The 72,089-nt window shown below is 38.3% G+C and overlaps 1 protein-coding gene across 1 annotated transcript; it reads right to left on the bottom strand.

Moving 5' to 3' along the window:
- Positions 1–20,518: 20,518 nt before the first annotated feature.
- On the bottom strand, positions 20,519–68,213 carry MMP20 (matrix metallopeptidase 20). Its single transcript, XM_090267824.1, has 10 exons — positions 68,088–68,213; positions 60,031–60,278; positions 56,160–56,308; positions 54,569–54,694; positions 53,601–53,762; positions 51,714–51,855; positions 42,285–42,421; positions 41,326–41,482; positions 23,433–23,536; positions 20,519–22,782 (listed from the first exon to the last, which is right to left on the bottom strand). The coding sequence occupies exons 1-10, from the start codon at positions 68,211–68,213 to the stop codon at positions 22,682–22,684; spliced, it is 1,452 nt and encodes a 483-aa protein (XP_090123950.1). The 3' UTR covers positions 20,519–22,681.
- Between the last annotated feature and the right edge of the window lie 3,876 nt (positions 68,214–72,089).

Genomic DNA, 72,089 nt, shown 5'->3' with positions numbered 1-72,089 from the left:
ATAAAAGCTAATATTTATTGCATGTTCCAGGCCTAGTTTTAAAGCTTTTTCTGTTTTATTTCACTTACTCATCACAGCCCCATGAGGAAGACACACGTGGTTAACAGTGTGGGCTCTTTGCACTTATAGATATTCCAGAGTTCAAACTATTTATCTCATCTTTTAGACTAGCTGTGTGACGATCATCTTAAAACAAGTTACTTAAATTCTCTGTGCCTCAGTTTCCTCATCCGTAAAATGGAAATAAAAGTGGTACCTCAGTAATGGGGGTGTTGTGAGGATTAATTGAGATATAAATGTAAACTTTTTAGAATAGCCCTTGACACATGGTGAGCACTCATAAAATTGCTATCATCATCATCATCATCATCTGCATTTTACAGAAGAGGAAGATGAGGCACAAATGTTTTAAGTAACTCATTAGTCTGACACCAAAACTTATGCTCTTAATTATTTAGTAGAACTGCTTTCTCAATTCTTCTGCATTACTGAACTTTTTATGAGCATGCTTATGAATGCACATTACTTATATAACTTGGAGAAATTAAAACTGTAATAAGAAATGTGAATGGAAAATCAGTAATTTTCTACCAGATGAAGAGATAATTTTTAAACTATCACCTATGCAATTTTAGGCAAGCCTTGTAGGCTTTTTTTAAACAGCTTTATTGAGATATAATTTACATACCATAAAATTTACTTTTTAATAGTAGTTGGTTTTTAGAAACAGATAAGTCTTAGAGTTTTGTTTTAGCTCTTGGTAGAATTTTCAAATTCACTCTGGTGTTTGGTTGAGTGTCCAATAATTTGGTTTAATTCACCCCACTCACAATTATTAAGCACCTGCAGAGGAATAGGTCTTGGGGGCAACAGCAATGCAAGTGAAAAGTCTCTATTTTCCCCTTAAGTTTAACAGTGGGTGTTTTTTGATAATTTGCATTTGATTATTTTTGGCCTTTTTTTTTTCTCTTTATGTAAATCATAATTCTATTAGACATCATGCCACTACTATTTTGGGGTGTAACATTGGGTAATAAATGTGATACTTTTGAAATCAGGATTTTCTTTTGCCTGCTTCTTTGTTTTTATAAAGCTGCTTTCATTTCTGGTGAAGGAAAGATTTCTCTAATTTTATTATAGCCTTTGAAAGTAATTCTAATATAATGGTTTATCCTTGTCATTCTAGCCTGAGAATTTCCCAAGGCATTTTTAGTCACCAAGATTCCCCTTGGTTAATATGAAACCACACCAGTTCTCTTTTCATTACTGAATTTCCCACAACTGATGCCTAGCCCTCATTATAGTCTGGCCTGAACTGACATCAGACCTACATACACCACAAGCAGAGTAATTTTGTGCAGGAGATAGTCTTTTTCCTTAGGGACCTGAGTTAGTTCCAAATCAACTTAATAATTCTTATGTCCCAACAACTTAAAAACTATTTGAAAAAAAGAACACACCTAAGTGGAAAGAAAAAAATAATATTTTTATTTCATTATTAAATAACCACAACTTCAGTAATAGAATGTGTGCACCTGTTAGAAACTGCACAGCTTCTTGATTTTTGGAATAAGATCAAGCCACATTGATTTTTATATAGTACTTGTGTATTTTATCACAACTGTGGAAAACCCAGTTTTTCAAAGTTTGATAACATCTGAGGGAATGTAGCATGAACTCATAGTGAAACCGTGAATTAGCTGGAGCTACCAATTTGTGTGGTGTCCAACAAATGTCAAGTATAACTGCATTTCCCTTGGAAATTTAAACTATCCTGGGAGTTAACGTGTGCATCTTGAGGTACATCAGCATGAAGTTGAGAACCATGGGGTTGAGAGAATTTAAGGACAGAAACGTTAGAGGGATGAATGTAATAGTGAGTGCAGAGCCTGTTACATCACAGGAGTTTAGTTGGCGTAGCTACAGACATGTGCTTGTTGAGGGAAGGAGAGAAAAAAATTTGGCTCAGAACTTGAACTAGTGATTAGTCCCCTTATAAATAAATTTCTCTCAATATGCTGTAACTGAATCCTCTTTGGACCCCTTCTGCATCCTTCCATTGACACCTGCCACACTACATTCTCTCTCTCTCACACACACACACAGACATGCATGCATAGTAGTACATTGAAAAAGCTTAGGAATGCTAGTCAGGAGATTGGGCATGCTGGTTCCAATGATCTGTGGGGAAAATCTTATGTAAATAAATAAGTAAGTAAATAAATAAATAACAATACGATGTGAGTGAACACCATGCAGTTTAAACAAAACATGCTTTTAGGTTAGATTTCATGCATGGACCACGCCTTTCCAACTCTGAAACCAGCCCAACCTTTTTACCTCTGGTTGACAGACTCAGGAGCAAACCTAATGCATACGGCCCGAGGAGTAAGTCATTTTTTCATACCCTTTTTCTCCTTTCAGTCATAATCAGGAAATAAAATGAATAAGAATAGTGACTAGAAAAGAAATGCAGAAAGCAAAATATTCACTTACTGAATACTTTATATATAATGATGCCAGGAAAGCAAATAAAAATAAAACAAATATTTGAGTACAGAAGCGAATATTGCATTAATGCTGAAAAGGGGAAAAGAACTTATGTCTCATAACAGCCAGACATAATAGTGAATAAAATTACTATTTTTTTTGTTTTTTGCCCAGAACTCCTTCATAATTGATCTTTGCATATTTATATTAAATTTGTCAATCTACTTTTACTTATATTTAATCAAAGAACTTTTTTGTTAATTTCAATTATGAAAAGTTTCTTTTACATGGAGCAACCAATATACATTGTCAGGAAAAGTCTTAAACTTAAGGTTAAGCTTGTCAAAGTCATTTAAAAAAGCTCATTTTATATCAATTCCAGAAATCACAATGCTATTCATGTCTGTTTCATTGGAATTTAACATCAATCTTGTCTCTACTGATGAAAAATTAAAAATACAAATTAAAATGCCATGTGGTCAGAGGAAATGACAGACTGATGACATTAAAATTCTGTTTTGCATTTTTATAATCTTACATTTATTTCGAACCTACTGCTTAAATGCTGGAATGCAATGTACTACAGAGATTGGAGAAACAAATTGTGCAGGAGTGAGCCTGGATCTTTACTAACTTACTTTCAAGTGTATGTGTATAGCTGAGTCCTCATTTGTCCAAGGTTAATCGTTTAGCTAGAAGTTCTCTGAATTAACTTATTGTTTTGCCTTTTTTTTAAAGTATATTTTATTGATTATGTTGTTACAGTAGTTCCAATTTTTTCACCTTTGCTCCCCTCCACCCAGTGCCCCCTTCCCTCCAGCAATCCCACCCCCCTTAGTTCATGTCCATGGGTCATGCATATAAGTTCTTTGGCTTCACCCTTTCCTATATTATACCTAACTTCCCCCTGTCTATTTTGTACCAACCAATTATGCTTCTTAATCTCTGCACCATTCGCCATTTCTCCCTCTTTCCCCTCCCAGCCGATAACCCTCCAAATGATCCCCATACCCCTGATTCTGTTCCTATTCTGGTTTGCTTAGTTGGATTTTGCTTTTATTTTTTTGGTTCAGTTGTTGATACTTGTGAGTTTGTTGTCATTTTAGTGTTCAGTTTTGATCTTCTTTTTCTTAAGTAAGTCCCTTCAACATTTCATATAATAATGGCTTGGTGATGATAAACTCCTTTAGCTTTATCTTGTCTGGGAAGCACTTCATCTGCCCTTCCATTCCAAATGATAGCTTTGCTGGATAGAGTAGTCCTGGTTGCAGGTTGCCTTTCATCACATTGAATACTACCTGCCAGTCCCTTCCTGCCTGCAAAGTGTCCTCTGAGAAATCAGCTGATACTCCTATAGGCACCCCCCTTTAGGCGACTCTCCGCCTCTCTCTTGCTGCCCCCAGGACTCTGTCTTTGTCTTTCAACTTTGGCATCTCAATCATGATGCATCCTGGTGTGGTCCCCTCTGGGTCCAGCTTGCCTGGGACCCTCCGTGCTTCCCAGACCTGTATGTCCATCTCCTTTGCAACATTTGGGAAGTTTTTCTCATTTTTTTTCAATTCTTGTTTCCTCATTCTGCACTGGTTGACTGTTTTTTTCTTCCTTATGTTCCAAATCATTGATTTGAACCCCGGTTTCCTTCCCTTCACCATTGGTTTTCTGTGGATTTTCCTTCGCTTTACTTAGCATAGCCTTCACTTCTTCTCTTATGCGTTTGCCATACTCAAACATATCTGTCAAGCTCGTGAGTATCTTCATCACTAGTGTTTTGAATTCTGCATCTGTTAGGTTGGCTATCTTCTTGTCGCTTAGTTCTACCACTGGAACCTCGATCCGTTTCCCTTTTGGGCCATATTTCTATGTCTCCTCATTCTGACAGGCTCCTGTGTTTTTTTGCCTCCCCATCCCAGGTAAAGCTGTCGCTCCTATTATGTTGTAAGGGGCGGAGCCTTAGGCATTTGTCAGTACAGGGTGACCTGTTTCATCACATTGTGGCGCTGTATGCGGGGGAGGGGTCCGAGAGGGAACAATGCCGCCTGCTCAGCACTCGCCCCTTTTCCAGACACCTCTCCCACTTCCACACCAGACTGGCGCCCCTCTAGCTGCTGCCCTGGCCATCGTTCCCAGAGTGGGTGGGTCCGCAGATGTTCTAGGACATGGGGGCCCTTTAAACAAGTGGACTCTTCTGAGACCGGCAGTTTCTGCATCCATCGCAACCCCCACTGGTCTGCACAGTCAGAAGCAATGAGGCTTGATTTTCTCCAGTGCTGGGACGGTGAACTGCAAGGTTTGGTGAGGAACTGGGAATGCTCCTCAGGTGCCCCTCCCCACTTTTTAAAACGTATGTCTGTGCTTTCTGCCAGCCTGCCACTGCTGCCACCTTTGCCACCTCTGCTGCAGCCACCACACCGTGTCCTCTCTGCCCTGGCTCCACCCCTCCTACCCGTCTGGATGAGTAGTTCTTCTTTATATCTTTGTTTGCTGGATTTCCATGCAGTTTGATTTTCTGGAACTTCTGGTTGTTTCTAGTTTTGAGGTAGTTGCATTCCTTCTTAGTTTTGGAGGGAGATGCAGTGTGTCTGTCTACGCCTCCATCTTGGCCGAAAGTACTACCTATTTCTTTCTTTTTTGCCTTTTTTAAATTGTTCTTTCACAGTTGTCCTAGTTTCCCCCCCAATTACTCTCCCCTGCCCTTCCCCTCCTCACCCACTCCCAGAATCAATCCCCACCCTGTTGTCCATGTCTGTTCCTTGACTAGACCCTTCTCCCTCTTTCCCCCTTATTCCATCCCCGCTCCCCTCTGGTTCCTGTCAGTCTGTTTCTTGTTTCCATGCCTCTGGTTCTATTTTGCTGGTTTGTTTGTTTTGTTCATTAGGCTCCTCTTATAGGTGAGATCAAATGATATTTGTCTTTCATTTCCTGACTTACTTCATTTAGCATAATACTCTTCAATTTCTTCCATATGAATTAATTTCTATGTGTAACACAATATCTATTAAAATAAAGAATAAAAATGTACTAATTTGAAGTATACATATGAGGTCTGTCTGAAAAAATCCAACCACTGTTAATATAATGAGAATGGTTTGTGTGACAGTGATGTAGCCTGGCAGCCAAGGAGAATGAGTGGACTGGAATGTGTATGTGTGAATATTGATGACTTCACTGTACTAGTCAGTGGGGATGGTAAACACCCTTGAGTGAGCATGTGTACTGTGTGGCCGTCACATTCAAAATGACTGAGCGAGTGGAGCAATGAATCTGCATCAAATTTTGCATTAAGCTTGAGCATTACTTCTGAGGGACCTATCTGGATGATTCAGAAGACCACAGCTATGGGCAACTGGTGATTGCCAGCTCCATCACAACAACATGTCCACTCACACATTATGTCTCATGCAGTGTTTTTGTGAAACATCAAATCACCCAGGTGACTCAGCCCCCTTACAGCCCAATTTTGTTGCCCTGAGATTTCTGCCTTTTCCCCAAACTAAAATCACCTTTGAAAGAGAAGAGGTTTCAGACTGTTGAGATTCAGGAAAATATGCTGGGGTGGTTGATGGGAATTGGGAGAACTGGGCCTACTTTGAAGGGGACTGTGGTGTCATTTTCCTATGTACAATGTTTCTTGTATTTTGTATCCTCTTCAACAAATGTCTCTGTTTTTCATAGTACATGACTAGATACTTTCTAGACAGGCCTCATCTATATTATTAAAATTCAAAAGTAACTTAAGCTTTTGTTTAGAACACAGACTAATACAAGATTTTTGGAGGAGAAATATCTCATCAATGATATTATTTAGAGTTACTGATACATGGTGATAAATAAAAAACAGACAGATTTAATCAATCTGGAAAGATGAATCAAGTCATTCAAGAATACAGAGCTCATCAGCAGAAGACCAGAACTGGAACTCAGATTTCTTGTACCTAGGAGTGGGTACTGAGTGGGATGAGAATGAGTCACCCCAAATGTGCTTTTGTGGTATGCAGATTGTTTTGAGCTAAAGGCAATTTTAGTTTCAGGCTCAAGAGAAACTCTGTCCCTCTCTTAACTACCTGGGAAGAACATGAATCAGAGGCCTTGCCTATAATAAGAGATTATCAGAGAGAACTTTTTTTGACTTATCTATAGGGCAGGGCAAACTTCTCTGTATTAACCATCTGTTTTTCTTATGATTCTGCAATGACCCCAGGTTGCATTACCTCAGCCTTGGCTCAGAAGGTCTTATATACCTCAATTCCCCTTTCCAACCCTGAACTTCCCATGTATGTGGGGCCTCTAAACCTGTCATGTATGCAGGGTTCCCATAGATATGTATGTGTTAAATTTTATTATTTTCTATTGCTAATTGTCTCACACCTATTTGATTATTAAACCAGCAAGACTCTAAAAGGGACTTAAAAGTAATCATTAATTATTTTAATATTATATCAGTTATTAATTTATTATTATGAACTAGACACTGTGTTAGTGCTTTATGTAGATTATCTCATTTAATTTATGTGACAATAGTTCTGTTATTATTTCCATCATACAGGTGGAAAAACAGGCTTATAATTTGTGTGCCATCATAAATGTACAGAGGGGAGAAAGCACAGTGATAGCAGGAGTGCCTCAAGCTATTCACTCCTGCTGCAGACACTGCCACCTTCCTTCCCACTGCCGCTCCCCCAGCAATTCACCCTTCCATTTTAAGATTCTAGGAATGTAGCCCGGGTTTGCGTTCTGGCTTCTACTTTGATAACCTGTGAGTTTTTAGGCATATTATTTAAATGTTATTACTTGGTTAATAACATGAGAGGGTGGGAAAGAATGTCATCCAGGGCCTTCCCAACAGTGAAGCATGAACCCCTTATAATGTTAACATATTGATGACAGGAGCCTGTGGGCAGATGTCTCAGCTGCAAAATACTGTTTATGTCTGGATCTTTCATAGATTGGGGAGACTTTGAAGCTGCTTGTCTTGGGTACCAATGTGACCAGCAAATTGTAGATCTGCAATCAAAATGCGTGGTGCTGACTTCTCATTTTTTACTTCTCTTTCTCCTCACTCATGGCTATGACAGTTGGGCTGGAAATCCTTCCTTTCCTTCCAGGTTTCTTGACACCAATACTTTTCAGCATTTTGTGATTATCTTTTTAAATATCTATTTTCCATACCCTGGAGTGGCAAAGCAGTGCAAATAGATTTCTTCAAAGAAAAGTTAATAATTCAAATACTTTTATGAATTAACAGGCTACAAATATATTTAATAAACATAGGCTGACATATTTAATGCTTTATTTGTTTTTTATCTCCTCTCTCCTGCCTTGGAAACCTATCTTCATATTTCATTGTCCCGTTGCCTCATCTAATGTAATTTTTGGAAGACCTGGGATGTGAGGCAAATGCAAAGAAGTAGATTACCACTTGGATGTTTGACTTACTGTCCTTTGAATTTGTAGAAACAATTCATTAAGGACTTGGAATCTGAAGAACAAGGTTTTAATCATTCTTCTGGCACTTATTTGTGTTAACTTAGGCAAAATCCTTAACCTTTGTGAGCCTCACTTACAGCACTTGTTAGGTGAGAGTAATGACCCCACCTCCCAGTACCCTTCTGAGAGTTAAACTCTTGGCACAGAGGAGAGGATCAAAAAGTTCTTTCACAGGGACCATGGAAATAAAACCTAAATATCTCATAGGAAGATACATGCATCTTGAAGTTACAGTAGTGTTTCAGATCTCTGGGATAGTCTTTTGTATTGTCAACATAAGAAGTGTCCAAACCTGCCATAATTTTTATGAGTTTATTTGAATCAAACTGACAACAATTGCCAGGAAGCAAAATTCTCAATGAATTGAGAAAATGACCCACAGAATGGCAGTTATGCACCTTATTTTATTTATTACAACCAAAGGAGGAGGCATTGGGGGGGTACATTAAATTTGTTAGTGATAGATTAGGGAGGTGAGAGAAAGCAAAGCATGGATTGGATAAAAAGTAAAATAAATAGACTCATATTTCTTTTACATTTGTGGGTATAGGATAGTTAACAGTCAACAATTAACATGATAATGATAACAATGAAGGGATTTGTGGTCTCTGGTCTGGTGTGGTGGTTGTGCTTTGAGAAGTCAGGAAAAAGGAAATTGCTTTGATATTCCAAAGGTATGTTATCATAGATGCAAAAAAAAACCCACCCTGAAAACCACATGACAGTCTCAGTTGAAGTGAAGATTGACCTTTGTTAAGAAAAAATACTGTCCTAGGATATGACTGCCCACCATGTACTGCTTTTAGTTAGAAAGTTTTAATTTCAGACCATCCTATGTGGTTATTTTAGGTCTCTGAATGTGTATGGCTGCCAGCTGCCTTCCCCTGAGCTTGTCATGTTTAATATGTGGCTTTTTTTTGTCCACAGTATGTGGCTGGTAGTTGATAGGCTTAAGTGATTAATGCATGTAGAAAGATGTTGTTCCAGGAATTGGAATGCATGACCTACGTGACTCCAGGAGATGTCCAGCAATTCAACCTTTGTGCACCAGGGGGTCTGCAAGAGATTGAGATGGTATCTGAGCCATTGTGTTCCAGGGAGGAAACATAAATAAAGAATTTTTATCCTTCTCCTTATAAAAAGCTTGGCTTGAGATGAGATGTTAGTACAGTTTTTAGGATACATAACACACTGTCTTCTAGGATTGCCAGCATCTGAATAAAGTTCCCATAAAGATTCAATCCTTGCTTCTACTTATTGGTTCTGGTAGTGACAGGCAGCATGAATGCCATCTTTTCTGGTTCCACGACGAGAGTTTGTTATTGTTTGACTTCATGTCTTTGCTGCTTCTTTGTGTTGTCTCTGTAATCCAGAGGTGCCTTATTTTCCCAGAGTGAATAGTGGAGGGAAGAAGAATTTTTACATCCTTTGATGTGAACAGTCCTTAAATTAATCTTTGCCTGCTCTTGGAAACATGATTCCTTTCTAGGAGACCATGTCCATGGAAGAGGAGAAAAAGATCCCCAGCCCTGGTGTTTGACCTGGTTAGGAGAAAGACTACATTGTTAGGTGTTTTTCTTTGACCTATAAACTCCTTCCTGGGAGAGAAAAGCACAGGTACTTTTACCGTGAAATTAATAAAACCAGAACTGGAAATTCCAAAGTCACTAAAAATAAATGCAGAGATCTGGGCCACTGCTGAAGTTGGAAGCCTAGAGTGGACAGTTTTGAGAATATCATTTAATCCATTTTGATTATGTAAGTCCAGACCTAGGAATTGGGAAATAGAGGCAAAAGAAACTAAGTTGTTCTGTGTGATAAAGTAATAGGGATTTCCTATTTTTCCTGGTGGTCCCAAGGAAGTTTTCAAGGGTGTCTGAATTTGGGGAAATGGAAATAGGGAGAATACAGGCAAGAAGAGAGAGAAGAGGCTGCAGCACCTGTAAGATTGGAGAAGAGAAACAACCAGGAATGGCTACTGGGATGAGAATGGTTAGGAATGTTAGCGGAGAGCTTTTGTATCCATCTGTAATTTGTTTCCTGTTCTGTACTCTAAACTTCCCCTTAAACGTGCAATAAATCTGGTACATCAACATTGTGCACGTGATGACCTGGGGCATGAGGAAGAGGGCCCATGTCCACACCGAGGAGGACAGTAGGCCTAGGAAGGGTGACAAGGCACAAATGGACATGATGGTGCTCAGAGAAGGAGCTCTGAAAAGAGCAGATGGCGACAAATAAGAGATGATGAGAGAGGGAAACGTGAGCATCTGCCTAGTGTGCAAATTCTCAGAGGATCTGAGTGGTGGTGGTGCTTGGTGAGGGGCAGGTGGTAGGGGTGTTGATGTTTGAGACCCAGCAAGGAACTGGGATGTTAAAGAAAAGTGTGACCTCAAAGGTGGGAATTTGAGGACATTTGAGCTAAAATGCTGCACTCTAAGCTAGCTCAGGGAAGTGTCCAATCAGAGAGTAAGCCTTGAATCTCAGAGGCAGACTGAATTTCCCAGAGTTTCCCTCCCTAAAAGGAGTCCAAGAGTTTGAAGAGGCAAAACCAATGATCTGTGCAGAGACACTTGTGGTCAGACAGTCAGAGGCTCAGAGCACCCATACCGTCCTGGGGTTTAAAGTCTGCCAGGCCCATCACATCAAAGAGACTGCGGCATTTTCAGAGGAATTCCTATCAGAGTGATGGGAACAGACCTGCACCAGGGGAATGAGGAAGAGAGGAAGAAAATCCTTCTCTGAAACAACAAACAGAACCAAAGAACAAAGGGTGGAGTTTCAGGAAAAGATAACAGAACTTTTCTCTCTGGGGAAAGGTGAAATGTGGGTGATAATCACTCTTTCCTTTAGAGCCCTGGAGTCTGTTATATGGGAGAGAACTCCAGAACAATCAGAATGTGGCCTATGCATGAGGCTGCAAATGGTGAGGGCAGAGAGAGCCAAGTCCCAGAGCTCTTGACAACCCTTGTGTGTGGTCCACCTTCAACCCATCCTCCCCTTCCTCCCAAATCTCTGAACCTTTTTCCCCTGCTAACTCCTCCGGGAAACTCCTGTCTACTCCCATCAGCCCCCACGCAGAGCTGACAGTTGATTTATACACAGGACTAAATCCAGCTCTTCCTTTTGAGTATTTTAAGTATTTAAAAAAATTTTTTTTTCAATTACAGTTGACATTCAATATTATTTTATAATAGTTTCAGGTGTACAACTCAGTGTTAGAAATAGTAAAAACCGAAACCAAGGAAGCTGAGATGCAAGATTTATTAAGAGGAACCTGCCGGGCTGTCTCAAAGGAGAGAACAGCAGCTGGCGTACAGGCTGACAAGGTTTTAAAGGGAGGGATAGGGAATGACTGGAACAGAGTATTGGGGTGCCTAGTGATTGGTTTGGCCTGGGGGTAATGGTGGGAACAATGGGTTGAGTCTGGGGGTAACGGCGCGAACAATGGTGGGAACAACGAGGCACTTGATGTTCTGTTGGGTATGTTGTTCGGGAGAAGGTACTTGGTGATTTATTGGGCATGTTGCTGGGGAGAAGAATAGAATAAGGGAGTAAAAATTTTCTACCTCCTACTGGTGCTTTGCAAGATTTGAGGAACTTTTCACTGGACTGCTCAATAGTCATTGTTTGTGGTTTTTACTTCCTGCTAATCAACTTATTGGGTGGGGGTTTTTGAGGCTCTTACTGAACCTAAGACTCAGTAATTAGACATTTATATAAATTATGAAGTGCTCCCTCTGATAAGTCTAGTACCTACCTGGCACCATGCATAGTTATTACAATACTATTGACTATATTCCCTATGCTGTACTTGACATCTCCATGACTATTTTGTAACTACCAATTTGTATTTCTTAATCTCTTCCCCTTTTCACCCAGCTCCCCAGCCCCTCTCCCATCTGGCGACACTGTGCAGGGTATTCTCCCTATGTGTTTGCTCTGTGTATCCTGAAGTCCTTATCAGGGAAAGCTTAATGGCTAAGAGCACCAGACTCGGGTTCGGTCCTGAATCTGCCTTTTTCAGCTGTATTATTGCGGAAAGGTCATGTACCCTGGAAATGGAGAAAACAGTAATACCCACTGAAAGGATGAAGCCGGCACCATTTGCTTTTGTGACACCAATTACTAGCAGACTTATGACCTTTTTAAATGTGACTGCCATTTTACTCTTTTGGGCTTATGTCCTCAGGGCTGGAAATTACTGGAAGCTGCAGGCAAAAGATAACATTGGAGCAAATTGCAACTTATGCAAAACCTCCTGGGTTGCAAAGGCCCCCAACAGCCTAGGGGCCATACAACAGCAACCTCTCCACCCCTTTTTAATCCAATTATAATCTAATAAAAGTACAAAGCCCCCACCCCTCAGTGCTGGTGTATTTCTCTACACCATGCCCCTCTCCTCTCTCAGAGAGTGCGTAAAAAACTTTACTTTCTGCACTTTCTTCTCTTTGTGAATCCTCCCACAGCCCACGTCACTGACCAACCTAACACCCACCTCAATAAGCTGCTGTGAAGATTAAATGAAATAACACATGTAAAGCAGTTATTCAGTCCCTGGTACATAGCAAATGCTCAATAAAAATGATCATTCACTGGAACTCACACTGCTGGATGGAGTGACATTAATATGACCACTTTTGAAGGCAATTTGGTGGTATATATTAAAGCTGAACATGTGTAGAGATTATGACCCAACAATTCTCCTGGTAGGTAATATACCCCTAGTATTTTGTTAGGTTGTGAGATCATTATCATAAGAAATATTTTCTGAAATCTAAAGAATTAACTAGCAAAGTTTCCAAATAAAACCCAATTATAACTTGGGAACTTTCTGTACTATATTTTATTAATAGTTATGTGGTTTGGTGCTCTTTGATATTTAAATTCCTGAGCTTTACTGGCCTGAAGTTCTTGGCACACTATGGCTAGTCATGTGGTCATGTTTGGGAATTTGGGGCTCTGTTACGAGAAAAATGATTAAATCTTGGGCAGGAATTGGCTGACTTCCCCAAATAGACAAGGGTAAGTCCCATAATGCCAGGCCACTGGGCAGGGTTTCTTGGTCTGATAGGTATCACATTGAAATGCTTGACAGTTTTCACTGTTCAGAACATTTTTAATTGTTTAAGAATTAAACTCTCATTAAATTCTTATTTGGTGAAATTTAACCCAATGTTCTTTTATTCTCTCCTCAGTAGAATTTTTATAATTGGTTGCAATGTTTTATGAATAAGGCCTTACTGAAATAATTTTGGTGCAATTATGAAATTGTCAGTCAATTCTACTTCTGCCTCCCTTCTTTCTTCCCTCTCTTATTTCTTTATATCTCCTCTGTAATCTTTTCTGAGGTAATTAATAAATATCAGTATATATAAGTACACTTTACAGATAACTCTTAGTGATGACATCCTCAGCTTGCAAACTTGTTGAATGTTATTGTTGATATGATAAAAAGTTGGAATTTAAGGTACATCCTGAATGTGTTCAATTTAAGAAGTAAAAGAAAAAAAAAACAAACCCAGCAAAATAAATCTAAGGAACAAAGGAAGAGAAAGATAATAGAGATCAAGCAGATGTCAAACAGATAGAAAACAAAAACAAAACAAAAAAACCCATACGGAGAAACAAGTAACATGTTGCTTCTGAGGAAACAAATATCTGGAAAGATTGTTCAAAAGAATAAAAGAGCCCTGGTCAGTGTGGCTCAGTTGGTTGGAGGGACATCCTGTAGACAGAAAGGTAGAGGATTGATTCCTGGTCAGGGCACATACCCAAGTTTCACATTCAGTTCTTGATTAGGGCGTGTATGAGAAGGCAACTGATCAATATTTCTCTCTCACATTGGTCTCTCTTTCTCCTTCCCCCTCCCTCCCTCTCTCTCTCTCTCTAAAAAGCAATGAAAAAAAGGAACATCCTGGGGTGAGGATTAAAAAGAAAGAGAGGAAAAAAGAGAAGGGATCAGATAAGCAATATGAAGGTGTGAAAAGGGACATGATTAAGATACAAGCTTGAAATAGCAAAGCAAATGAAACTCAAAATAAGTAGAAGTATGAAAATAAGGTAAGAATGAAAAATCAATAATATAGGAAATGGGCATAGAGTTGAGAAAAATTAATAAAAATAAGTTCTTTGAATGATAAATAATTAGCAACTAAGTAAAAATACAATTCAGCAATTTCTGGAATGAAAGAGGGAAACATTTGTTATACAAATTAAATAGATCATAAGGAATATTATTTAAAAACTTTATGCCAATGGATTCAACAACTTGTTGAAAATGGAGTTTCTTTGAGAGACATACTTTCTAAAACAGACACAGGGAAAATAGAAAATCTGAATAGCCCTATGTGAATTATTTGAATTTGTATTTAAAACCTTTCCACAAAGAAAACTCCGGACCCAGTTTGGTTCACTGTTAAATTTCATTAAACATTTAAAGAAAAATAATACCAACCATAGGCAAACTCTTTCAGGTAACAGAAGAAAAGGATATACTTTCCAACTCATTTTATGAGACCAGTATTAACCTGATATCAAAACCAGACAAACACAAGAAAAGAAAATCTCAGGCTAATATCCCTTATGCACATAGATGCAAGTATTTGAAGCAAAATAGCAAAATGAACCCTATAACATGTAAAGAAATTGATACATTATGACTTAGTGAAGTTTATTCCAGGAATGAGTGCAAGGTCAGTTTAAGATTTAAAAACTATTTTATTTAATTTATGATAAAAATAAGTAAAAGAACAAGTAAAAAAGTTTAAAAACTATTTAGTCATTTAAATATGTAGACAATCATTTGACAGAATTCAATACCCATTCATGATAATAGAAGAGAAACTTCTCAGTTTGACAAAGAACTTCTATAATTAATATACAGTTAACATCATACTTCATGGCAAAAACTAAATGCCTGCCTCTCAGAATGGGAACAAGGGAAGGACATTTAATCTCCTCAGTTTTAATCAACATTGTAGTGGAGGTGCAAGCCATCAAGACTAGAAAGAAAAAAGTGAAATTATCTCTACATAAACATAATTGTCTATTACGTAGAAAATCTTAAGAAATTTATAAAAAAGCTAGCATTAGTAACAAGTAAAATTTTTAATGTCATGCAATCCAAATCCAATATACAGAAATCATTTGTAATTCTATATACTAAACAATAAATAATTGAAAATAGCTAAAAAAGAATACCACTTGCAGCAGGATTATATATATGAAATAGTGAAAACGTTTCATAGAATGTATTCTAGACCTGAACACTGACAACTACAAACATTGTTGGGAGAAATTCAGGCAGCTGGAGGCAGCTTTTTCCCTCAGGAGACCTGATGTAGCATGGAATGGAATTAAGGCCTGAGCAGACTATGGGATCTGGAACGGGGACTAGGGACACACTGCAGTGGCTTTGCCATCAGTGCTGACAGCAATAGGGGGTATCTCCAGAAATTTTCTGTTGAAAAAAATAGAAGAGCAATAATTTCTGTTCATACATAGGAGACTCTTAAGAATTCCTAGAACTAGTTATGACACATTTGAGTTAGGCCAGTGGCTTTGGTTTCTGGAAAGGCTTTAATTATGGGTGTTGTTTTTTTCTTATAAATAAATAAATATCCTGAATGAAGGAAGAAATTAGTAAATCATTCCCCACCTGCCTTCCTATATTGATAAAGACAGCGCCTTGGGCTGATGTGTTGAGGACATACAGAAATACTGAAAAACCCAGAAAGAGATTGTTGGAGTTTTTCATCTGATATACTTTTCAAAATAGCCTTTATTTTCTGTAGTACTTTTGAAGCCTGCTTCCAATTCAGTAAACTTCCATTCATATGCATGTGATCTGTTTAGGTTTCAGGCTTTCAAACTAAATTTGAGTTGGCTGAACTGTATGGAAATATTTTTGTGACTAACCTGTAATTAAGAAAAAGGAAAAAAGAGGGAGGGAGTAGGAGAGAGAGAGAGAGAAAGGGAGGGAGAGAGAGATGGATTATCTGGTTGTGTTTATGGAAAGGCAGGGTCCTGGGAGTTCAACCTAACTATTTAGAGCATTAATGTTATGAAAATAATAGAATTCATCTTTAAGTTTATTTGTAGGGAGGAAAATCTAAGATTCCTTTCCTCTTTCCCTCTCTCTTGCCACATTTTCCATTTTTTGAGTTCCTGTAGCATGTGTGGACCATGCCACTCACTTGGCAATTAATTTGCATTGATTTTCTTCTCTGTACATGTTCATGTAAGTTTCTAGTCTTATCTGTGTAACTGTGGAAATAATAATAATACTTCTCAGGGTTATTGTGAGTCTCAAAGCAAATTGGCTCTGCATTGATTATTGAAATATCATTATGATGCAAAATATAATTCTGGGACACCAGACAAGTGATCAAGGGTTCACAGCAGGGTTAGAAAACCTGTCTACTGGGAAAGGAAACTGAGGGAGAGGCCTGGTTGCCCACAATGGGTCAGGCAGGAAAGGCTTTACATATCCAGAATTCATCATTGCCCTTGGTATACTGGCCTACTGGAGAGCAAGAGTGACCCTTTTGATACAAGCTCCACTAATGGCTGGACTGAGGTTCCAGGCATAACTGTTGTCTTAAAGATTGATTTGGGTATCAGGAAAGGACTTGACCTTCAGGTAAAAGCACAAAGACTCAGGTTTTCAGGCAAACATGGAGGAATGTGGTAGGGATCTTGCTAGTCACTCTCTGTAAGGCATGGTAAGATTTACACAGGTGTTTTCACTGTAAGAACAAAATGGATTTAAAAAAAGATCTTGAAAGTTCTTTTACCTTAATAAGTTCCTAGGCTACTAACAACTTCCTTGTAGAAGAGCAATCTTTAAGATTTTGTATTTTCCTTTGTGATTTGCTTTTTGGTTTTCATACCAAGAAATTAAAAACCAAGAAAAAAATTCCTCAAAACCTCAAAAACTCTTGTTGAAAATTAAACCATGTTCTCGAAGAGGAAAAAAAAAGTGGATTAGTAGATTGAGTGCTGAATAGTGATTTTAAAACTTGAGATCATTTTTATCTGCTTTCTTATTCTCTTATAATCTATTTTTGCCCCAATTTCCATGATAGTCTGGGGGGGGGGTGCTCAAAGGTTGCAAATAACAATATAAGGAATATGACCCCAGAATTTTTATCTCCAGTTCCAATTTTTCTTTGAACTCAGGTTTTTATATTTATCCACCTGATTGGACATCTCCCCTTGGATGTCTAATAGGCAACTCAAACCCAAGAAATTCAACATTGCACTCTTGATTTCCAGCTCTCATAAACCTGCTCCTCCTCTAGTCCTCATTTCACCACCATTCTCTCGCTTGTTTAGGCCAAAAACCTTGGAGTTGTTCTTGGCTCCCCTGTTTTTCTTAAATCCCACATGTGCTTTAGGAGCAAATCCTGTTGGCTTTACCTGCAGCATTTTCCTTAATCTGACTACTTTTAGCATCTTCCTTGGTACTTTCTTGGTCAGTGCCATCATCATCTCTTCCTTGGAAAATGCCATTGCCTGGTGTCTGCATTCACTCATGAGAGTTTTACAAGCTGTATGCCACCCAGCAGTCAGGGTGACCCTTTGAAACATAATGGAATCATGTTATTCATTTGCTCAAAACATTTCTTACCTCATTAGATAAAATCTGATCTCCTTATGTGGCCCACAAGTCTCTTCACAGTTTGGCTGGTTTCCTCTGACCTCACTTCTTTCTACTTCTCCCTCACTGTCCCCAGTCATGTTGGCCTTCTTGCTGTGTTTCAGATATGCCCAATCCCTTCCTACTATAAGGTCTCACAGTTACTGCTTCCTCTACCTGAAACCTAGAGACACCTTCCTTCCCTTCACCCACATCTCTGCATAAGTATCCCCAACTCAGTATATTCCTTCCCCAAATGTACTTCTATAAATGATACTCTAACACCCTTTATCCTCTTCCCTGCTTTATTTTTTTTCAAAGCATTTCAATGTCTTTCATTGTATCTAGGTATGTTTATTCATACGGTATGTCTCTTCCATTAGATTGTAAGCTCCTGGAGGGCAGAAGTTCACACCAGAGAGCAGCTGAGCCTAGGTTGGTGTCACCATAAAGTAAATGCTTCATAAATATTTTTAATGAACTGAAAATGAATACTGAGGGTGAATATGGTGGGGTACCTAAATACTTCAAAAAAGATTGAATTAATTATTTGTGAAGATAAAACTATTTTAGGGAAGAAATGAAGTCTTTCAATATATCAACATTCAGAAATAGCCAATTCTTTTATGGATACGCATCTGAAATTTAGTAGTGACACACTACAATCACTGGGTCATCGGGAATTCATGTGAAATGTGCTCATATAGGACTTTTGATATCCCAGCCATTAAAGAGACAGCTGTAAACACATTTACTACTCAACCTCAAGAGCTTACATTATTTACCATTGCATTAAAGGCCGGGGATTTTCCAAGAATAAACAAATTTCTGACCATTTATATAGATACACCTCCCACCCCCCGCCCCGCAGATCAGCTAAAATGGATTTAAATGTTATGTTTCTCAGCTGGTTTTCTGCAACTGATTTTTCTTTGACTTCCTTTAGTCCTTTCCTCTTCTGATCATTCCCACTCTTCTCAGAACAACATGCTGCATTGTGCAATGAAAGTTTAATTCTATCCCCAACCATTTAAAATGATACATTGAATTAAAGAAAAAGATGTTGGTTGGATTAAGATTAGTGGAGAAGAGATTAAAATGAGAATATGTGTATTAAAAAAGGGAGTCCTCTTTTTGGAACCCAAAGTCATTCATTAAATTCCTACTATAGTTTATTTACCAATGAGTTTTCCAATTCTGTTTCTATTTGAGTTCTGAGTCTAGGTGGTGGGAGCAAGGTAGGGAGTAAGGACAATGGCATTTTGAGTATAATAGGATGCACTTTAGTCTGGCCGTGTTGATAAACTACTTAGGGATGGTCATGGGATCAAAGACAGACTCAGGAGATGAAAGATGACTAGAAGATGCTGTTTTTTCCTTTTACTCAGCCCTACATGGGAAAAATGCAGAAATTTTTTGGCTTAGACTTTCCTATGCTTCATTATGGGAGTCTAAAACTACAACCTGTTGACTAGCATTATGTATTTCTTCTCAAGTGGCACTTCACTGGGTAATTTTAGCTATGAATATTCACAAAGAACCTTCAGTATCATTGCCTGTATAAGGAAAGGACTAAAAACAGAAATAAAGGGAAAACACCTGGATAGCATATAAACAAAAGTACTTGAAGATTGTGTGATAATTAAAAAATGTATCACACAGAATTCCAGATAAAAAACTGCATAATTTGTTTGCTGTCTGCCAGGTGAAACACACAGCTAAGGTGTTTCAAAATAAACATCTGAGAACACAACAGAGGACCCAGCAGACAAAGTTGGCTCTGCCATTTCACACCAGGCTAAATGGAAGTGAGCTTGGTTTTAGCCACAGAAAATCTAATGTGGAGCTGTTAGGGAAGCTCTCCACCCAGGTGAACTTATTCATCCTTTCATAACCTTTCTGGTGCTTTCCAAGGGCTTCTGGGCCACCCATAAATGGTTATAACTGAGGTTAGTGGGACAATATGTAGAGGACATTAAACTGCAAACCCTCATCCCCAGAGGAGCAGTTGAACCACATTTTGTTCAAAATTGTTACTTAAAACATTTTTGGACTCAGTTACTCTGAAGCCAAATGAGTAGTCTATGTAGTAAATTATTTCTGCACAAAATTCTTGTTTCAGATGAGCACGTAAAAGTTCTGATTGAGTTTTGACACAAACACAATCATCATTTCTTATACATTAGAAAGACCATCTTTCCAAAATACGTGCAATTTCTTATGTATTAGAAAGACTGTTACAACTACATTTGGGAGCTAGTTTTCTTACTCAACAAAGAAATAATGATTTGTAAGAATTGTTTTTGGGGAAATGAGAGTTAATAACAGTATATTATTTGATTATTGATTTAATTCAAAATTTAGAAAATAATTCAGGTCACTGTTATTAATCCTTGTGGTGCTACAGCTCATGATATCTTCAGCTATCTCAAGGACTATATACAAATCCTCCAAAATATCTCAAAACAAAATTAAGTCTAATTGCTTCAAAAACAACAATTAAAAAGCCCCCTATAGGCTAGGAACTATCTAAGAACTTTGCATATTTTGACTCATATACATGATGGGGCAAAAGGAGGTTTACAGTTGTGAGTATGTGACACAGAGTTTATTATTTTCTTATTTATTAATTATTGTTTTATTTTCCATATGAACAATTACAAACCTACTTTTTGCCCAACCCTGTACTTAAACCTCTAACTATCCCTAGGAGGTAAGAACTATTCCTATTCTAGTTTTACAAAGGGGAAATTGAGTCAAAGAATAGGGAATTTGATTAACACCACACAGCTAAAAATTGCAGATCTGGAGTTTGAATCCAGTCAGTCAGACCTCAGAGAATATGCTTTTTTGTTTTAAGGAACATTAATTTATTTTGTAAGTGTTTAAAAAGTGCATGTTTTTGGGATAGCACTGAATACAAGATAGACATCTGGCTGGTGGTGCCCAGCAGCAGATGTCTTCAGGCTGACACTTAACTGCTGTGTGGCCCCTGTTACAGCAGGTCAGATTGCACAGCCTGCACGGATCATCACAGCACCTTGGTCTCCTTGCTTATTTTTATTTTTTAATATAACAGGTTTATTGAGACATAATTCATACACCGTACAATTCATCCATTGAAAGTGTACAATTCAATGGCTTTCAGTATACTCACAGAGTTGTGCAACCATCACCATTACTTCTAGAACATTTTCACCACTCCACAAAGAAATCCCAAACCCATTAGTAGTCCCCTCCTATTCCCTTTCCCCCAACTCCTGACAAGCTCTAGTCAGCTTTCTCTATGGACTTTTCTATTTTAAAAATTTTATATAAATAGAATCATACAATATATGGGATTTTGTGTCTGGCTTCTTTCACTTAGCATAATGTTTTCAGGATTCATCCATGTTGTAGTAAATATTAATCCTTTTTTATTGCTGAATAATGTTCCATTGTATGAATTTACCACATTAAAAAATCCATTCATAATTTGATGGACATATTTTCACTTTTTGGCTATTGTGAATAATGCTGCTATGAATATTTGCATGCATGTATGTTTTTGTTTCTCATAGGTTTATACTTAGGAGTGGAATTGCTGGGTTACCTATGTGGTAACTCTAGGTTTAGCATTTTGAGGAACTGCCAGACCATTTTCTCTTTTTGTTTGTTGATATTAGGGAGTCCTCCTCAGCTAACTGTTTTTGTGAAAGTGACTTTTCTAACTCTATAATGGTAGTTGACACTGGAAAACAAGCACGCTGGACACTTTTCTTCAACAGTCAAAAGATTCAACATGTGGGCTGTAAATAGCCACTTTCAATAATGGAAACCAAATAGAAAGCTTAGAGTAACCTTGAGTAACTGCTCCATACCTTTTTAATACTAAGAATACTAAGTGTTTTAGTGAGTATTTGAAACAAATTTAATAAACAATGATAACAACAATAGCTAACATCTTTTGAACACTGCAGATATTCCAGGCAGTCTACGAAGTATGTTAAATGCATTTTATCATCTAATGTTAGAGCTAGTACCATGTTTTAGAATCCTTACATTCTAGAGGGTAAGATTTTTAAAATATCATAAGAATGACAGACAGCTGTATTTATCTGTATCAATGACTTGGTAGGAAAAAAAAGGTTTAGCTTGAAGTAAAAAAAACTGAAACAAAAGATGAATTCCCTTAAATAAAAAAACTGTTCATAAGAGTCTCATTTAATGGGTTTCATCGAGGGCATTTTATTGTCAGGAAGCAGGAAATAGAGTAAATTACTATTATTTATTCTGGGTCTGTATTCTGACAATACTGTGTCAAGGTTGAAGTTTTTAATAGGTATACAGAATTTGTTGCCAAATAAAATGTGATAAAGGTAGTAAATATTAACTGAAAAGAGAAATCAGAAATGTTCTTATACAACATTTTAATTGACTTTTTGTTAAAAGTTTTCCTTGCAAAGTGTCTATCTCTTGCCTAGTATAAAAATTCATTTGAATAGGTTTTCTTGCCATAACCCACTTCAAAGACCAGTGAGTACACATAAACAAACAAACAATGAAAAACAAAACTTATACAGTATTTTGTTTGTGATATGTTTAAAGTACAGATTGATAAATTTATATTCATCATAACAAATGTTAAGGCCTCAAAAGCCACTACTTGAAAAGAATAATTATAATTGTATGGTAATTACATTTCCTATTAAAAATTATAATACATGTCAAGGAATCCACAAGTTGGCTCTTTTTGGAAAAATATAAATCCCAAGTTATCAATTTGCTTCAGGATATTAGGTAAGAAAAAGAATAATGGGTGTCTAACTGAAGAGTATATTGTATTGATTCTGATTTTGTATGAAGACCACATAGGAGGAATTTCTCATTTGAATTAAAATTATGAATCCATACCCATGAAACAATTTAGAAGCATAATTATGTTCAATGAACCCTAAATTGCCCTTCTAATTGAATGCCATGAGAAGAATCCCCACCCTAATTTGTGCTTTAGTCCTTAGATCCAGTTACCAGCCTCTTGCAGTCATCTTCATTCCTTAGGAAAGACTAGATTTTTTGTAATATTTAGCAACCAACCCAGGAACTAGATTTCAGCACACTAACCACATCTTCCTTCTCTGTATCATACTTGTATGCTTTTGGTCCTGAAAAGAAGTAAATGTAACCTAAAAGAGACAAAGTTGAAATTGTGGTTACTGAAAATGACTTGCAAATTTATAAATGGGAGATTTGTAATTGTAATTTTCTTGAGGTGGTGCCAAAGGAGAATTGGGAATGTGTCAAGTGGCAGTTAGCAAGTCCTCTGCACAGGTGTCACTGAGCCCTGAACCTGACACCTCTAACTTCTCAATCACCTCTCATCTTTCAGCCAGGGTTCAGACAGGGTTCAGTCTTTTTCTTAGGGTTATCCAATGGGTCAAGCTTAGTTGTGCTTGGTCCTTCTGCTCAAACTCTTCCCGTTCAGGAAGTCCCCTGCTCTAGTCAAACCTCTAGCCATTCTTTAAAACCCAGCTGAGTATGTGCATTTTAAAGATAAAAACAGTAATTTTGACCAGGTAAACATTATAATGTAGCTGACTAATGGATCGAAGCTATACTTTTAAAACTTTCTTTTCTCAAAGAGAGAAGCACAGTGGAAGACCTTTTATAGTTATCCTTTCTAGTGGTTAATCTGGTTAACTAAATTTATAGGGACTCGGGACCAAAGATAAGAATGAAGGATTCCCTGTTGGAAATCCATTTTCAGTTCCGTTAAAGCAGAGCCTAGATTTCTTGTTACAATTCCACAAAGAAAGTTTTTGGTGAAAACACTCACCATTTAATTCCACAGCAGCATCTATTTGTCCATTTACTCCTGAAAATTCCTCTTCAATATTCTTTGGATAGTCTTTTTCCATTTTCCTTTTTCGTTCATCATAGCTGGAAGAATTATTATTTCATAAAAGAAGTTTTTATTTATTGTAGATGACATTGTGCTGGTTCAGCATATTTAGTCAGGGCTGTCTTACTTTATAACTTACTTTAAAACTCTCTCTCTGGACTTCCAGACAAGATGGAGGCGTAGACAGACACACTGCGTCTCCCTCCACAACTAAGAAGGAATACAACTACCTCAAAACTAGAAACAACCAGAAGTTCCAGAAAATCAAACAGCATGAAAGTCAAGCAAACAAAGATATAAAGAAGAAATACTCATCCAGACAGCGGCACTATGTGGTGAAACAGGTTGCCCTGTACTGACAAATCCCTAAGGCTCTGCCCTTTACAACGTAACAGGAGTGACAGCTCTACCTGGGACACAGAGGCAAACAAACACAGGAGCCTGACAGAATGAGAAGGCAGAGAAGTATGGCCCAAAAGCGGGAATGGATCAAGGTTCCAGTGGGAGAACTAAGCGACGAGGAGATAGCCAGCCTAACAGATGAGGAGATAGACAACCTAACAGACAAAGAATTCAAAACACTGGTGATAAAGATGCTCACAGTCTTGACAGATATGTTTGAGTATGGCAAATGCATAAGGGAAGAAGTGAAGGCTATGCTAAGTGAAGTGAAGAAAAATCCACACAAAACCAATGGTGAAGAGAAGGAAACCGGGGTTCAGATCAATGATTTGGAACATAAGGAAAAAAAAAAAGTTAACCAGTGCAGAATGAGGAAGCAAGAATTGAAAAAAAATGAGGAAAATTTACCAAATTTTGCTAAGGAGATGGACATACAGGTCTGGGAAGCAGAGAGGGTCCTGGGCGAGCTGAACCCAGAAGGGACCACACCAGGATGCATCATCACTGAGATGCCAAAGGTGAAAGATAAAGAGAGAGTCCTGGGGGTAGCAAGAGAGAGGCAGAGAGTTGCGTACAGGGGGGTGCCTATAGGATTATCAGCTGATTTCTCAGAGGACACTTTGCAGGCAGGAAGGGACTGGCAAGCAGTATTCAATGTAATGAAAAACAACCTACAACCAAGATTACTCTGTCCAGCAAAGCTATCATGTGGAATGAAGGGCAGATGAAGTGCTTCCCAGACAAGGTAAAGCTAAAGGAGTTCGTCATCACCAAGCCATTATTATATGAAATGTCAAAGGGACTTACTTAAGAAAAAGAAGATCAAAACTATGAACACTAAACTGACAACAAACTCAAAACTATCAACAACTAAATCTAAAAAATAAAAACAAAATCTAACAAAGCAAACCAGAATAGGAACAGAATCATAGGCGTGGGGATCATTTGGAGGGTTATCAGCTGGGAGGGGGAAAGGGGAGAAATGGGGAAATGGTGCAGGGATTAAGGAGCATAATTGGTTGGTACAAAATAGACAGGGGGAAATTAGGAATAATATAGAAAAGGGTGAAGCCAAAGAACTTATATGCACAATCCATGGACATGAATCTAAGAGGGGTGGGATTGCAGGAGGGAGGGAGGGTACAGGGCAGAGGGGAGCAAATGTGAAAAAAATTGGAACTACTGTAACAACATAATCAATAAAATATACTTAAAAAAAACCTCTCATAAATGCGTGCACACACACACACACACACACACACACAAGCACACACATATTCTATCACTACTCTCCCAGGTTCCTGAGATTCTGAGACCACTAGCTTCTCTAAAGAGTCTCTTTAAAAAATTGTTGGATATATTGATTAAAATTAGTTTATTCTATATATTATAAAACATGTTCCCATAATTAAAAAAAATATTACCTTTCAAAAAACTCTACATATAGTTTTCACACTTTATTTACTGTTGTAATTATTCTCTCTCTCTCTCTCTCTCTCTCTCTCTCTCTCACTCCACTCCCTCTCCATGTATGAATTTCTTGGCTCACCAAACAGATGAAAGTCCTTCATAGTGGCTTTTATTCGTGGACTTCTTGTTATGCACCCATAGAGGTGAGATTGAATAAATAATGCACAATGAATGAACAAATGTTTGAAAGATCAATAGGCAAAGATAAGAAACAAGAAAACCTGGAATAACTGAGCTTACCTATTAAGTCAATTAAATTGAACTAAATTCCTTTTGTTTCCTGGAAAGATTATATGACTGACGGAATAGATTAGGTATCATTTTCTGGATCAGCAACCACTATTCAGCAATAACTCTGAAGATTGGTTAATACATCTCTTTGTGATTAAAATTACCCTTCTTGTAAAAAAGACTGTGACTTGTATGAATCATCATGACTTGTCTGAGTTCAGCACGTAGGCAGAGCAGACTCTCACCTCTTTAAGACTTCATTTAAAGTGTAAGAAAATCCCTTCTTCATCAGCACACAACTCCCAAAGATGACTTTCCCAGGGGTGGACACCCAACTCCTTTCCCACCAGGAAGTTAGACAATTTCTCCTGGTGTCTGAGCCACTAGGCAGTTTCCTGTGGCAACAGATTACACCCACCTTCTCCTGAAATGTACCTTTCATGTGTTTATGAATACACCAGCCGAGGGGACAGATTTCTTACGATACTGAGCAGAAGTTAAACGCTGGGAAAGAAGTCAGGCTAAAACTAGTCAGACTGAAACTGACTTGAGGATTGAGCTGTTTTGTGGAGCTTTGAGGACAGGAGTGGAAGCTAACTTTCCCAAACTCCCTTTCCAGAAGAGCCATTAGGACCTTTACCATAGCACAAATAAAAATGGAAACCATTTACTGTATTTCATCATGTTCAGATGTGCCAACACAATGTGTGGGCACAGGGTGCCTGTGCACTATCAGAAGAATTGATTGCAAGGTAAAAGGAATGGAGTGAGAGAAAAAATGGAGGGAAAAAAATGGAACAACCCACGCACTTTGGCTCTCTTAGGAACTAGATTTCTTTTGTTCACTTTGTTCTAGAATCTGCAATCCAGAGTCCTTTATTAAAAATGGAAGTTCAGGTTATTCACATGTTAATCTTTGTTCACTAGGCTGTTTTTTTTTCCCTCGCTTCCCTGAGACAGTTAGTTGTATTGAGGCAATGGAAGCTTTGATTGGAAGGAGTGAAGAAGATCATTGTAAAGCTTAAAATATCTGGGGCATGGGATGTGAAAGAAAGCAAAGCCACTAAGACACATTTGGCCTCTCTGTATATACAGAGGGAAAATCACAATGGAAGGATAACAGAGAACATCTTATTTTGAATTCTTTGCCTAATATTGACTTATGCTCAGGAGATGGTGGAATGCCTTCATATCTTTATCCTCTTTTGTTGGCTCTGAATAGATTATTTGAAACTGAACAATTATAATTATAGCTCCTTGTCTTTGTGTATATTTAAGAGCCATTTAGGAGTGATTTTGAGAACTTAGTCACCACTTATATTGCTTTATGGCAAAATGTATTCTCACTTCCAAACAAGTGACTGACTGAAGAATATTTGTCGGGAAACCTATTACAGGTTGGGATCTGCTTGTAGATATTTAAATTGGATGGGGAAATCTGGAAAGAAAGAAATGACAGAGCAAAAATCTTTCTTGAGAATAGAGGCAGTTTAAATAATACAGAAATAAGTTTTAAAGAGAATATAATTACTACTTATTCAGAAATATCTGAAAAAGAAAATTTTCTCTTTTTATCTCTCTGCTTCATTTCCTATAATGGGTGGTGGTAACAACTAAAATCTTATGTAAAGTGAAGCAGAGGTTAGCAGAGGTAATAATATCATATATAAATAAATTTCAGAAGAAATTTTAGAGAAGTAATGTCTAGTTGCAAATTTTAATTCTCAATCCTATTTATAAAAACCTAGGCAAAGTCTTTGGCAAAATTGTGAAATTACTATTTCTTTCCTCCATCTCTTCTACCACACGCGTATTCAGCAGCCCCTCTTCCTTTCTGCTCTCTTGTCTCCTAGCCTCTAACTGCATTCCAAAGAGTATTATTCTCAACAAAACCTATTTAAAACTATCAGCCTGACACAAAAATCACATTTTGAGATTAGCTGGTAACATATCAATATTTCACCTGAACCTTTTATGTAGACAGAGCCTACATTACTAACATAATATTACCTACTTTTCATTTTACCAAGTAAGAATATTACACTATACCATCAAAAAATTAACACCTATTTTCATTACAATTTCACAAAGAAAAGAAACTTTACCACCAAAAAGGCAGAAAGAACATAATTGCAGAATAAAAGATGGGTCTTGCCAATAATGTGTCTTTTTACTGACACAGATCCCACTCCCAGACATGTATCATATTGTCCTGTTGTTCTTATCTTTCTGTGGACTTATAAAAACTTTGTGATGAGCTAGCCCTTGGTTTGTGGAAAAATATTTAAGGATTTCTGTTACAGAGCGAACAGCACAACATGTATAGTCAGAGGGCTCTGTGTTTGAATTCTGACTCTATTATTTGCTGACTCTCTGATCAGGGGAAAGTGTTGAGAGCTGTGAGCCCTGGTCTCTTCATCTGGGTAATAATGGTCATGAGGAAGAGTGGAATTTATATACACACATACACATACACACACACACATGCAGACACTCCAGGCAGGTTCAAGCCATAAGTCTTTGCAGTTTATTTTGTCACCAAGAACCATTCACTCTGACTGAGGTTAGTATAAGGTTAAGTGAACTTTGTGATTCAACCTGGGATTTCAAGCCATCAGTGAGTTTAATCTTTACCTAATCTTTAAACACACTTCATCAGGATAACATTTTGCAGTGGTAGACATTATGCAAAGAGGGGAGAAAGGAGGGCTGGAGAATGTTGGAGGTAGTCCAGAGAATTAAGCAAGGAAGGGATTAATACTGTGAAGGTCTACGGGTACATTGAGGAATTTCCTGAGGGTAAATAAAAAGGAAATTATATAATGGGGTAAGAATCATGGGTGTGGGTATTTTAATTGACAGTAAAGAAGTAAATGATGAAGTGAATGAAGAATGAATATATATAGTGAATGGGAAGGACCTCTGAATTTGGATTGAGAGGACATGAAATAGAGCCTCAGGTGGACCATATTTAGTTGTGTGGCCTTGATCTAATCACTTAATCTCTGTGATGTGATACTCTTAACTTTTAAATGGAGATAGTAGTACGTATTTCTCAAGACTGGTTAGAAAGCAGATGGGAAAATTAGATAATTGAGAAAACACTCAGCATTATTTATGTGTTAGGTTCTTAATACATAATAAATAATAAATAAATATTTGCTTAATTCAAATGTTAAAAAAGAAATGAGTTTTTATTGTGAATTAACTATGTACTAGTTGTCTGCTGAAATCAATTGTATATATTTTCTTATCATTGAAGTCTTGTCTATGAAACAAGAAATATCAACTGAAATACCTAAATACCAACTAAAATTAATTGACCTATAACTAAGTTTATTTCCTTTATGGGCATTGTTCCATCATTTAATATTGATTAATTGGTAATAAATATTAAGTAGATCATTACTGACAGTTAAACTTCACTAGCAATGTCATGGTGCCATAGATATAAGACATGGTTTTTTGAGATCTATTGTCTTGTTCTCCACCTTTGTAATACGAGGACTTGGGGATTATTTTAGTAAAGTGCCTGTATGATTTTTTTTTTTTTTTTTTTTTTTTTTTAGTGTAAGTTCATTTATTTTCTTGTCAACTTAATGGGGATTGGGAACAGGGGAAAGTTAATCATTACTTAATTTTTTTATTAGCCCAGTGTCTATATGTCCATCCTTAATTGTTTTTCCAAACTCTCTGGCACCATAATAAAACCCCTTTTAGTACAGGCAAATACATCAATTAATTTATCGATTCCACTTTCTTTTTCTTGAAGATATCCCTCCTGGAACTCATCATCCTCTTGTTCTAATCTGAATTAGTTGTTCTCTAGGTCTGCTCCACAGTTTTTGTCTTGGGTCATTCCTTTACCATAACATGGAATTTCTTTGCCTTTTTCCTGTATTAGTTCCTCTGTTTCCTGGTACTTCAAGCTTCCTTTGGGTTAACATCCTCTCTTAATTTCCTTAGATAAAGGCTGCATAAGAACCATGGCCAGGTGGGTGGCTCAGTTGGTTGAAGCATCCTCCCACCAAAAAAAAAAAAAAAAGGTTTCAGGTTCAATCCCCCATCAGGGCACACAGGGAGGCAACCGATTGATGTTTCCCTCTCTTATTTTTTTTTTCTTTTATATTTTGGTTTTTCAATTACAGTTGTCCCATTTTCCCCCCATTGCTCCCCCCCACCCAACCCACCCTTTCTCCAGCAATCATATCCCTCCCCGTTGTCCATGTCCATGAGTCATTTATAAACGCTCCTTGACTAGACCCTTCCCTTAATTATCCCCCTTCTCTCCATCCCCTCTCCCCCCTGTTGACTACTATTCTACTCTTTGTTTTATTTAGTTCGTTTGTTTGTGTTGTTCTTTAGTTTCCTGTATTAGGTGATATCATATGGTATTTTGCTTTCTTTGCCTGGCTTATTTCACTACGCTCAGAACCAAGATTTGTTAGGATTTTGATTGTGATGATATCTATCACATGACAATGGCAAAACTGACTCTGTTCTGCCTCCTTTAAAGTACTGATTGAGGAGCTGTGTCTGCTAACAGATGCTTTAAAAAATGTGAGGAAGGATTGCAAAAGGGGGATTTATTTATAAAGTATCTAAGATATATGTTTTCAGTAAGTTTCTTCAAAGAGATTTTTCTAGTGAAATGGAAAACTGGAATCTCCTTTGAAGTTAATAATCCACTTCTAGCCAGGAATCACTGGGCTTCCATGTAGGAAAGGGCCTTTGTAATCTGCATCAGAGAAGGGCAGAGAGGAGAGTGGTCAGAATAAAGAGAAGGGAGAAGAGTGAGAAGCTAGCTGCCATGTACTGTCCTAGACAAGAGATCAGAAACCAGTACCCCATGAGGTGAGAAGATTTGAAGCAAAGAATTCGTAATGACATGGAAAAATAGCTGTGGCTTTAATTACCACCTGACTGTATGATGAATCCAAGTTTATCTCCCCAGCCTGAGTTCTCCGAGTTTAATGCCTGGATGTCCAACTTTCTTCAGGACATTTCCATTCTTGGGTCCTATAAGCACATCCAACTCTACATATACAAAATGGAACGCCTATTTATTCCTTTAATTCTGCTTTAATTCTTAATTTTATTCTTTCCTCCATTGAATGGACATATAGCATCCTTGTCAAGAATCAACTGACCAAAGATATATGGGTTTATTTCTGGCCTGTCAATTTTATTCCATTGATCTATAAATCTATCCTTATGCTAGTATCACCCTGTCTTGATTACTGTTGCTTTGTAGCAAGTTTTGAAATTGGGAAGTCTGAGTCCTTCAACTTTCTTCTTTGTCAAGATATTTTCGCTATTCTGGGTCCTATTAGTTTACTTATCAATTTTATGGTCAGCTTGACAATTTTTACAAAGAAGTCAGTGGTATTTTGGTAGGGATTATGTTGAATTTGTAAAACAATTTGAGTAATATTTCAATCTTAAAAATATTAAGGCTTCCAATCCATAAACATGAGATATTTTCCCATTTAAATCTTGTTTAATTTCTTTAAACCATGTTTTGTAACTTTCCAGATTATGTTTTCAAATTCTTTTGTTAAATTCATATCTAAGTATTTTCTTTTTGATGCTACTAGAAGTGGAATTGTTTCTTTAATTTTTATATTCTTCATTGAAGTGGGTGGAAATGCAATTGATTTTTGCATGTTGAACTCATATTCTGCAAACTTGCTGAACTCATTTATTAGTTCTAATACTTATTTTTAAAGAATTACTTAGGCATTTCTAAGTAAAAAATCATGTGACATGCAAATAAATATAATTTTACTTTTTTTTCATTCTGGATGCCTTTTATTTAATTAATTGTTGCTTAATGGCCCTAGCTACAATCTCCAGTATGATGTTGAATGGAAGTGGTGAGAGAGGAAATTTGTCTTTTTCTTGATTTTAGGGGAAAGCATTTGCTATTTCACGGCTGAGTATGGTATTAGCTGTGGGCTTTTCATTAATGTGTTTTATCAGTTTGAGAAAGTGTTTTTCTATTCCTAGTTTGCCGACTTCTTTTATCATGCAACAGTGTTAGATTTTGTCAAATCTTTTTTCTCCACCTACTGAGGTAATTACTCTTTAATTCTATTGCTATGGTATATTATATTAATTTATTTTAAGATGTTAAACCCACCTGCATTCCTGGGGAAAATCACACTTGCACATGGTATATAATTTTTTATAAATGTTGCTGGATTTAGTTTGATAATATTTCTGGAGGATTTTTGCACCCATATTCATAATAGATTTTGGTCTGAAGTTTTATTTATTTGTGATGTGTCTGTCTGGCTTTGGTATCAGGGTAATGCTGGCTTTATACGATGAGTTGGGAAAGGTTCCACCCCCTTCTGTTTTGTTGAGGCATTTGCAAAAAATTGGTATTAATTCTTCTTTAAATGTTTTGGTAGATTTACCAGTGAAGCCTCTAGGCCTGGGCTTTTCTTTGTGGATAAATTTTTGATTATGAATTAAGGCTCTTCACTTGTTATAGGTCTATTCAGACTGTCTTTTTCTTCTTGACTCAGTTTCATCATTCTGTATCTTTTTAAAAATTTGTCCATTTCATGTTATCTAATTTATTGGCTTACAATTGTTTATAGCATTATTTTAAAGGATTTGTAGTAATATCCCCTCTTTCACTTCTGATTTTAATAATTTCAGTTTTCTCTGTTTCAAAAGGTGAATTTACTGAGATGTTTGTTAATTTTGTTGATCTCAAAGAACCAACTTTTTGTTTTTTTGATTTTCTCAAATTGCTTGTATGTTACCTATTTCATTTATTTCCTTTGCAATTTTTATTGTTTCTTTCTTTCTGCTTGCTTTAGGTTTAATCTGTTCTTTTCTCTTCTGAAGCTGCAAAGTTAAATTATTAATTTGGGAATTTTTTTCTTTTTTAATATAGGCCTTTTTATGGCTATGAATTCCTCTTTGAGCACTGCCTTCACTGTGCCCATAAATTCTTATATGTTGTGTTTCAATTTTTATTCATTTGTAAGTATTTTCTAATTTCCCATGTGATTTTTTCTTTGCCCCATTGGTTGCTATTTAATTTCCACATGTTTGTAAAATTTCCAGTTTTTCTTCTGCTATTGATTTCTAACTTTATTCCATTGTTACCAAAGAAGATACTTGTACGATTTCAATTGTTTTAAATTTATTGAGACTTGCGCTTTAGCCTAACATATCATCTATCTATAGGTATATGTTAGGCCTAGTTGCTTTATAGTGCTGTCCCAGTCTCTTCCTTATTGATATTGATGTCTAGTTGTTCTGTCTTATTGAAAGTGAAGTATCAAAGCCTCAAACTATTGTTATTCAATTTTTGTTTCTCCCTTTATTTTTGTCAGCTTTTGCTTTGTGCATTTTGGGGCTCTCTTGTCAGGTTCATAATTGTTATATCTTCCTGGTAGATTGATCCTTTTATCACTATAAAATGACCCTATCTATCCCTAGTAACATTTTTTATTTTATATATATAAATGTATATATAATAATAGATATATTCCATTGTTTTACTTTCAATCTATTCATATCTTTAAATCTAAAGTGTGTCTCTTGTACATAGTATATAATTGGATATTGTTTTTTTATCTAGTGTGATAATCTCTGTCATTTAGATTGTTTGATCCATTCACATTTAATATTATTAATATAATTGGACTTAGATTTGCGATTTTACTTTTTGGTTTAAACATGTCTCATGTCTTTTTGGTTCCGCTATTGCTCCTTAGTGCTTTATTTTGCATTAGTGAAAAAAACTTTAATGTTCCATTTTAATTTTAAAAATAACTTTCACTATATTTTCTAAAGTTACTTTCTTAGTGGTTACTATAGGGAATACCATAGACATCTAAATTTACCATAACCTACATTACAAACTTAATTCCACTGAGATATTAAAACACAACTCCTATATAACTCTATTCCCTATTCCTCTCTTTGCGGTATTGTTATACATATTGCATCTGTATGTGTTACAAACCCCAAAGTATATTGTTATAATTACTGTTTTATATAAATTAATGTCCTCTAAAGAAACTGAGAGAAGAAAGAAGAGCAAATATATACTTATAGCATTTGTTATATTAACCTCTTACTTATCAGTTATGGTTCTTTTTTTTGTTTGTGTGAATCTGAGTTACTATCTGGTGTCATTAGCTTAGCCTAGTACAGTTTTTCTCCCACCCAACTTCTTTGTGCTGTTATTGTCAAGTATATTTCTGTATGTGATAGGTCTAATAATATAATTATATATGTATTGTTTTACACAGTTAATTTAAAATCAGTTAAGAGAAGAAAGGAGAAGAAATATGCATTTATACTATCTTTCTATAATTACATAATTAGACTTACTGACACTTTTTTTTTTTTTTAATGTAGATTTAAATTACTGCCACGTGACATTTATGTCCAGCCTGAAAAACTTCCTTTAGTATTTCTTGTAAGGGACATGTACTAGCAATAAATTCTTTCAGTTTTGTTTATATGGGAATGTCTTTGTTTTGCCTTCATTTTTGAAAAGGAGTTTTGTTTTGTTTTTAACACTTTGAATGTTTCCTACTGCCTCCTGGCCTAAGTGGTTTAGATGACTTTCAATCTTGTCTCCTCAAATATAGTCACACTGCTTCCAGAATGATATTTTTATAACACAAATCTTATTGGTTCCTTCCTTTATTTAAGACATTCAATAATATCCCTCATCTCTAGAGCACAAGACCTATGACCTTCCTATAAAGGCATAAGTTGTCCATGATCTACACCCAGCTTATCCTTGGGCCACATTTCTCATTCTGGCCCTTGCTTTAGTCATAGTGAACTTCTTTAGTTTTTTCCCATACACATGGGCTATTTCATACATCAGTTCCTTTGCTTTAACTGTTCTCTGCCGGGAAGCAACCCCCACCCCTCCCTCCTCCTGACTGGGAAACTCCTACTCAACTCTCAAGATGAAGCTCAGTCACTGCTTCCTCTGAGAATTCTTTCTTGGCTATTTCCTCTTTGTTTTGCCCCACTGATCCCTGTGAAGTCTTCTATCAGGGCTTCTATGAATTGTTAATTATTTATCCACATATTTACTCTCAACTATAAGACTTGATGAGGACATTAATAGCACCCAACATGGATTGAAAAGTTATTATATGACAGACATTTCACACTTTTTAAATTCATTCCCACAACTCTGTGAAGTAGATATTATTTCTACCTCCATTTTGAAGATGATGAAACACAGAAAGATGATCCAGATTGCCAGATGATTGCTGTTAGAGTTGAGATTAAGACTCTTTTATTCCTACCCACACTCTTAAATAGGAAACACTGTGCTTCTCTTGGTGTCAGCTTCTAGTACAGAGCCTGACACCTAATTATGCTCAATATATGTAGGTTGAATGTGGTCATTTGGTAATGCATTTTTTTAAAATTAGGATTAAAAGACAAGATTTTAACCACTGCTCATCTTCCTTATTTTTGTTATTTGTTTCTCTATGGTGACTAACAATAAAATCCTTAAAGAAATAGATCCATTTCCAGTATTCCTAGGGTAGTCAGGAAAGAGAGAATGTGGAAGACTGTGTCCTCCATTGCATCGGTTATGCTCTACAGTGTTCATCTCAAAGAACGATGGAGTTGATACACCCCTAGAAACTTCCTGGTATGGCCTCTGCTCTGCAATTGGCAGGCAAGGGAGAACATTAGGAGAAATGAGCCATAGGTGGTAGAAGTAACATAAAGAAGAAAAATTGGCTGGATCATTGGGGCCTGCTAGAAAGAAGAAAGGAATAAAAGTAAATGAATGTGTGGGAAGTAGCCCCGAGTTGGCAAAGTTTAACCAGTATGTTATTGCGTGATGTAGCAGCATATAATGGCATCAGCATGGTGGAGCTCCCTTTTCAATTTCACTTTGTAGTTTTCAGGAGGCTGCTTCCTTGTAAGTTACTAGTATGCTGATATGTGGGTCTCACTCTTAAAGTCTAAACCAACCTGACTGCAAGCCAACCCTCAATCCTCAGTGGAAGAAGTTCCTCAATAACTTTCTCATGGCCCTTCATTCAGTCAAACTGGTCCCAAGCCCTAGAAGTTCATGGAGAATTTCCCTGACAACAAGTATATCCAGAGACTTTTCCCTTGGCACATTACTTGTATCACAGACTGAACTAGCATGAGAACCTAAGGAATGACTAGGAAAGATAAGTTCTAACTCACTGTCAATGGATGTCAATACAGTAGATTCTTGGTCTATAACTTGAGGCTATAGCCTTCTGTATTTTTGAGTGTGGCCATGTGCTTTACCTATTGAACCTCATTCATCTCCTTTGCCTTTTCCTCCTGGCTTCCTCCATCTTCCTGCTTAGAACAGAGATGTAATGACTGAAGCTCCACTAGCCACCTCAAATCTCATGACAACCATGAGAGTGCAAGCCATGTGCTAAGAAGAGCGGAATAAAATGTTAGAAAAGACTTGGGCTCCTAATGGCAATGGACCCACCTTAATAGCCCTAAATCTGTTAAACTTCAGACATGTTACATGTATAAGGAAAACAAACCCTTTATAAGTTTAAGCCACAATATTTTGGGGTATTTGTTATTAGCAGCTCAATGAAATTTCTAAGTGATTTAGAGCTTTCCATGACAATATGATGTCATATATGTGAGGCCCTGCTAAATACAATATGTGGAATTCAGGCAGGGGTGTTATTAATAAATCTGATACAACTTTTTGTGAATTTTTGAGCTGTAAGTCAGGGGTGCTTGTCTTATTTCTTAGTGCATAAACCAGTGTGTGTGTTGGAGTGTGTAGAGTAGAAGACTCTGCTTGTTGAAAAAATTGCCTATACTTTGCCAAAAGCAGTAATTTCAGTGCAATATTGGGGCCCTTCACTCTTCAAAAAGAAAACTCCCTTTGAAAGCTTCTTTGACTGCATTGCCCCTCAGAGAAATACGGAAGTTTAAACAATTATTGGTTAATAATCACAACTTTAAAAGCAATTATTTGTAATTTCCATATAAGTTCCTACTATTACTGAACAGTTTGAGCACTTACTATGTGCCAGGCACTGTGTTCAGTGTCTGTATGCATTATAACACTTCGTATTCTCAGTAACCTAGGAAGGTTAATGTTAAAGTGTCTACCATTGTTTCCTTCCCTTAACAGTAAAAGGCACTCTTTAACGTTTGAGTTAATGCCATAGACTGACTTTTTTTAAAAAAAGATTTTACTTATTTATGTTTAGAGAGAGGGGAAGGAATGGAGAAAGAGAGGAGGAGAAACATCAATGTGTGGTTGCTTCTTGCATGCCCCCAACTGGGGAAACTGACCTGCAACCTAGGCATGTGCCCTGACTGGTAATTGAACTGGTAACCCTTTGGTTGACAGGCTGGCACTCAATCCACTGAACCACACCAGCCAGGGCCATAGACTGACTTTTTAATGAATCTGTTTTTCCTATGTTACTAAAGATTTTTCCTTAATAAACACTTTCAGACTCCCAGCTGGAAAGAATCAGTGTTGTTTCATCAGGAGGTATCAGATATCCTTAAAACCAGAGACCCTCTCCCTCAGCAGCCTTAAATTTGCAGAAATTTTAAATTTTTCGTCAAGCTCCTTGTTGGCTTGTAAGCCTCAATCTTGCCTGGCTGAAGGTGCATGCTTTACTGTGGGTCCTGGTGCGTGGTGGATTACTCCAAACACCAGGCGATTAATGGAGAAGAGATATAATGGGAGAATGGGTAATCCCCCCTAATGAATATCAGGCTCTGAACAAGCTTTGACAAATTAACTGAATAGTCATAACATAAATGCCTTCACATTCCCGCATGCATGCTTATACATGTATTTCTCAATCTCATTATCTAAAAATCCACAATGGGAATTGAATTTCTTAATACCTATTTTCTTGTATGTTAGGACTATGATTACAGTCCCCTTATCTTTTTTAAAAATAATTTGTTTGTTGTTTTGTTTATTTATTTTTAGAGAGAGGGTAAAGGAGAAAGAAAGAAAGAGAAACATCACTGTATGGTTGCCTCTCATTTGCACCTCCAACTGGGGACCTAATATGCAACCAAGTCATGTGCCCTGACTGGGAATCGAACCAGCGACACTTGGCTCGCAGTCCGACGCTCAATCCACTGAGCCACAGCAACCAGGGCTTCAGCCCCCTTATCTTTTTTTTTTTAAGTATATTTTATTGATTATATTGTTACAATAGTTCCAATTTTTTCCCCTTTGCTCTCCTCCACCCAGCACCCCTCTTCCCCCAGTTCCCTTATCTTAATGAAAGACTTTGGAGAATCTGCCCAGCAGATATTAGGGGCTTAATAAATGAATTACTATCACTTTCAGAAAGGGATGTCTGAAAGAAAAGTAGCTGGTTTAGTGGTTTAAACACTGGACTGAAAGTGGTAACTCATGACACCACATGATACTTTGAACAGTGCTACCAGTGCTTTCAGAGACCCAGAAGAGTCAGCAGGGTCCACATTTGTCTGGCATTCATTTTTATAAAATAAGTTTTCATTCTCATCCAATATATCTCTTCTCCAGTTATATTACTTACTCAGCTTCAAATTGGGGAAGATAATATCAGTCAGGTGGAAATATTTATTTATAAATTTCTTGTATGCCACAGAAATGTTTATATATTTTAATGATTATATATTTTAATGAAGTTAATTATTCCAATCCATGAACATGGTATATGTTTCAATTTATTTGTATCTCCCTTATTTTCTTTCTTCAGTGTTCTATAGTTTTCTGAGTACAGGTTTTTTACCTTCTTAGTAAATATATTCTTAGGTATTTTATTTTTCTCCTAGCTATAGTAAGTGAGACTTTTCCACTAGTTTCTCTGATAGTTCATTGTTGGTGTAGAAAAAAATGCCATGATACATTGACTTTATATCTCGTTATTTTGCCAAATTCACTTATTAGGTCGAGTAATATTTTGATGGAGACTATAGGGTTTTCCATGTACACTATCATGTCATCTGCATATGATGACAGTTTTACTTTCTTCTTTCCAATTTGGATGACTTTTATTTCTTTTTCTGGTCTGATCGCTTTGGCTATGACTTCTAGTACTATGTTGAATAAGAGTGGTGAAAGTGGACACTCTTGTTTTGTTCCTGATCTTAAGGGGAAAGCTTTAATTATTGCCCTTAGGGTATCATGTTGGTAGTAGGTTTCTCATATATGGCCTTTATTATGTTGAGGTATATTCTATTGCCATTTTTCTGAGTGTTTTTATCATAAATGTGTGCTAGATTTTATCAAATGTCCATACTACCTAAAGCAATCTATAGATTCAATACAATTCTTACTAAAATACCCATGGCATATTTCACAGATATAGAACAAATATTTAAAAAATTTATATGGAACCAAAAAGACAAGGGATAAACTCAGCAATCTTGAAAAAGAAGAACAAGGTTGGAGGGAGCACAATATCTGATATCAAACTATTCTCGAGTCCATTGTAATCAAAACAGTGTGGTACTGGCATAAGAACAGATACATAAATGAATGGAACAGAATGGAGATCCCAGAAACAAACCCAGGTCTCTATGCTCAATTAATTGACAAGGTGGCGCACGAGATAAATTATAACGGAGTAAAAATTGTCTCTTCAATAAATGGTGTTGGGAGAACTGGACTGGTACATGCAAATAAAATAAAATAAAACTAGACCACCGTCTTATACCATACACTGGAATAAACTCAAAATGATAAAAGACATATAAGTCTTAATACCATAAAAATCCTAGAGGAAAACATATGCAGTAAAATTTCTGATATCCCACATAGCAATATTTTTGCTGATGTATCTTCTAGATCAAGGGAAATAAATGAAAAAATAAACGAATAAGGTTATGTCAAATTAAAAAGCTTCTGCATGGCTAAAGAAACCATCATCAAAATGAAAAGGGAACTGACTGTATGGGAGAACATATTTGCCAATGATACCTCTGACAAGGTATTGATCTCCAAAATATATAAAGAACTCATATGTCTCAACTCCAGGAAGGCAAGAAATCCAATTTAAAAAAGGGCAAAGGACCTGAATAGATACTTCTCCAAGAAAGACATACAGATGGCCCATAGTGATCAGAGAGATGCAAATTAAAACCACAATGAGATATTACCTCACACCAGTCAGAATGGCTATTATTAATAAATCAATAAACAACAAATGTTGGCAAGGATGTAGAGAAAAGGGAACTCTAGTGCACTGTTGGTGGGAATGCAGACTGGTGCAGCCACTGTGGGAAACAATATGGAATCTCCTTTAAAAACTAAAATGGACCCAGCGATTCCACTGCAGGAAATATACCCTAAGAATCCCAAAACACCAATTCAAAAAAAGTTATGCACCTTTATGTTCATAGCAGCACTATTTACAATAGCCAAGTGCTGGAAACAGCCTAAATGCCCATCAGTAGATGAGTGGATAAAAAAGTTATGGTACATTTACATGATGGAATACTATGCAGCAGAAAATAGAAGGAATTTCACCTTTTGTGACAGCATGGCTGAAACTGGAGACTATTATGCTAAGTGAAATAAGCCAGTTGGTGAAAGACAAATACCATATGATCTCATCCATAGGAGAGATCTAATGAACAAAATAAACTAACGCGCAAAATAGAACCACAGGTGTGGAAACATGGAACAGACTGAATGTGACCAGAGGGGAGGGAGGAGGTGGATGATGGTGAAAAGAAGGGGGAAGGGAATAGTCAAAGAACATGTATAAATATTACTGTGGGCATGGACCATGGTGTGGGGATTGACCGCGAGAGTTGGGGGGTGGGCTGGTTGAAGGAGGGCAAGGAAGAAAAATTGGGACAACTGTAATAGAATAACAACAATAATAAAAAATAGGTGACATAAAATAAAAATTCTTTGACCAAAGTGTGCCCTCCTGCTTCCAGCCAAACCCTAAAAATGTTTAGCATAGTCACCCACTTAGGATATATTTTTGCCTCTCTCTTTTGAAGTTACACAATGCCAAAATGAGAATGTGGAACAGAGGGGAGGTGTGCAGAGGCAGAGTTTGGCAAAGAGCTGTACTCATCCTTTAAATAATTAAGGAGAGAAACCCAGTAGGTGAAAGGAGGTGTGACCCCGTGTACTGTGATTGGATGACATATGACACCTTATTCAGATCTGCTTATAATAACCTCCTGAGGGACTGGCATGGAAAGATTAATAATTTATTTTGGTTAAAAGAATCTTCATGTTCTAGGTTGGATAAAAGACTTAGGAATAAGGCTTTTTCCTTTTAGCAGAACTTTTGTTCAAAGATCCCCATAGTCACAGCCATGACCATTTTGCACAAAAATCACAGAGCATTGTGAAATGCATTGATACTCACATAACAGGGAACCAGTTCTCCCTCAGCCATTCCCAGTGGGTATTTATGGACTTGGGGATGCTGCATCTTCACTTTTAGGTCACTGGGGGTCCAGTTAATGAATGCACTGAAAGATCAGGTTGTTTGGTGTTCTAGAGACCAAAGAATGGTATTATTGAATTAATGTTTCACTTATCATTTGGATGGCTCCATATCTTGAAGACAGTGTCAGCCATCAGTAAATGGCACCCCAGTGGCCAAGAAGAGTCAATGGGTCTATTGCAAACTTGCCTGCATTCATTTCTGCTCAAGGTTTTTTTAATTCCCATTGAATACAGCATGACAATGAAAAAGAGAAGTCATACCTGTAGTATTCATCTCCCACAAAGAAAAGGGTCTTCTGTGCATCCTTGAGATAGACAGCAGCATCTATTTGCTGCACGTACCTTGGAAACCCAAAGTCATAAATAGTACGAGGAGGACCTTGCATTTGGAATCCTCTTGTAATCCAGTAGTGGGGGCCTAAAAACAGAAATTAAAGTTTACAAAAACTCTATACCCCTCAGTGGTGTACCTCACTCATGAGGATTTCCATGCAGGATCATAAACGGGGCTAGTTTCTGGGATATTTGCCATGGCTACATCCCAATAGGAGATCAAGCTTATAACTAATCAATTTAATAAAAAAGTTAAAATTTGCCCTGGAGGCATCTCTCAACCAAAAATAAACAAAGATAAAATACAATACTTTGGCATAGCAGCAAAGGTATTGTTCTTACATTGCATCCATGCTGGCTTTTGTTAATTAGAGATTCTCAGGAGGGTATGCTATGCCACTCTGAGCAGAGGTCGTGGGGGCAGGAATCAAGTGTCTAGCTCCCTGAGCACTGTCCCTTAGCATAAAGCCTCACTAGGGTAAAGGCTTGGCCTAAGAACAGTTTGATAGTCACAGTCAATTCTGTCATTGTTATAATACAATAAGGAGACATTTCATACCCCACCTGAGGAGAAGGAGGGACCAAAACATGTTCCATGATCACTGAACAAACACGGACAGTGCTAGATATTTCAGACACACCAGACATTGCACCCTGCCATTTCTTTCTTAGAGGAATCTGTACCTCAGGGGTCTCCAACCTCCTGGCCACAGACTGGTACTGATCTGGGCCTGTTAGGAACCGGGTTGCACATCAGGAGGTGAACTTGAATGTAATGCACTTGAATCATCTCCAAACCACCCCACCCCCCTAATCCATGGAAGAATTGTCTTCCATGAAACTGATCCCTGGTGCCAAAAAGGTTGGGGACCGCTGCTGTAGGGTACCTTTAAAAAAGTAAGCAGTGCCCCTCTCAGCCACTTCGTAGGCTGCATCCACATTGGACATAAGCTGGGGAAAGGAGCTGGTAATGGTGCTGGGCCGGATCCCTGCCATCAAGTGAACCTGCCGACGCCAGAAAATCCTATTGGGTAATCCAAAAGAAATCAAGATCAAGGGTTAATTTAGATATTATAAATTGAACTGAAATGTACTACACAGCACACTTCAGAGGCCATTGCTAAATACCTCTTGCCTTTATCTTGTTTTTAAAGAGAACAGAGCCCTGGCTGCTGTGGCTCAGTGGATTGAGCATCGGCCTGCGAGCCAAGTGTCGCTGGTTCAATTCCCAGTCAGGGCACATGATTAGGTTGCATGTCAGGTCCCCAGTTGAGGGCGCGAGTGAGAGGCAACCACACAATGATAAAAAAAAAAAAAAAGAGAACATACATTTTTTAACCTTAGTAAACAGTTTCTTCTCTCATTCATTCTTTTAGCATCTCTACAATCCCCTTCCTTCAAGGGTGATCAAAATACTGAAAGATATAGCAAAAAATTACATCAGTGATTTACACATTTAAGCTGTGCACCTTCCTATTCAAAATATCATTTTATACAAATTTTCTTTTCCTAATCTGATCTTTTGAAAATTAAGATCTCACAAAGATAAATATTATCAAGGTGAGCATTATAAACATTATATAAATGAACCCAAATTTTGTGGTTGGAAGGTGCCAATTATTCTTAGTAAAAACAGCAAAAATGTTAATTATAAATTATCATATTGCTTCTGTACTTATCTATTGAAAATGTTTGTAATTTTGTACCTGACTGCTAATTAACAGAAAATCTGGTAGCACACAAATTAAATTAAGGTTTAGCAACCATGCATGCACTTACCCAATATTATTTCTGTAAAATTATGGCAGTATTTTGAAGGCTGTGGGTTGACACTGTCAATGTAAATGTGGTCCATTTTGGTTTTTCAGATAAAAATTATTTTTATAAATTACAAATAGTTGACTGACTTGACAGAAGCTAGAGTCAATACAGAAAATTATTTGTGGACAGGGAAGTTGTAATACAGTGTTGACACTTAATTTTCCATGTAGACCTAAGAAACTCCTCAAATCTTATGTTGCATTTCCTATTCAATTAATTTAACAAATATTTATGGAACATCAAGGATGAAACATTGAACAAGAACCAGGCCCTGCCCTCAAGTCCCTTGTCGTCAGTCTAGTAGTAGAGACAGACAAATGATTGGAACATTCTAATTCAGAGGGATCAGTTCCACAAAGAGGTAAGATCAGGGTGCTCTGGGAATTCACAGAAGGAACACCCTATTGCACTTAGGGGTTTGGTGAAAGCATCTCAGGTGAGGCAATTTAAGCCGGTGATGAAATTTAAAAGAGAGCTATTCTTGGAAGAGAGAAATATTTCTTTGTTTCCTAAATGGCATCATGGTACTGAAGGAGAAGCACATTGTGTTTTAGAAGATGTAGGCTAGAGTTCCAACTGACCAGTGTCTCTAAGCCTCAGTTTCATCATCTCTTAAGTGCAAATAATACCTGCCCTAATTCATAAGATTGTTATGAGGATCAAATGAGATAATACCTATGAAAGTGCATTATAAACATATTATATATTATAATTATAAAAATTATTATTTGCTTAGACATTAACCATCCACTAATTGGGCACCCACCGTGGACAATTTAGGGTATACTGCCTTGCATCAGTCCCTACACATCACAGCCTTCCCTTCTGGTAACACATGCATTACCAGATGAAAAACTGAGACCCAGAATGGCTGAGGGACCCCAAGTTCATCTGGTGGTTAGGGGTAGACAGACACGAACTAGACCACAGCTGTCCTAATTTTCATCACATACCCTATCTCATCTCCTTGCTCATTCTCAGCTGTGATCCTTGGTTTTTCTTTGTTTATAACTTGACCCCTTGTCCAATCACACCTAGCTTTTTCTGAAGGCAAGAGGAACTGCTTTCTTTTCTCCCTTTTCTCCACCACTACAAAATGAGCACAGATTTGGGTATCCAGAAGAATTGGGTAGTGAAAACAGATAAACAGATCATGTCCATGTTGATAATCCATAATGTCATCTTTGATAAGGAGGCCAGAATCATAGATTAATTGAGAACTTGATCAGGAAGCTGAAAAGCAATTGTTTTCCAATTAATTCAATTCACCCATAGTACTAGAATGCTGATTCTCTTCAAGCTGCTGTGCTAGATGCTTACTAAGGCATGAAGTGTGCACTTCAGGGGATTATAATGGTGGGAGTGAGAAAGTGGGCAAGGGGAAGACAGACACATCCTCTGATAAACAGGCTCAGTCTGAATTTTGCCTCTGATGAGGTACAGCTGACTTTCTCCATGGCCACCTTGAAGCCAGGATGCATTTTCCTTCATTTCTCACTTTAAAATCAATATAAGATTTTAGGTAAAATTGAACCCTGAATTTTATTTGAAGTTACAGGACACTGATGTCCCAAGTGACTCAATATGAGAGGTAGTAAAGAGTAGTGATTAAGTGCAGGCAAGATAAAATGGTACTTTTTAAACTTTTTACCAGCCAAAGAATTTTAAATTTCTTACTACACAAACCTGGATTTAGGTATTGTGGATATTGTGAGGAGTAAATTGAGATAAAGTAGTTGTTCTAAACCAAGCATGACTTTGTGCCCCGGGGGACTATTGGCAATGTCTGGTGACAATTTTGGCGTTACAACTGGTCCTGGACAGTGCTGTTGAATGAAGCCTGATGGAGGCTGCTAAACATCCTATAGTGCACAGGACAGCCCAACACAACAAAACTTGTCTGGCACAAAATATCAGTAGAGCCAAAGTTGAGAAACCCTGGTTTCAACACTGTTATGACATATTATAATGTATAAACTGTATGCATAAGATAGAAATAAACTCTAGCCATCAAGTATCACAAATTCCAAAAGGAATCTACGGTCATGAAAATTTTCATTGCAATAATAAAAAAAATTATGGCTAGTTGGTAATAAAGCAACAGAACACATGCTCAGAGGATTTACAATCTTAGAGCTGTAGATTACAATAATAAATAAAGTTGACAAAAGAGAGTATAGTAAGTAACCTCCTAATATATCTGTAAAAGGATTTAAAATATAAGCTACCCCTCTGCCCCCAAGCCTATGAACTTGTTGGAAAAGAAAAGCTGCAGGATATATTGAAACTGGTAACGAAAACAGATAAAGAGATCATATCAATAATCTGTAATCTGATCTTTGATAAAGAAGACAAAACAATGGAATTGATTGATATTATGGATCTGCAGATTAGATATTTAGCTGCACTGTTTATTTTTGTGTGCCCATGAACCAATGCTGTGCTTGTCACATAGTCAGGGCTCAATAAATCTTTGTTGGCAAAATAAATGGGTGCCAGAGGATTGAGCAGAATTTATTTGATCATCGATTTTCATATTCTATGAAATTTCCCCTCCCTTTTACTAAAGAACAGGAACTAATTCATCAAGTTTGAGATTAGGTCACTGGTAAACTTCACCTGGCCCTTTGCAGCTCTCTGTCAGTCCTGTGAACTCCTTGGGGGCAGGGTCATGTATTATTCATCTTTTAAACTTCGGTGTAGCAGAGCACCTGGCACATCCAGGGACTTGATCCATGTTTCTTAAACCTTTGTTCTTTTTTCATTCTACCCAACCGTTTTCACTCCCACCTTCCTCAGCTGATCTCCTCAGTCTCTTATTTTCAGAAGATGCCTTCATCTCCTATTTGCTGGACTGTCAAGGTAATTCAGCACAAGCTGAATGGGCACCTTGATTTTCTAACCTCTTCAACTCTTTACTCTCCCTGACTCTGTTTTTCTCTGTCATCCTATTCCCTAGTTTCAGGGGGAAGAGGTGTCTGTCTTCTTTCTGTCTTTTTGATGCTCACAATTGAACAGCTGCTTCTCTGCCCTGAGATTGTGCTGTAGTGATAGAAGGAAGGGATGCTTGAAACTTTGTTTTATCATCGCATATGTGACCTCATGTGAGTCACTTAATTTTTCTGGGACTCTACTTTCTGTCAAATAACAATGAAAACAGTAATATTAGTGCTAATACTTTAAATGATCAATTGAGATAATGCATATGAAAGTATTTTATAAACTCTGGTCTACTCTTACAATTATTTACAGACACTTTAAAAAGACATGTTTTCAGACTTTTGACTTCCGGCCACGATGGAGGCGTAGACAGACATGCTGCATCTCCCTCCACAACTAAGAAAGAATGCAACTACCTCAAAACTAGAAACAACCAGAAGTTCCAGAAAATCAAAGTGCATGGAAGTCCAACAAACAAAGATATAAAGAAGAAATACTCATCCAGACAGGTAGGAGGGGCGGAGCCAGGGCAGAGAGGACAGGGTGTGGTGGTGGGAGCAGAAGGGACACCTGGGGAGTGTTCCCAGCTCCTCACTGGACCTCACAGCTCATGGTCCCAGCACCAGGGAAAATCAAGCCTCATTGCTTTTGACTGTGCAAACCAGTGGGGGTTGGGATGGAGGCAGAAACTGCCAGTCTCTCAGCAGAGTCCGCTTGTTTAAAGGGCCCCCATGGACCTAGAACATCTGCAGCACAATCCACTCTGGGAACAATAGCCAGGGCAGCAGCAAGAGGGGTGCCAATCCAATGCAGAAGTAGGAGAAGTGCCTGGAAAAGTGGCGAGTGCTGGGCAAGCGGCATTGTTTCTTCTCAGACCCCTCCCCCACATACAGCACCACAACGTGGTGAAACAGGTAGCCTGTTACTGACGAATCCCTAAGGCTCCGCCGCTTACAACATAGTAGGAGCGACAGCTCTCCCTGGGACATGGAAACAAACAAACACAGGAGACTTCAGGCCAAGATGGAGGCCTAGACTGATATACTCCATCTCTCTCCACAACTTAGAAGGAATAAAACTACCACAAAACCAGGAATAAGCAGAAGTTCCAGAAAATAAACGGAAGTCCAACGTATGAAGGTATAAAGAAGTGGTGCTCATCGGACAGGTCTGAGGGGCGAAGCCGGGGAGGAGAGTTCAAGCTGTGGTGTCCATGGTAGTAGCAGCGATGGAGGCAGGACAGTGGTAAGTACAGACGCCCGTATTTAGGGAGAGGTGAGAAGCACCTGGGGAGCACCCCCAGCTGAAGACCAGACCCGTCAGATTGCGATTCCAAAGCCGAGGAAGGCAGACCTCCATTGCCTTGAACTGTGAGGCCCAAAGCGGGTGGGAACAGAAAAGGAGGCTCCCAGTCTCTCAGCAGAGAGTGAATGGCAGGAATCCATCTTGGACCCCCACCCCCACAGAAAATGCCACAGCGTGGTGAGATGGGTCGCCTGGTTGTGACAAGTGCACGGGGTTCCACCCCCTATAGCATAGGAGGTGTGACAGCCCTGCCCAGGAAGCAAAGGTAAACACAAAATGGTCAGGATGGCACAGATCATGATAGATATCCCTGTGACACAGCTGACCAGACAGCAAATATCTAACCTAATGAAGCAGCAGATAGGAAATCTTTCTGAGGCTCAGTTCAGAGCTTTGGGTATAAAAATGCTTACAGACCTAACAGCAGATCTTAAACAAGATGGGGAAGGAATGAAGGCTAGTCCTGCTGAAATGAACAAAAACACATACAAAACTAGTGGTGAGGGCAAGAAAACCAGGGATCAAATCAACAAATCAGAACATAGGGAAGGAACAAACAGTCAACCAGTGCAGAAAGAGAAAACAAAAAGTGAGGAAAATGAGGAGAGGCTCAGAAACCTCTGGGACAGCTATAAGCAAGCCAACATCTGAATTATAAGGTTGCCGGAAGGTGAATAAGAACTAGAAATGGAAAAATTACGTGAAAAAATAATGAAGCAGAACTTCCCAAACTTGGGAAAGGAAGTAGACTTACAGGTCCAGGAAGCACAAAGAGTTCCAATAAAAACTGGACCCAGGGAGAAACACACCAAGACACATTATAATCTAAATGTCAAAAATTAAGGATAAAGAGAGAATCTTAAAAGCAGCAAGAGAGAAGAAGAGAATTATGTACAAAGGGGTCCCAATAAGATTATCAGCTGATTTCTCAAAAGAAACTCTGCAGGCAAGAAGGGACTAGCAAGAAATATTCAAAGTAATGAAAAGCAAAAACCTACAACCACGATTACTCTATCCAGCAAAGCTGTCATTCAGAATAGAAGGGCAGAGAAAGTGCTTCCAGGACAAAGTAAAACTGAAGGAGTTCATCGATCAAAACCACTGTTATGTGAGATGTTAAAGGGACTTGTTTAGGAGAAGGAGGATCAAAACTATGAACATTAAAATGAAAACTGTATCACAACAACCAACAACAGAAACTAGGGAATTGAAACAAAGGCAAACTAAGTAGGCAATGAGAGTGTGAAAAGAATTATAGGTATGCGCAACATTTTGGGGAGAGGTCAGCAGGGAGGTGGAAGGGGGGAAAGGGAGGGAGATGGTATAGGAATTAAGAAGCATAGTAGGAAGTAGTAAATGTCAGTTATTATTATTATTATTGGAGTTTATTTTCACACCTTTAATCATCTCCTCCATATGGGAGAGTCCATAATCTACAAAGCCTTCAACTCTCCTCTGAGCACTAGCTTATTTTTATAAAACTCCACTAGAATAATCATCACCTGCAATTCAACACATCTAACATTCAGTTTTTCTTCATGTGCCCAACAAATCTTGATTTTCCTATTTATGTGAATTATGCTGCTACTTTTGACTCTTTTGCCCCATTATTCTTCCCACCAGATTACTGCCTGAGTCCTGCTGGTACCCGTCCCGTCCCCCCCCCCCCCCCCAGAGTGCCTTTTTCATTGATACTTCATGTCAATTCCCTTGGGGGTTAGCATATCCTTAAGAATGTCTTTCTTTGCATTCTAATGTAAGACACAAATATTTTTAAATAAAGAATCCTACTCTGAGTATAAAACAGAACGTAGAGAAGCCTATCAAACAGCTGGTGGCTGTTTGGCTGACCGGCAGGCAAGAGCTCAGGAGCACAGGAGCAACCGTGAGTGCTTTCCTACTAACTCATATGCATCCAGTCAAAGGGCATAAGTTCATTCAAATCACGTAGTGCTTCTATCGGAGGTTCCACTGCATAATCAGAAGATTTTCTATATAAGTGATAGGATCAACTCAAAACTAGGAGTCAGAAGACCAGGTTTGCAGTAGAGGGTCTGCTCAACAGGGAGACCTGGTCTAGCTTTCTTAGCTCTAAAACAAAGAATTTGGACATGATCAACTTCTATATTTATTTCATTTGTAAAATGCTATTATTCCTCTAAGGTCTATAGCTGATTGTGATATTCTTGATTTTATTCTTACAATGACATTGTGTAAAACTCAGAATAACCTGAGAGATGCAGATATAATTTTGGTATGGCTGTAATGCAGTCATTTACCTCTACTCCTCCCTAAGTGCCTGAAGAAACTTGGGGCAGTCTCAATATTGTCATATATTATAAAGAATAAATATATACAAGTTAAATATGTATGGCTTTCAACTTATTATGCCTGAAGTTTATTTTTCTTTAAACAGAACATTTGAATGTACCAATGTACCTTTATACACTATGGACAATATGTAACAATCTCACAGTGACTTCAAAAGGTACTGCATTCCATCTTGCTTTGGAAACAAACAATGTGGTTATTACATCCACAGTTTGAAATGTCTCATCAACAGATTATTATTGGTGGTGGGGAATTCCGGGCTTGTGGGTGGAAGAGAATAGACTGGGAGCTCTTTCATAATGGCCCCCAGGTTGCCACTGTAGCTGTGACTTGAAAGAATTCTTTGTTCTTTGTTCTTTGTCCAGGCTTAGCAAGCACTTTGGGACTGTTGGTGACAGCTTGTAAGGGATCAGAGTTATACAGTCATGAGATTCTTTCTCTGGACGACATAGTAGAAGGCAGTAGAGCACGGTAGTTAGGAGCACAGGCCCTGCCATAGGACAGTGTAGGTGTGGGTCCCTGCTTTACCCCTCACCAGCAGTGTGTTTTTGAACAAGCCGCTTATCCTTTTTGTGTCTTATAAGAAGAGAATAATAATTGATATATCACAGGGCCATTGTAAGGATTTGATAACAGGTGTTTAGATAGTAAGTACTGAACACACTAAAGTCACTATTAATATCAGACAACACCTCATTTTAAAATGGTGGAAGCGATTCAAGTTCCCATGGGGAGTTAGTAGCAAATCCAGTGCTAGAAGGGGACTGCCCATAATCCCTCACAGACCACTTATTTCTAAGTGTCTTTCATCTATGCTTCTCCTATTCTCAGCCTCAGTATTTACAGTCAACACTTTGTCAAAAGATGTACTATTTAAAACAGTCATCAGTAATTGCTAAATGCTTATAGTTAGATAGAAGCTTTTTTTATTTTTTATTTTTTGCTTTTTAAGAAAACAATTATAATTGCATGGAAAGGCATAATATCTTTAACTTCACTGATGCCTTTGTCTTTACCACAGATATTCATCAAAAGAATAAGCTACATGCTATACCATGGCTAGCATCTCATTTCTTTATCACTGAGTGAGTGCTACATGCACCTGTCTGGGAAATAGGATATAAAATCTGACAACATTAGTCTTTAGATGAAGCTATTATTACTTAGCATGGTGTTCCAGCCTCCTCCTGCTTGGTTTCTTGCCAATCACTCTGGAATCAACACCTATCAATTCTGTTTAGGTTTACTTTCGGTAATAGTCAATAAAAAAGTCAATAATCAATGTCTTCATAAAAAAGAATTAATAAAAATAATAATAAAAATACCTCAAGTTTTCAAGCCTCAGTTCATTGTACATAATTTTTGATTCTCACTCCTAAGTCTTTATTGAATGATCACTGTGTTTGGTGCATTACTTGCCTAGGGTCACCTGATCAGCAAGAAGCAGGGTCAGAACTTAAACCAGCTTAACCTGATACTAAAGCCTGCATTCCTGAGCTCTTGCTCTAATTTACCTTTGAAAAGTAGATGCCCATCCATTTTAAAGATTTAGTTTAAGCTGTTTATAATTTTTTAAAATTTGGAATAATCTAGGTGTTCATAAGTATGAATTGGTTAAATGGGTAATGTTATATCTATTCAATGGAATAATATACAGGGTGGGGCAAAAGTAGGTTTCCAGTTGTTCATATGGAAAAGAATGCAATAATTAATAAATGATAATACAAAATTAACTATTTCACATACTCACAACTGTAAAGCTACTTTTTTTCGCACCCTGTATACATATATAAAATAAAGATGAAAATCAAAATTCTTGGACATGGAAGAATGAGATGTTGCTTGAGTGAAAAAGTTTATAAATTATTTTTCTTCACACTTTTAGGACCACCTCGTTGTCTTAAGCATGTTAGGCTTACCGATCCTTGAAGAGTAGGAGCTCCTTGCCCAGCATTGTCACTGCATCAAAGGATGAGCTGGAGTCACAGAGGTCAGGGATGGACGGATTATGAGGGGGGACATTTGGCACAGTGGGCTTTCCTGGGAATGTTTTCCGAGGTCCTAGGATTCAAAGTGACTTGGTTAAATGGCACCAGGAATCTGGAGTCTGTACCCTTCTGCCCCAGAGACCCCCTTTCACTGTATTTGACAAGGTGACAAATTCAGCTTCACTAGGTACTGAGTTGTGTGATAAATGGGCAAAGAATTTAATCTCTCAAAGCCTCAGTTTTCTCATTAGTAACATGGGAAGGGCAATAACAGTAACTACCTCAGGTTTTTGTGAGAATTCAGTAGTGCTTGAAAGGACTTAGTACCATTCTTGGCACATAGTAAATGTTCAAAGAATGGTAGCTATTATTTTATTATCAGACATAATTTTTTTGATAGCTGCAGGTGTTCCAAATTAGAAATGTATTTTAAAGGTTGCCATTGATTGTTTCTTTGTAATTAAGTACTTTGTTCTCATTAAGAGGAATATTTTCTTAATGTATTTTCATCCGCTTCTAGGTACACAGGAAAGACTGAGAATTCTGTGGCATTGATGTACATTGAAGGGGTTTGATATTTAAAGGTATCATCTGTGATATGAATATCTCACAGGCCAAGAAACTTTTGAATAGAGGATGACTTCCCCAAACTTTTGAACCCTTGTGGATAGAAGTGAAGCACTATGAGATAAAGGATATGGAAACTAAAAGATGTCAATACATTGTGTCACTGTGTAGAGAAGGGCTATCCAACAGTCATACTATCTGAATTGGTCTTTGTGTGAATAAGAAATCAATTTTATTGTTCATTATGCTAAGCCACCAAGATTCTGGAGGTGTTTATTTCAACAGCCAAGGCTTATTATTCTCACTAATTCACCTTCCCTGCATCCCCTGCCTTATATGTAAGTGAATAAATTGGTGGGGGAGGGCCAGGGAGGCATCCTTTGGTGGATCTTCTTGTAAAGCAAGGAGGTGCTTCTTGGGAGAACTGCTGGTGAGCTGTTATCTTCCATTCTCTATTCCTGAGGAACTGTCTGCCAGCTACAGGAGAATGAGCTGATGTTGCCTGAGCCATTGCCTCTGGGGACAAGGAAAGACTGGAAACCCAGCTCCCAAGGCTTAAAAGAAAATAAGTTTCAAGATATTTCTGCCTTTTATCCAGTAAAGGAAAAGGTTCAAGGTCTAACAGTGTTAAGGAAGTTGGATATAGAGTCTCTAGTAATCCTTTATTATGTTTGAAAGAATGTTAACACGAGATCATTTTGGGTATCTTGGAATACTTACTGTCATTGAGCCTTAGCTTTCTCAGCTATCAAATGAGGAAAACACTTCACACCCCAAAGGCTGGTCATAAGGATGGTGTAGGATGACTCATGACATATTTTTGTAAACTCCAGATAGCCTATGCAACTGAGTGATGTAGTTATTATCATCATAATTACAGTTTTTAGAAAGATAAAGCCACTTATCTGAAAATGGGTAAGCACCAAATTTATGAATGATAATATATCCATCTCCTCCCAAAGTCTAAACCCTGATCTACACTCAAAAAAATAAATGATTATATTTTCTACAGTCATTGTGGGAGCAATATATTCCAGAGAAAAGATGTAAAATTTAATTGCACATCTTCGAAGAAAGCAATATTCCTATTTGGCAAAGAAGCTCTTCACAAGGGGACATTAGTTGGGGCTGTGGTCTCTAACTTAATCTTTACCTCTGCAGGTAACTCCTGGCTATGTATACTTTCTCTAAGTTGGTGAGTACATGCTTGTTACTTTTAGGGTTAGTTGTCAAAGAATGTAGTGATTGTACCATACAATGCCTGGATCCCTTTCACATCATCCTTGGGGAGGTGAAATCCATAGGGATGCTGGTACTTATAAGTTGGGTACATCAGCGCTGAAGGGTCTGTGGAATGGGCCAGGCCCAGTGCATGGCCAAATTCATGAGCAGCAACAGTGAATAAATTAAAACCTAGACAATATGAGAGAGGAAAAGACAGCATCAACACAGGGTTTTATTTTTAATATCTTCTGTCTTTACAGGAGACTTTACACCCAATTCAAGTTAACTTATTTTCTTTTCATAATTGTATTATTCAAAGGTTGGTAGGTTATTCTGGCACTTAGTTTTGCTTACTTTAGTTCTTTCCCCCTTGGCTAGGAGAGGCTTGGGTATGGAGGAAGAGGGAAATGTAAATCAATCCATTTTGTTCATTGTCAGTAATGCAAGGCAGTTGATAAAAGGGGTCTAATCAGAGCTAATAGTGGCAAAATGAAAATAGTGGCAATAATATAGAGATATAGGCCACAAATGCTTTACGAGTTCTCTGCTATTATGGCCTACTTCTCTTTATCCACACGTTTCACACTGCAGCTTTCCAGGTGACATGCACGCTGTTCTGGAACTTTTATACCCATTCCCAACACTCCTCAGGAGAGCACTGATTCCCTCAGGTCATTTCCAAATGCAGCCTATTTCCAAGTACAAGTAAGAAACAATAAATACTATGGAGGTGAAGCAACAGAGCTGCATGTGGAGGTGGGGCCTGCTGCTTCCTGAGATTTAGCTGTGAACCAGAGATCAGACACATCTACAGCATGACAGATGGGGGGTCTTTCCCTTACGATGTTCCCTTTTGGATTTTTGGCTTACTTGTTTTTCCTAGCCAGCCTCCCTAGTTAAAGGGTGGCTTGGGACGTTGAACCTCAAGGTTTCATGATGGAGGCCCAGAAGAAGGTACAATATTTTCCAGGTTATGGTGAATTGTGCATATATACCATTCATTCCCATAGTCCACTTCTCAGCATTGTCGAAATGTGTATCTCCTCCCAGGCCTTCTCCAGGTGCAAATGCATGGGCTAGAGTCCCTCGAGGCCCATCAAATGGGTAGGAATCCCCATGATCTAAACAAGTGGGGAGAGATACCAACAGCATTTAGTACTTCTAGTTATCTGAGGGGTACATAGCATTACAGGGAATGGACAACTTTTTGAATAGCACTGATACTTCTCATACAAATAGATTTTCAATATTCATTTAAAAAATTAGTTTAATGTCAATTGGAAAATTAGAAGGCTATTTTATATTTCAAAGATAGTAAGCATTAAGAATAAAAAAAATTCTGTTACTGTTTTTATTTTGATATATGTTCGTTGGAGTGTGACCTACTGTGAATCATGCCCATGTCACAGTTTATGAATGGAGAAAGCACAGATGGTCATTTGACAGCCATCTCTTCCACTGATAGGAATTCGAATACATTGATAGAGTGCAGCTTTCAACATATGATTTAGCTAAGACAGTCACAGCAGACTGAACATGTATGTGCTTTCTGTTTGTACAGGCCAATACAATACAATTTAAGAAAGTGTCAAAAATTTCTCTGTATTTTAGGGGACAAGGCACAACATAAAAAATGTTAACTCCGTGGCCCCTAAAGCTTCCCTGGATCACAATGTCCTGCCTCTTTACTAGGGGTGGCCATGGTCCTCTGAGAGGAACAGGTACCACTGTAGGCCATCTCTAAAGGGTTTATACTCAGAATTTGCTTGATCTTCTCTCTCTTAGCTTCTAAGCATGGTTTTCCCCAGTGACATCAGATGAAAATTAACATCAAGACTTGAAATAAGAACACTTAGAAATGTTATCCCTGGAGGGTAAGAGGCAGTGGCACTCACTTAGTTGACCTATTAGAAGCTAAGAAGAGAAAGGAATTTCATGGCCTTTCTTCTCTCTACTATCTAGACAAGATTTCGCTGAACAAAGCTTAGAGTGCTCTACCAATCTCTGTGAAAGTTATGCCTCTACTTCTTACCAGGGTGAGTGGGGGATGGAGAAGTGGGTAAGTTGGAGGCAGGCCCAGTGATTTCCAACATAGTCTGCAAGTGGGGGCAAGACAGCAATGCTCCTCCCCTACCCACTGTTGCAGGGGTAAAGCTGTCAGGGCCAAGGTAAAATTTGTTGCCTTTAGTGAGAATTCAAGGTGGGAGATTCTTGGCTAATATGGAAGGGGATATAAAGCAATGAACATCATTATGGGAATGGCATGAGGTCATACAGTCCCCCAACCAATGGGAAAGCTAAATCAGACAGACTATGTCATTAATGGGGCAAAACCACAATGAAAACTGATGACTTAGTCCATTCCATAGCTCAGCCTAATGATGACAAAAAATACTGAGAACTCCTCTGGTTCTGTTTTCTGGCCAGATGAAGATCGTGACTTTGCCATGATCTTGGCCTCTGACTATCACACTACTCTGTGGAGAAGGATGGTGCTGATCACTTGACTTAAGTATTGTAGAAGGAATAGTATTGGAACATTTCTCCTCTGGGTTAGTAGACAAAGTCCAAGAAGCACCACAGTACCTCCTGTTTCAAAAGATATCATAATATCTGCTTCTCCTGAATTTATTCTCACAAAGTTCAGAGGAATAGCGCTACTCCAGGCCTGCAAGGCCATCTCTACTGCCTTGTCTACATCAGCAGAAGTCATGGAGGATGTGTATTTGGATATTCTGTGAAAACAGAAGGAACATGTTATTCTTTTAGTAAGTGCTAAGTGAAGAAGCCAAGAATTATATTACTTGTATTAAGATTTAAATATTAAACATAAATCTACAATTTAGATTTTTTCCTTCAAAACAACAATTCTTACTTTGCTTTTACATTTGTTTAATTACTAAAACATGTCAAACAAGAAAAATAAAATGAAGAAATTAAAGAGTTAAAATAATCTGATGCTGAAAACGTTTGTCTTTCATGGTTACAATATTATAATTAATTTTGAAAAATAATACCATGTAACTTTACCAGTACCAAGAAGTCCATTTCCCCTTTAGTGGTTTTAATTGAGAAGAGATTTCTTTTTCCCCATAAGGGACTGAAATTTTTCAATTGTAAAAGATAAAAATGTGGAGTTTGGAGGTTTTGCAAACTCATATTCAAAGGCCATCAGGATTTCCCCAGGGCCATGGGGGAATATTTACTTTCTTAAATAATGCACTTTAAAAGAGGAAGTGCTCGCTGGAACTGAAAAAGGCTTGTCTTTCATCAAGCCCTGGCGTGACAGTGACATCTACAGGCAGAAAACAATAGAGCTTTTTTGGGGGGACAAATAGTGGTAGAGAGAGCAGGTGGTTCTCCAGCACATGCTACTCTGGCGCCTTGTGGGGTTGGGGTGGGGGGTTCACACAGCATGCAAAGACAGAGCTGGAGAGGGGACCTTCTACCTGGGACCTGGGCTGGGATGGAATCACGGCTAAAGCAGGAGAAGCTAGGTCTATGAGAGCCAACCTGGAGAGCAGGACTGAGGAGCTTCCTTTCTCTCTTTCTCCAGCTCCTAATCCAGTATGTTGCACATACCAGGTATTTAGCAAATATACTTGATGAGTGGATTAATTAATGAATAAAAGCTAGTGGTTTTAGGGCCTCCTCGGTGGTTCTCAAATTTTAGGACCCATGGTAACTACCCAGGGAGATTTTTAAATGCTCAGGTGTGATTCAGAAACCTGCATTTTTACAAGTATTGTAGGTTATTTGGATGCAGGTGATACGATTTCAATCAGAAACCAACAGAGGTAATCCTGTGAACCCCCCAAAAGGGACCATGTCTCATAGAGAGGATAGTAATTAGCTCAACTCAGCCCTGGAGAGGGAAGAAACTAGATCTTCAACCCCAGGGGTTGGGGCCAAAAACTACAAATTGAAGGGGAGGACCAGAAGGACCCTTAAAGGGACCATTTGGTGCTTTCAAAATATGCCAAGCCCACTGCTTAAGAAGAATCTGCGATTTATCACAATTCTGTGCAGTTAGCACCTTGAATTTCCCACACATTATTGACAAGGCAGCCATATCTTTGAGCTGACTGTGTGTTGGGGTGGAGAAGGCAGGGACAGAGAAAGGTAGAGCACCAGAAGAGAATGTAGAGAAAAGAAAATAGAGAGGAGCACCAAGCTATAGAGATTAGTAAAGCAATAGTGATAATAGCTAATACTCTTTGATCACATACTGAGGGCTAGACATTGTTCTAAGCACTCTTTAATGTGATATCCCCTCTAATTCTCACAACACTGTAAGAGTTAATAATAGTAATCTACATTTTATGACTTTTCAGGATTTGAGCCCAATTCTATCTGACTTCAAAGCTTATGCACATAAGCACTGATTTATTTTGTCTTTTTAAATTCTCTAAGAAATTATTCTGGAATTGAGCAGCTATATAGAGTACTAAGCCTCTCATGAGGGGCCAGAGCATGAGTGGATGCGCAGTGTGGGTGTTGAGGGGGTTTGAGGCTGCCCAACTTATCACAAGAATATTACACTTGCCCAAGTCCCAAATTATCCTGATCTATGCCTTTTGTTTTTGCTGTACATATTTATAGACTAAAATTCAGTGATGCAGTTTAAGAAAATGTTGAACAAGATTCCATGGCTTTAAATAATTTTTTTCTGTCTTACCCTTCATTATCTCATAATCACTGTGCCATAAGGATTCTTCTTCCGTAAGGGGAACAAATGCTTCGATTTTTATGTGCTTCTTAAACTGAAGCCGACTAATAACTATGTTCAGAGCCCCACCTTATGGGCTCATAAGCTAATAGCAGCTAACGAGTGGCCTAGTATGGCCCTAATTTGATCCCAGGGACCAACGGGTGTACTGGTGCAGTTTAACAACTGGCTCTGTGATGAGAATTCTTGATTTGTAAAGTTTGCAGATTTTTATACTGTAAACATTCTCATTGTGGCTAATTTCAAGCTGCCAACTTGTCACCACGGAACACAAAGTTGGGAAGAATTGAGCAAGGGCACATCATTTTCATGATACAGATAAAATATAAGTAAATGACTTTAGGAACATAGATAAATGTAGTACAATAATTAAAAAGCAATGTTTTCATTAGCTTTGCTTTTCATATAATTTACTTCATTGTAAGGTTATATAAATTTAACTTTTAATAATAGCTTTGTTTACCAACCAGCTCACAAAATTCTTGAAAACTTAACAACTGGCTGCAAAACTGCAGAAAATTTACGGATTGGCTCTTGGGAGCTGTTAGTAGCCAGCTCCAGCACAGCACTGCTGGGACTGTTTAACAGTCCATTCTTTCTCCATGCCCAGATATCTACCAGATGTGCTTGTCCAAACAGTGAAATACGATCCTGACCCTAGTCTGGCTCTCCATTACCCTGGGATCAAGTTCAAACTGCTTTGCCTCATGTTCTAGCTGCCCTCGGGGCTCCCCTACATCTTCAAGTCCAGCCACTGCCCTCCCTGAGCCCTCTACTCCGGCAGTGCCCAAGGCCCTACGCCCACAAACCAGGCATTCCACTCCCCCGGGCTGTTTGCTTGCTCTGCTTTTCTGCCTGGAAGGAAAATCCCCATGTTTGCAAAGCCTGGGGCAAAAAATAGAAATGGGGCTGCCCTTCTTTTTCCAAAGCTGCCTCTGTGTGGCATGCGAGAGATCCACAGGTCAAAGGGCGCTCAACCTGCTTCCAACCCCACCCTCAGGTGGAGGGATGAGCACCATGGATGGTCCAACTCCGGCAGACCTGCAAAGGAGGCCTGTGCTGGCCCCAGCAGTGGGAGCAGGCTGCTGGGAAGGAACTCTTGTGTGATGACCTGTAGCACAGAGAGGATGAGGTTACTACTGGGCGTGTCCCCTCAGACTGCACAGAATCCTTGCTCCAGGCAGGAGGGAGCCAGGGGATGACCAAGGAGTGTGGAGGTGGAGGGGAGCATATAGTGTAAGAATGGTGAGCCTGGGGCTAAGGGCCGACAGATAAAGGACAAATTGCCTCCAAAATTGAATGCCTGCAGTAGGTATTTAATAAGTCATCAACAAATGACTCTTCAAATCCATGAAAACAATTAATTTATTGATAAGTGAATTTTTTCATACCCTTCTGAGTGAACAGGTTGTTTTAACAATGCTGCTTGATACTGCCAGGTTATTAACCCTAGACTAGATTATCTTTCTTTAAAGATAAATGTGTTGTCTCTAACTGGCAAAATTGTAATACCTGAAATGGCCAGCCATTACATAATCCTGAGATCATATTTTCTAATGAATTCTCTATGGTCATTTTGTAAAGATTGGACCTAAACGTTCTTATTCTTTCTTATGGTTGTGACAAGTCATGATATTTATACAGATCAGAAGGAAGATTTTTTAAAAGAAAACAAGGAAAGAGAGAGGGTGTTTCTCTATGATTTTGGAAAGATTCAGATCTCATTACCTGTATGTCAAAGTATTTTTTTTCCATTTGGGTTCACCTGGGAAGAGTCGATAGTTTGCCACATCAGGGACTCCACAGCGAGGCCTCTTGATCACATCCATTGTGGAACGGTCTAACTTCCCGGTGACTTGGAGGCCAAAGAATGCTTGTAGCTCCTTAATCTTCTTTATTATGGAGTTGCTTCCTCGTGCAGCCATCTCACCAATCTGGTGCCCTCCTTTCCTTGTGTAATACTTGTCAAGATATGCCTGAAATGGAGAGGCAAGCTGACACATCTACAGCACAGTCTCTGGGAAGCAGTCATGCTCAAGCAATATCTTCTGGATATATGAAAAATACTGTGTAGAGTATATTTCTATTTTTGATAAAATTTAGATATATTTGCATGGCTAAAGCTTAGAAAGATATACAGTATGCCAAATTATTAACGATGATTATCTTTTGGTAGTGATAAATTTAGTTAATTTACTTTTTGCTCACCTGCATTTTATAATTTTCCTAAAATGAATAGGATTGGAAGAGAGAAAGATAATGAAAGGAAAATAAACATTTTTTCCCGTGAATTATTTATTTGTTTTTGACATCTGTCCCCATTTTGCAAAACAGATTATCCCATTTCTCTGATAACAGTTATTAGTATTGTACTATCCTTATACCGCCTTAGGGACTCCGGCTCCAGATTTTCTGTCAGGGTTTACTCCCTTAGCCTTTCCCCTGAAGAGGTATGCCGCAAGGCAGCGGAGGTTTTTTGGAGTCAGAGTTTTCCTTCTCTGATGTGCCCTGACTGGAAGATCGAACCAGCGACACTTAGCTCACAGGCCGACGCTCAATCCACTGAGCCAAACCAGCCAGGGTCTATCCAACTATGACATTATAAATTAAGATAGTTTGCCAAGAATAAGGACTTCTTTGACCTGGTGCATGTGTCCAAAACTGAGTTAAGAAGCTCTCTTCCATGTTCCCTAAGTAGCCCCATCCTTATTGACTGACAGGCCTAAGCTCAAAAGAGCAACTTTCTGAAAGAAAATTTCGGAAAAACAATAGGAATGTTCAAAGGCAAAAAGAGAAACTGAGCTAAAAGACTTTCATATACTTGGACAGTCTAAGCAGTGTGTACCAGACATTTACCAAAAAAGAATGTTTACAAACTGAGTTTCTGTAACCAGAATATGCCTACGGAAATTTTCTCATAGTCACAGCATTCCTCACGGAAGTTTGCAGTATGATATATACACTTATTAAAATAGTCACGAAAACTGTTTACTGAATCATCTCACATTTAAGTGCAAACTTAAACTACCTCTATTTTACTCACCCACGTAAGTAAAATAAAAGGCCGTACAAGTGTCTTTGAACCAGTATAGAATCTCAGATCTTCAAGTAAAAGCCTTTGGCTTTGGAGAAAACAATTACAGAATACAGCACTAATAGAGCCAGCAGAGAGAAGGTGGTCTAGCAAAAGTGTATAAGAGCGGACAAAACAAGTCAGATTCAAGTTCAAGACCATCACTAAGCTTCTTTAGAAAATGATGTAGTGAGACTCGGTGGCCTAAGGCGGTTTGACGTTGTAGTCAACACCGGCAACTCCTGCGGCGCACCTGAAGCCAAGCTGTATTGACTCCGTCTTTCCCTTGGACCCTTCAGCTGCGAAGAGAGGGGGGGTCTGCTGCATGGGCAACAGCAGACCCTCCATATCACCCTGCCCAGGCTCTGTAGCTTCAGCTTCACTGGAGAGGACACTCCAGCGTCATCGCAAGATGTCGATTCAACATGGGAGGAGACAGATACCGTGTCACTCCCGAGTCGGACTGCACAGCCATTCTCGGCGGTGCAGATAGACTCTTAAGAAGCTACACCATCGTCTCTCGAGACGGACGGCTGCTGACGACTATCCTTATACATCAGTGTTTTTAACCTTCAGGGGCTTTATATTCCAGCTTCTTATGCAAAGGCAGAGGATCAATCTGTTTCCCTACTGAGGCTTTTAATCATTTTGGGTGTGTTCAGTATGTGGGGTTGAACTTGTTTCTATGCGGCAGGTTTCCTGGGACAGGCTTTTTGTCCTTTGAGACAAGTAAAATTCACCATGCGTTATAAAGTTTTCATTTGCACATAAAGGCTTAAACCTTTCATATATCATTCAAAACACTTGTTCATGACTGCTGAGGTGAAGTGTGAGTGAGCCAGAGTCATGCAAATGCAGGATCAGAACCTGCTGTTGACCCAGGAATTTCACTCGCCCAACTTATTTCAGAAAAATAAAGAGTGGATAAAGGTTTATATACATTTTTATTATATATAAAATGTTATATTTATATATATTTTTATTGTATATGAATAGTATTTATATAATATATTGACTAAATATTCTACATAAATTATGTATACTTTTATTTATATGTTATATATACGTATTTATATATGTAAACAATAAAACATTGGCAGCAATTTCAATGTCTAACAATAGGAGATTTGTTAGATATAGTATTATGTATTTATGTGAAGTAATACTTCTTAGTCATAAGACTTGGGTTCTGGGGATCCAGGCCTGGTTTTAGCAAGCCCCCATAGAAACTGCTGGTGTCAGGGACTGCCTACCCCCAAATAAGTCTTCTGCATCTGGCACCAGTGACTGCCTCTGTCCTTCAAAGGTATCCTTGTCTGCATTCAGGAATTTAGCAACTTCTCTGGTCTTAGAATCAACTCCCACTCCCCCATCTGAGCCATCTACAGAAAGTCCCTTCAACTTCCCCTGCCCCTAGCTGCCCTAAACTCAGGCGATTATCAGGAGATGTCAACTGTCCAGCTGCCAACCTGCTGGTTGTACAAGGGGGCAACTTAGCCTATCCTGTACTGCTTACATATTCCAAGTCTCAGAACTCCTTAAAAACTCGGTCTGTCCTGACACTAGCTGCTGGTGTCTGCCCTGACCCCAGCCTGCTGTGTTGCATACTCAGTAAACCATCTTGTTCAACATTTGGCTGCTGGCCTTCTCTACCTCCCCCGAACCCTAAAACCTAACAATACTAGACCTAAGGCAATGCTGTTTTCTTTGTAGAATGAGTTTGGAAGTGTTCTTTCCACTTTGATGTTTTGAAATAGTTTAAGAAGGATAGGTATTAATTCTTTTAAAAAATATTTCATAGATTCTCCTTTGAAACCATCTGGTTCTGGACTTTTATTTGTTGGGAGTTTGATTACTGCTTCAATTTCATTGCTAGTAATTGGTCTGTTTAGATATTCTGTGTCTTCCTGGTTCAGTCTTGGAAGGTTATATGCTTCTGGAAATTTATCTTTTTTTTTTTTAGATTGTCAAATTTGTTGGCATCTAATTGGAGAATTCTTTAATGATTTCTTGTATTTCTGTGATGTTAGTTGTTATTTCTCTTTCATTTATGATTTTATTTATTTGGGTTTTTTTTCCTTTTTTCCTAGATGAGTTTGGCTAAGGGTTTGTCAATTTTGTTTGTATTTTCAAAGAAACAGCTCTTGGTTTCATTGATCTTTCCTATTTTTTTTTTCTAAATTTCTACATCCTCTCTGACCTTAATTATTAGCTTCTTTCTGTTTACCTTGAATTTTGTTTATTCTTCTTTTTCTAATTCCTTTAAGTATAAAGTTAGATTGTTTATTTGGGATTTTTCTTGGTTCTTGAGGTAGGCCTGTATGGCCATGTACTGTTTTCCTTTGAAGAATTATCAGATATTCTGAGAACCTAAATCATTTGGGAACTTCCTTGTGAAAGTTGTTGACAAGGTCTTGGAATACTTTGCAGGACCAAAATGCTCAATTAGGCAAATAGATATGCATTTAGAGTTGTGTTTATGTTAATTCTAACACTGCATGCTGTTGGCTCAACACCTGCTTGTGACACTGGGTCAAAGATTTCAGGACTCATCGGAATTTCCCATTTGCCCCACTCTCTTCCCACCCCTCATTGTAATAATCACAGGGTTTTAAGGTTCAGGTGATCCTCTCTCAACTCCTTTTTTCAGTGTTGATAGATAAAAATAATAGAGTCCTAGAGGACCTGTCCCAGCAAACCTGGGGCTCAGATCTCCTCCTAACCCCTCCTTCACTGCACCTTCCTGAGAATGAAGAGCTTAGAAGTAAGCTTCAACACCAGGTGAAGCTCAAGATATGGTTTCTTCAACATTTCTTTCTATTTTGGCTAAGTCACAGAAAGGGAGTTGTGAGAACTTTTAATGCTATGTGATAAGTCATAAGTTCTAAGACGTTTGGGGAAATTCCTTTAAATTCTTTTGATTTCAGCTTTCTCATCTATAAAATAAGGTTGCTATCTGTCCTACTGACCATAGCAGTGTGAAGATCCACTAAGATCTTCACTATGAAAAATGTTTTTGAATGTATCAAAAGACTTTGAAATGTATACTCTTTTACTTATTATTTCCACTTCTGTAAACCAATCCTGGAAAAAACATTCTTTTAGATTAGACTGATGTACAAAAATGTTCATAGAAACATTATTCATGTGGAAATAATTTATGTGTCCAACAAAAGAAATCATTAAATCAAAACTCACTTACAGATCTGAGCTCAGAATTGAAAAAAAAAAAAAAAGCTCACTTACATTCTGGAATATTTGTAACTCTTCAAAATGGTGTTTATAAAAGTAGTATAAAAATTAAAACTTTCTTTAGGCATAATATTCACTGAGAACGTAGGAACCAAATATAATAATAATTTCAAAAATATCTTCATGCACAGGAAGTAAAATTGTAGTAAAGATTGCTGAATTTGCCCTGACCAGTGTGGTTCAGTTGGCTGGGTGTCATTCTGCAAAACGAAAGGCTGCTGGCTCCATTCCCCCATCAGGGCACATACCTGGGTATGGGTTCGGTCCCCAGTCAGTATGCATACAAGAGGCAACCGATTGATGTTTCTTTCTTACATCGATGTTTCTCTCCCTTTTTTTTCTCCCTCCCTTCCTCTCTCTCTCTATAAATAAGTAAAATCTTTTTAAAAGCTCTGAATGTAACAATTTGTATTTGAAAGGTTTTTATTTTTATTTTCTTTAATTATGAGCTCATAATAATGTGATAATAAACATTTATATTCTTTTTTTTTTTTATTTTTAATCCTCGCCTGAGGATATGTTTATTGATTTGAGAGAGAGAGAGAGAGAGAGGAAAGGACGGGGGAGAGAGAGAGAGAGAGAGGGAGAAACACCTATCAGTTGCTTTCTGTACATGCCCTGATGGGGACTGAACCTAGGTAAGTGTCCTGACTGGCAATCAAACATGCAACCTTTTGGTGTATAGGATGATGCTCCAACCAACTGAGACACTTGACCAGGACTATTTATATTATTTTTAAGGACAATTCAATAATCTGCCTTAAATGATGTATTGATATCACTAATTTTTAAAAAACAACATAAAAAAGTAGACTAAAACCCTGAGTTAAGACTAAGCATCTTACCATCCATCATTTTGGAAGCCTTCATGTTCATCAGAAAAATTTCAAGGGTCTAAGTGGACATTAAATAGATCAACTAAAAACCTGTTTATCTTTTCAAGTGTAGAGTATTGTGTTTGTGAGTTTGAGAAGTGCATGGTGTTTGGAGATGTTGCCTGTCTTATTTCTAAGCACAAGAAACCATTTTACTCTCTTAGTGAGTGATCTAGAAAAAAAAAGAGCAGTGTGCAAGCAAGCTGCTTATCCTGAATCGAGCTCCCAGGCCCCAGATGATCCACTGGTCTTGCCTGTCGCTGGGACTCATCCAATACCCTCCCCCGCTTCCTGTGGTCTCTCAGCAATTGCTACACTAACCTGAGGCCCCTTCACTCCCTCCCAACCCCTCTTCCCTGCCTCCAATCTGCTTCACTTGCTGTTTCCTCTGCCTTGACTGTTCTATCTCCAGATGTTCATGTGACTGGCTGCTTCATACATGAAACAGGTTCGTCTCAAATGTCACTTCCTCAGAGAAGCCTTCCTGGACTACCCAGGTAAAAATGCCTCACACTGTCCCAATCACTCTCTATCAACCTGATTAATTACTTTTTTCAGTATCACTTATTACTTTCTGAAGTAATCTTAAACATTTGTCGAGTGGCTACTTGTTTACCTCCTCCCACCCCCTCTGTCACCCCCAGGTAAGCACCATAAGCACAGGGACATTACTTATTTTGGTCATTGACTTTTATCCAGAACTTAGAACCAAACCTGGCACATAGCACATAGTAAGCAGTCAATAAATAATTGTGGAATGAATGAACTTAGACTGCCTATTTTCATGTTGTTGTTCTTGTTGTATTTTAAGGCTGCTGAAGTTGTTACATGCTTCAATAAAGTACAAGGTGAGACATTAATTTTTTTTAGTCACTGGGACCCACATTAGAGGTTTGCCCAGATCATTCTAGTCTACTGAAGAGTGATACCTGTTTTTACCCAGAGCTGATGATTGGGGATGTTACAGGTAGGAAGGTGCTATTTGCCAGGTGTCAAGGTACTGACAAGTTTTCTAGGTCCTTGGTCAAAGGTCTTTCTGAGGGTATGTCATAAGGAAAACTGACAAGAGTAAACTTATTTTTGAGAAAAAGAAGTAGGGATCGCTAAAGATCCCCAACATTCCAAGGCTGCCTAATTCTTTCCAAATGCTTCTAGCAAGGATAGCTTTTCTAGCCTTCCTGTGTAGGTGGCTCAAGGTTCAACTAATTTTTTCTGGAAAGGGCTGAAAAGTTATAGTTTTGGTTTTGCCATACTCTGTTTTAGTACAAAAGCAGTAATAGATTATATGTAAGTGAACAGGCATGGCTGGTATTACCGGTGACCATAGTTTATCTGAACCTGTACTAGAACCATGCTTTTCTTCCACCTCAGATCAGTTCTGGCCACAGCATGAGTCTCCTTTTGAGTTCACAGTCTCTAGTTTCTGAATGAGAGTCATGAGGCTGGGTGAGGGAGAACTACATTTGGGGAAAAGGGACCCAAAGCTAAGTGGCACCAGTGAAATGCAATTTAAAATAGACCCTGGTATTTGAGATATGCTATTTTGAATTTAATTCATTTAAAAGTGGGCTCAAGTTGAAGAAGGCTTAATTCAACAGGCCTGTACTTGGCATTCACTGTACTGTTTATGGGCAGGGCTGATTGTTATTCAAAATGTTTAATAACTGGTGTGGCAAGGAGAGTGACCAGTTAGAATGGATGAGTGGTGTAAATCAGCTTTTGCAGCGCAACCATGGAAGCAGCACACAGGTGTAGTGTGGCAGGTAGGAAAGCACCCCCAAGGCAGGGCTGGTAATCACAGATGTGCTATTGCTTTGACAGACTCTTAAACTAGAGGCCCTGGTACAAAAACATTTCATCCACATGCCTTTCACTAATGTTGGAAGTTCCATCATTGGAGACTTTGATTCTTTAGGTTAAAGACTGCCACCTTCCTAATGAATGCAAATAATGCTTAGAAGCAGATATACGTCCGTTGAATCACTTTGAGTCACACTAGTGTTTGCAAAAATTCTAATTGAATTATTTGTATTAGATCCCCTCAAATAGTCAGCTGGGAAAGGTTTTTAAGAAAGAAATACAGAAAGTGTAAGTAAATGAGGTATTTGAGGTATATGACCCTAAATGAAAAGTAGATAGACACCCAGGAAAACTTGGTTCATTTAGATTTTGGCCAAGTTTTCCTGGCGTACAAGAGCACTGCTAGGAAGCTTAGCACTATCTGCAAATCTTACACCTCAATTTTTTTTTTCTGCCTTTATTTTCTTCTTATATTATTCCTCAAATACTTATTTTGTCTTTTTGTATTGCACATATGTTTTTGCAAGCCACTTCAAGTCCAATACTTAGGCAAGATACCTAGGCAAACGATTACTGCATTCTTTTATTTGTTTAGTCATTCAACACATACACCTAATGCGCACCAGACATGAGTCTTAGTTGCACAGGAGGTAGTATCTATTAGATTTCAATGGACTTACAAGATTATTTTAAAACAAAAGATTTTTTCCCTTATTTTCTCATTATACCCTTTCAGTGTTCTGGGAAAGGAGAAGGAAGAGGGAATTCTGCAAAGATTCACAAACCTGTGCGAGTAGGTAGTTGTTCCTTGAGGTCCTGGGGGTGGCTGCAAATAGGGAGGGGGCTGCAGTGGACAAGTTCAAAGCCATGATGAGGAGGAGAGCGAGGCCAGATGCAGGGAGCACCTTCATCTCCTCAACGTAGCTTGCTAATTATATCAGCCTCTGGACGGCAGACAGTGCACATTTGCACTTCGACCTTGAGCTGCTTTTATAGAGTCAAACAGGTCTGGACCCTCAGAGCAGGGATGATTCATGTCTCAAAAGGTAATTATACAGCTCATTTCTCTCCTTGATGATGGGGTAACACAACAGTCCACAGGAGTCAGGGAAAGCTTCATTCTTTTATCAAGTCATAAAAGGAGATAAACACTCATTTTAATGAATTTTGTTAGCTACTTACACAAATTGGAGTAAACTTGATTAATTAAAATCCATCTAAACTGAATCATTTGATTAGTCTCAGTGTGGGGGCTTTTTTCTATTCTAATTATGGAAAAGGTAAATGGTTAGAATATAATTTAATTTGTCCTCAGTAATTCTGGGCTCCCTACATGCTCAATTCAATCATCTGTGTCTTCTGCACCCACTTTGATATTTCTCAGTACAAATGCTGTTCATAATGTTGGTTGTGGGGTATGAGGATACTGAATCATCAGGGAAACATTATACTGTGCTGACTTAGGGTAGAAAGTGAACTGATAACTGTGAGAAAGAAAGTTAACACAACAGATATATCTAAGTTAATCAAGACATCAGACAGAACTACCCATTTTCTGCTCACTCTGGTTAACTAAGGACCGTATTCTTTTTCCTGGCTATGTTTAATACTGGTCTTGATCTAGAGTGTTATGGTGGGAAAAGCACTTTGGCATCAGACAAACTGACTTTACATTTTGTTTAAGGTACTTCTGGGCTGTGTAACTTTGAATAAGTAATTTAACCTCTCTGAACATCAGGGTTTTGTTTGTTTTTTAATCTGAAAAACACCGACAGTAATACTGTGTGTAAGCTGCTCAGTGTCACAGGGGTAACATAGTATATAGCATGGTGTCTGCTGGCACTATTTGGCATTTAATAGGCATGTGTTCAAATACTAGTTCAGAAACCTGTTCATATGACTTTGAGCAGGTTACTTAATCTTTTACAGTTGTGGCATTCTCTTCTGTAAAATAGGGGAAAAGATGTCTACTTTGTAGAATTGTCATAAAGTAGAAAATCAGGTCATAGCAAAGCCCTTAGCACAGTGCTCAGTAGACATTAGCTCTTATAAAATAATGTTCAGTTTATCCTTTTACTTTGGTGCCAGGCACTTGGTAGGCTTTTTTCTTCTTCTTCCTATTATGATTCTTTTATTGTTTTTATTGTTTTTAAATTTTTGTTGTTTTTATTGTTTTTCTATTACAGTTGTCCCACTTTTCCCCCCATTGCTTCTCCCCAGCCGCCCCTTCTCCCAGAGTCAATCCCCACCCCATTGTCCATGTCCATGGGTCATTTATACATGTTCCTTGACTAGACCCTTCCCCTTCTTATCCCCTTCTCTCCCGTCCCCCCTCCCCCCTGGTCACTGTTAGTCTGTTCCTTGTTTACATGTCTCTGGTTCAGTTTTGCTCATTCGTGTTGTTCGTTAGTCTCTTGTATTAGGTGATATCATATGGTATTTTTATTTCATTGCCTGGCTTATTTTGCTGAACATAATTCTATCTAGTTCCATCCATGTCACTGCAAATGGTAGAAGTTCCTTCTTTCTCTCTGCTGCATAGTATTCCATTGCATAAAAGTACCACAGTTTTTTGATCCACTCATCTACAGATGAACACGTAGGCTGTTTCCAGCACTTGGCGATTGTAAGTAAACACTGCTGTGAACATAGGGGTGCATAGGTTCTTTTGAATCAATGTTTCAGGATTCTTCAGGTATAATCCTAGCAATGGAATTGCTGGATCAAAAGGCAGTTCCATTTTTAGTTTTTTGAGGAAATTACATACTGTTTTCCACAGTGGCTGCACCAGTTGGCATTCCTGGTAGGCTTTTATTAAATATTTTTTTGAATGGATGAATGGATAAATCTATCAATGATTCTCAAAGTGTGGTTCCAGGACCAGCAGTATCACTATTTCCTGGGAACTTGTTTGAAATGCAAATTCTCAGTCCCTACCCAGACTTAATGAATCAGAAATTCTGGGAATTGGGCCCAGCAGTCTATGTTTTAACAAGCCCTCCAGGTAATTCTTATGCATTCTAAATTTGGAAAAACCACTGGATTATTTGAGTAAATAAGATTGTTGGGGGCCCTGGCTATCGTGGCTTAGTGGATTGAGCACCAGCCTACACACCACCAGCCTGCAAACCGAAAGGTTGCTGGTTTGATTCCTGGTCAGGGCACATGCCTGGGTTGCAGGCCAGATCCCCTGTTGGGGAAGTGCGAGAAGCAGCCAATCAGTGTTTCTCTCCCTCCCTTTCTCCCTACCTTCCCCTCTCTCTAAAAATAAAATAAATAAAATATTTTAAATAAATAAGTTAATTAATTAATTTAAAAGAAAGATTGTTGGGTCTGGGATGAAATGAAAAATTGTATACAAAGTGCCAAGAGCATTCCAGTCACAGAAAGTATTCAACACGGCCCTTACCATCCAGAGCAGTATTTTTTGTTTTAGTGGTGACATACCTGATATTTGAAAGTCATTTTTGAAGTCTGTTGCAAGTAAGTTATTACTAATACTTGTTAAGCCATGAAAGTGTAGTAGGTAGTTAGACAGACATAGCAGAGCAGGAACAATGGACTAAGTACAGAAAGTTAATGGCATTGAGAGCCCCCCAGGTGCCTAGCAATGGGCAAAACTATAAGCCCTTGCATGACCACTCCCTTAAGCATTAATACCTGGAACATGACATCCAGGCTTCAGCTGTGTTTTAGCTCCAGGCCCAGAGAGGCAGCAAAATCAGACAGAATGATGCCATGGCTGATATCAGGACCAGCTGCATTGACTAATGACCCTTTGGCCCTGACCGATCAATGGAGCCCATGTGGGGGCACACCTGGAAAGCTGATGAATGTTCTATTGGGATTCTCCCCTAAGGCCTCCAGATAAAAGACCTCAGAATGGAGGACCCAGTGCGGCTCTCTCTAGGGAGCACAACCGTGCCTTTCCCCACCCCTTTCTGTCCCCAGGGCTCTATCTGGAGCATGACTTAACCTCTCCTCCCTCTTTTGTCTCTGAAGATGCATCCTGTCTCCCCTGTAGCTACAGGGCCCTTCTTTTGCTGTAACTTGTTTCCTGAGCCCAGTTCTTCTATGGCTTACTTCTTCTACCTCTGTGACTTTCTACATAAACTTTCTCTTACAGTTTGAGTCTTGGCTCTGAATTCTTTCTTAGCCAGAACTCAAAAACTGAGGTTGCTGGATCAAGGTTAACACCTGGTGCAATTTTTTGCTGCTAACAGAAGTATGTGAGTGACCTTCACATGTAGACTAGACTCAAGGTTATTCTCATAGTGATTTCTCTCTCTCTCTTTCTCTCTCACTCTCACTATTGCATTCTGATATACTTTCTTGCTTGAAAGAGAAAATGATGGAGTTAGAGCTTGTTGCACATGTGAACATCCTCTCTGTCAGGTACTCTGAGATGCACAACACATGATTCTCAGAAGAAAAAAAAAAAAACAGATCGAGTAGACTCATTTTATTCACTAAATTGTAAGCTTCTTGGTATCTAAGTGATACAAAAGTCACAATCAAGTATGCTTTATAAGTGACTGAATAAATGTACAAACACATCCTCATAGTCACTTTTTTGGTGTAAGGAAAGAAAAAGAATATTACGATGATCTTTTGAAATTTGCATTTATATGCTTTCCTGTCCTCTGCAATGCTAAATAAACCTTTCTAGAAGCTGCCAAAATTGAAGAAGGACTAAACCCTTGAAACTTCCCTCCACTCGGTCATCTTATTCCTTTGTTTTCTCCCCAAACCATTCTTCCAAGTCATGGTAATAACCCCAGTGCCAA

The sequence above is a fragment of the Furipterus horrens genome, unplaced genomic scaffold (genome assembly GCF_987537825.1).
Source record: "Furipterus horrens unplaced genomic scaffold, mFurHor1.1.pri manual_scaffold_2, whole genome shotgun sequence".
NCBI classification, from domain to species: domain Eukaryota; kingdom Metazoa; phylum Chordata; class Mammalia; order Chiroptera; family Furipteridae; genus Furipterus; species Furipterus horrens.
This window is presented reverse-complemented; position numbering and strand designations above follow the sequence as displayed.

Bases quoted from the DNA above. Each gene is read 5' to 3' on its own strand.
- MMP20 (XM_090267824.1), bottom strand. From the start codon at position 68,213: ATGAAGGTGCTCCCTGCATCTGGCCTCGCTCTCCTCCTCATCATGGCT. The intron at 54,695-56,159 runs GTACTGTGGTGC...CCACTTGTTTAG, and splicing joins GATATCTTTTGAAACAGGAG to ATCATGGGGATTCCTACCCA. The intron at 22,783-23,432 runs GTGAGTGTTTTC...TGTCTCTTTTAG, and splicing joins TGCTGCTGTGGAATTAAATG to GTTACATTTACTTCTTTTCA.